Source organism: Mytilus edulis, chromosome 7, assembly GCF_963676685.1.
Source record: "Mytilus edulis chromosome 7, xbMytEdul2.2, whole genome shotgun sequence".
Taxonomy (NCBI): Eukaryota; Metazoa; Mollusca; class Bivalvia; order Mytilida; family Mytilidae; genus Mytilus; species Mytilus edulis.
This window is the reverse complement of record NC_092350.1, coordinates 56,649,212-56,721,300: the sequence shown is the minus strand read 5'-3', so window position 1 is coordinate 56,721,300 and position 72,089 is coordinate 56,649,212. Positions and strand designations below refer to the sequence as shown.

Sequence of the window (72,089 nt, the reverse complement as noted above, 5' to 3'; positions counted from 1 at the left end):
AACAGAATCAAAACTATATGTTGACCGTGTGAAACGCATATAGTTGCCGTTCTTTTTCCGCCTTTGTTTTTTTGTTAGAAGTAAATTAATAGGTTCCAAATGAATTTAACAATGGCATATTTTCCCCAACCTTCTTCTCTTATTTGAAATTAACAGATTATATGCATAATAAAACGTTAATTCTCGAGTTAATAGCTTATGTTGAGCCTCCTTTTTTAAAGAAAGCGCCCGGGGTTTTTTTTTTTTTTGGTTTTTCTTTTGCTTTTTTTTTTGCATATGTTTTAGGAGAAGTCGTTTGTTGTTGGCTAGTGCAGAATGTTGTACTGTCAAATGATTTTGGCGATTCGTGTTGCCCATGTCATGTAATTGTAATAGTAAATAACTACATATCTATTATTTAGAATGAAGGGGAAAACAGCTGTTTGAATTCTTTCATTCATTTGATATTTATTTTAAAGATGACAAATCTGAGGTAAACAAGACTAATATCTAAAAAAAAAAAAAAAAAAACGTCGACAGAGGCTGATTGTATAAAAGTTTACTAGTGTAGATTTTTCTTTTTGTATACAAAAGAAGATGTGGTATGATTGCCAATGAGACAACTGTCCACAAGAGACCAAAATGACACAGACATTAAGAACTATAGGTCACCGTACGGCCTTCAACAATGAGCAAAGCCCATACCACATAGTCAGCTATAAAAGGCCCCGATAAGACAATGTAAAACAATTCAAACGAGAAAACTAACGGCCTTATTTATATTGAAAAAATGAACGAAAAACAAATATGTGACATATAAACAAAAGACAACCGCTGAATTACGGGCTCCTGACTTTTGTGTCGACTTTTAAAAAGTCTATACTACCTATTATAAATAATTATGAGTAAATAAATTTATCAAATTGAATGCATCCTTAATATATAACTTAATTTGACGCCAATCATTGAAGACTGTGTAAACTATTTACACGAATGATGGTACATGTATGCAACCATTTTTTTATATAAATTATATATACATGTACATGAATGTACATGTATATCACATTTTTCTAATAGCTATTCATAATAATAGCAGAAGCCTGTATTCTGCCAATAGTAATACAAAGCTTAAATAGTGTTTAATATGTTATAATGGTTGCTAGGATGAGAACGACAATGTACGCTCAAGTAATGGAAGTTTGAATGAAATAGCATATTAAACTAATATAAAAAGACCATGTTCCCATATTCCAAAAGAAATTGTGCTATGACCTAATTGACTTTCACACGAGAAAATAATCGATGAACCTCAAAATTGTGTTATAATTGCATATGTTGGTTAAATGGTAATTCGTGATTAGCTTTGTTAAATAATACATGTATGAAAACCCTGTTATGGTACGTCAGACGCCACGTGTGGGCTAGAATGTGTGAGAAATTTGGAAAACTAAACAAAAGATATACATGTACATGTAACTGTCAATTTGAATAATTGCACGTATAGTAGTTTGAAAGATATATGTGTGAAGTTCTCGAAATCGTTTGTTGCTTGTTTCGTCCCTTTATTTTGATGTACCGAAAACGTAAAAAGCCAGGCTCTACGACTCTTTTCACGCAAAAAAGCTTGCGCTTAACACTCGTAACTCATGAACAATTCAGTAAAGCTTACAATCAATTTTAATCGTAATATGTTTTGGAAAATAATTGCAGTCTGGCATTTAGACACAGAGCGCCAGGGGAACATTATTTGTATCCCTTAGATGGTGCTTACGCATATTATTACAGCACGCGACATCGGGTCCAAAAGCGCCCTTAACGACCAGACTTGACTGCGTTTTTATGCTTCCATACTGCCAAATTTGCAGTGATATTATTCAATATATGCTGTATAAGTGCATCTGGACATATTTCTTTAACTTACTAGTAGCTTATTCTTGGTCACACATTTTTGCTAATTTGTGTTGAGGGCTAGTAAATACGTTTTAAGTCAAATTGAGAACGTAAAATCCAATGCATTCTTTGCCAAAACAATTCAAATCCCTTCCGAATGTTAATGGAACCACTATAAGAAATCAAGGATAAGCCATATCGTAAACGTCAAGAGTATGGGTGTCTAAAAAAATGAGGGCTTTTCTTAAACCTTGCACACTTGATCCCTGTTATATGTAAATAAAATATTTAAAGAAAAAAAAAAAAAAAAAGAGTCACAGACCATATAACGGAAAATGTGAACCTTAAAACAACATGCACTTATTAATAAGGTCATTTAGTATAAAATAATATATAGGGAATATAGTAACCTTTAAGTCGTAGTTTCATTTTAAAATAAACTCATGACCGAAATCACTATATTTTATATGTGAAGTACTTTATTTATTATAAGACTTAAAGTTTGCAATCATATTGTTTTCATAATTCTTAAAATATTTCTTTCGGCACTGTCGCTTTTCCTTAATTGGCTCATAGTTTGGACTGCATATATCTTAAAACGTTCCAAGTACAATGTACGTTAATTCTTAAAATGTTGATAAATTGTATATTAATTAGTTCTAATACTTACCTTTTCAGATCTGTCTCATTTGAAATATAACTTAAAATAACAAGCTCATTTCTAAGTCCCGTTATAACATTAACTGTATGTCCAAATAAAGAAGATAGTATATTTAAATACTAATAAACAGAATGTAAAATGTTGTCAAATAAATGAAAATAACACTATAGAAAGCCAACCCACGTCTTTTTGCCTCATCCGAAGGGCATTTTGTTTTAAATTGAATATACCTTCTTACATTGATGATCAGGCACACACTCGAAATATGTTTAAATGTTCTCTCTATCTTAATTTAAATCTAAAGAGTTACAATTGTACATTTAATATTGGACTTTCAAATGCACCACTAAGATTAAGCCTTGTGGCTGTACGACAGTATTGACACTATCTGATATGTAAAAAATTAACCTTTAAGCAATTATTGAGAAATAAAAATGCAAATTCTTTAGATTGCTGGATTGACAACTGTACTGTTACTATCAATGCATTTTAGAAAAAAAGGTTGTTATAAATTGGCCAGGGAATACGAATTTTATGGTATATTTTATTTTACACTTTTTAAGAATATTTGAAGATATTATTAAAATAGTTAAGACATTACTAAAATAATAGAGATATTATTAACATAATAAACAAAATATTGTAATATTATGTTATTTAATATCTTGAGATAAAGGTTTTTTTTTTTTATTTCTTAATGTATATGTTTTCAAAAGTAACTATAACCTGCACACCATTTTATAATGTTTTAAACATATATCAGAGCATTTTGGAACACATATTTTGATTTTTTTTCACCATAATGTTTATAAAACCTACGCATGATCCCGCATCCTTTATGTTTGCCAAGAAAGCATTAAAAAGAGTCCAGGAAACAGAACTATGAATATGAATTTGAAAAATAGAAAAATAATGTGAAAAAGCGACATAGGCCGAAAAAACAAACTACAGTCCACAAGACACCAACAAATACGGGAGGGGGGATTATCTCGTGTGCACTGTGAAGGTACAGCAAAATGTCCCCATTCAAATGCATTGGTCGTTCATAAGAGCTCCAACCCCTGGAACCCCCTTAATCCGCCACTGGAGAAACTAGATTTTTAGCACATTAAGTTTAAAAAAAATTATAAGAAAGGAATATTTCAATTCTTATCAACTTTCAATTCATAATTATTAAAACAAACACCTAATTGATATGCATTATGCATTTAAAAACTAACAAGAAAAAGATACGTTAAAACATATGTACATGGTAAGCCCCACAGCGAATACGAACTGTGTATTCATATAGGAACATAAACAATAAAAACGGCTATCTTTATTACTTATGAATTTCATAAGGCTGAATTTTATTCCTCCTATTTGTTAAATTTATTGCTTTTATAGTATGCCCCATTTTAGAAATAATAGATAGTAAAAAGTGTCAATTTGACATATGTTTTTTTATTTATTAATATCTATTTTTTTACAATTCAAAAATTTGCAATGATCATTGTATCTGTTTATTTGTAATTCTGTTCTGCAAAATGTCTTTTGCATGCATCTATAAAATGTTCGTTATAAACATGAAGTAACTTGCAGAAAGTGCATAGATTGATATTTTTAGTTTTAAGGCCACTTTAAAACGCCATTTTGGGGCTATTTTGAGGCCGCCAGTTTTTATTGGTTGAGGAAGCCGCAGTGCCCGCGCGCGGAGAAAACCACTGACTGTAAAATAAAGTGCATAAAAAATACGCTTTTACGTATACATTAAAAAGTATGGAAGAACTATTTGATTTGTTTTCAATTTAATCTTTATAGAATGACTACAAATCTACGGTTGACTGCCAGTCACTGCAAGCAGTTCTAGTGCCACACATTTTTGTACGAATTTTTCAAACCTCAAATGTATCAAAACTACAGATATAATGAATAATAGAGATAGGCCATTTAGTACATATTCCAAGGGGAAACTTGATGCAAAGCATTATTTTTTACTGTTTCATTGCATTTGATAGAAAAAGAGGACTTTGTGGCAAATAAATCAAGATTTTTATAGAAAAACCTTAAAACTAGTTTCAAAGACTTTGTGCGGTCGCAATCGAGGCTCTTAGTTTGTTTGATTTAAAACTTTAATGTTGGTTTTTTTCAAGATTTTTATTACCGTTTTAAAGATTAACATATTATTTTGAACATTTTTAAAGATCTGCTTTAGGGGCATCGGTCTAAGTGGTTACTGTAATCGCTAGCCAGTCAACACTGAGGTTGTGAGTTCGAACCCCACTCATGCGGGTGCACTCGACTCCAATCTTACTTAACAAGGATTGTTAGTTTTCCTATCGAAGGTATATGGTTTTATCCGGCCATTCCAGCTTCCTCCACCAATAAAAACGGACTGCCACGAAATAGCCCAAAGGCTGTGCTTAAAAGGGGCATTAAAACAAAAAATCAAATCAAATCAAGTAGAAATAAGATAACTACTGCGGTTGAAGCATATCCGGTGTTAATTTTGCTTAAGTGTTGCTTATATTGGGATGAATAGGAAATATCTAATTAAAAGTTCACCTCACAATACGTTCGTTCTGACCAGTAATCGATTTCGCTATTTAACTCGGACATTTTGAAAATATTTATGTAGTACCGTTAATTGTAATAGTTAGTTGTATTGTAAATTTTGTAACATGATAAAATAGATCATTATGTTGATTGATAACATACTGAAAGCCTACAAAATAATGGTCAGAATTAATGGTTTGTGACAAAAAATTTGGTCACTAGAACCAGGTGGTCATGGCGCATACGTACATGTAGCATTTACATATTCAAGAAATGGACTTTAGAATGGTTATCAATACTATTGCAAGCAACAGTTCTGCAAATCCCCGAACCCAAAATTTAGAGGAAAATACCAGAAACAAAACAACTTGTAGGAGACTTTTACATACAAACACATGACTGACACATTATAAGCCTGAAAGTCGTCAAAAACAAAGAGAGAAAATGGGCACCATACTACATAAATTATGTATTAATGAAAACTAGACCTCTGCAATCATTAAAGAAAGGAGTAGGTCCAGTAAGACCCCTTTTTGGCCCCAAAATATAGCAGTTTTACAAAATTGTAAAAATGTAAACTTTTAGTTATTTATTTGGACAGTAGAATTATTCTGCTATATAAATATGGGCTGTTTTTGACAATACAATGCATATCGGGTTCTAGCACCATTAAGTCGTGCTAAATTACTGAAATCTTCACAATTCTAGCATTTTAGTTAAATTTTAGACGGTTTTCGTGTAAAACGAAAGTGGCCGCATTCGTGTTCATCCTTAATATTGAAATGTAAGGTGTATTTTAAGATAATACATAACATATATAAAGGTTGGGGATGAACACGGATGCGGGCACTTTCATTTTTGACAAAAATCATCTGAAAAGTGACAGTTTTTGGCATTTTTGGTAGATTTTTCATATTTGAGCTTGAATCGGACTGTTTTTAATGACTAAATCAGTTAAAATCTTTCACAAAAACTAATTGATTCAAATGAAATAGACACTTGAATGTTTAAAAAGTGGTGAAAATCTTTCGTCAGATGAACCTTAAATTTGAGGCCAAAATTGGTTCTTACCGGACCTACTCCTTTTTACATTTTTATTCCACGAATCATACACAAGAAATCAAGACAGCTTATAAAATAGTTATTTTCACCTTTGTTATATGGTGTTTTTTTACAACTTGTGACGACATTGGTTTTGCTCAATTTTGAAGTCTGTATAGTGACATTTAATTGCTGAAATCAGCGTTATTTGGTATCTGCTTGAAGGTTGTCTCATTGCAGTCCTACCACATTCCGTTTTCTTTTTATATAACTGATTTATTTAACGAACAACAAACTAGACCACAAGTTTGGCTGAGGTATAGAAATTGGTCACCGCGACTTTTACGTAATGGAAATAGAAACCAATGCTTGTAGTAGATTTGTTAAAACGAACCAATTCAGTGTGTAGTGAAAGCGCTGCTGACTCTTTGCACGTTGGAGAAATCATGCAACATATAATTGAGGAGTCTATGCTTGGCATATTGCAGAGTAATTTTTTTGTTTTTGTTTTTGCCAATCTAACATACCCAAAACGTATGGGATGCATGAAATATTTTCCACTGGACGTTAAAATAACCATTTAACAATGTGACATGCCTTTGTAGAGAGATGAAAGTAATTAAGCAATTATTTTCTATTTGCACACTTCTCACAAACAGGCAAATGATCATTAAGTTTCTTCGTAATGAAAACATGTTTGGAAATGCATAAAATATAAACACAGGATATTGAAAACGAAGATAAATATTACTTTTGAATAAGAAAAAAAGAGTTAAAGCCGTCATAATTTATAATTCTAGAAGATGTGGTACGATTTTCAATGATTCAACTGCATGTTCCCAAGAGACCAAATGACACTAGATATAACAATTATAGATAACTGTACGGCCTTTAACAATGAGAATAACCCATACCACATAGTCAGTACCAAACATAACAAATGTAAAACAATTCAATCAAGTAAACTAAAGGCCTATTTTAGGTACGAATCAAAAAACCAATACGTTACACAGCAATAAATAACAACCACTGAATTACAGGCTTCTCACTTTGGACATATCGAATTTAGCAGGGTTAAATAGGTTTGTTGGTGCATAATTCTCGCCTCATGGCAGTGGTGCAACAGTGCAACATACATTTACATGTAAGATCAAACTGTAAAAAATATAGTTGAAAAAGACTTTACCTTACTCATCAGATCGAAACAAATAGAAAATATCTAACAAAAACACAGAGTGGACGTGGATGTGTACTTATACACCCACACAACAGAAAGTACAGATCTGAGAGTAATCGTAGTTATTGTCAGCTAGTTCAAAGCCAATAGCAACTAATGAAGTAAGACTAAAATAGTCGACTTATAGGTCACCGTACGGCCTTTAACACTGAGCAAAACACATACCGCATAGTCAGCAATAAAAGGTTCCGAACTGACAAATGTAAAACAATTCAAACGAGAGAACTAACGGCCGTATTCATGTACATTACATGAACGAAAAACAAAATTGTGTAACATATGTAACACGACAAACGACAACCACTGAATTACAGGCTCTTGACGTGGGACAGGCACATTCATATACTGAATGTGGCGGGTTTGAACATGTTAGCGGGATCCCAACTCTCCCCTAACCTAGGACAGTGGTTCAACAGCACAAAATAAGAACGAACTATAAAAATCAGTTAATAAAGGTTCAACTCATCAGAAGTATACAAATAGAAATACATCTAACAAAAACACTGAGTGCACCAACCAGTGTAAAGTCCATATATTATTTAGATATTGCTGTGTCTTAAATTCTTCATTCAAAAGGCCTGTGGAATCCAGAAATGAAGATTACATTTAAAATGACGATTATACATTATACCAGGATAAAACGTTTTGTTTGTTGCAGAATGCTGAAAAGAAAAATGGACTTCATCAGTTTATACTTTATTTTGTGAAATTTAAGAAACAAATCCTTTGGTGATCTATGTTACATCGTATGGATATATATAATATTGTATACTGTGGTATAAAGAAGTAATGTCCGAATATACATGACGTATTAAACATAGATCCTTCACGGACAGATTTAGAAAAATAACTGTTTACTGCTTATGCACCAGTAGATGTAAATATACTAGTAAGTAGACAAGCTTTTCACTTTTTTACATTTTTATTTTATCATTTTTTGTTGTTTCGAAAATGAGTTATTTTCTCCCTACTGCCCTCAAACACAGATGGAACACTTTGTTGGAAGGATCTGTCATACAGTCGTAGGTTGTATCATACCCATACAGCTGTCCACACATTTCACATGTCTTCTCAAATTCCTCGAGCGAATGACTATTTGGTTTATTTCTGCAATAATAAGTATTTGTAAACATATATGTTATAAATATTACATAAAAAGCAACCACAAAAAATACCAAACTTTTAATTTGAACAACAAGTAAAGTTTTTAAGTATTAGAAATATACCCACCAATCCACACTGTCTGTGATTTTCCCCCCGTTATTATTTATTCAAAAGTTTGTCAGATGATTCAACTAGTATATGTATTTGTCGCGACTTTGCCGATGTAATTATGGACTTATTACCTTAATTGAAACTATAATATTGATACATGTATTTTTGCCAAAACTCATACAGACAAATTTTGGACAGAACAATACATCGCACCCACTATTAACACCTGACTTCCTTACGACAACAATTTATATTAACCACGAAAGAACAGCCACAAACAGAAGGGCCACTAACAAGAAGACTTTGTTCGAGGAATGATGAACTTGTTCTTACAAAATGCATGTACTTTAAATGAAAATTTCGTCTGCTAATATACAAAGGTAACTTAAAACCCGCAAGAAAACATTTAATTTTTCGTTAATGTTGCAACAACCACCAAAATCCAATTTGTGGTATTGTAAGTATTATACTTCTGAATGACCTTACGCTCCACAGTCCAATTAGCGTGGACGTACGCATCTATATGTCATTGTACAATTTGCAACAATCAGTACAAAATAAACCGTACCGACAGCAGTAAATTTAAAACAATTCCAGCGATTCAAGCTTCAGCCTCGAAAAACGAAAACTAACAAGTATGTCAAATGTACCAACAACAACAACAGAATTACCGTTATCCGCCAAAAATATTTTGTTTTTGTGATAAACTGCGACAGTTTGAGACTGTCATCAAAGTGAGAGGGTTAGCGCTATAAAAACAGGTTTAATCTACCATTTTCTACATTTAAAAATGCCTGTACCAAGTCTTGTCCATTCGTTTTTGATGCGTTTTGTTATTTGATTTTGCCATGTGATTATGGACTTTCCGAATTGATTTTCCTCTAGGTTCAGTATTTTTGTGATCTTACTTTTTGGTACTTTTGTATATTCTGTTAATCTCGTTCCTTCATCTACTAGTATTAAAACCATATGCTTTACGCATTGTAAGAATAAATATCCACATTGCATCTGACAATCTTAACGGAACAGCCTCACTATAAAGGGGCCTTTCATTCAACTAACTTTTAATTAACTAGTGAGGAAATCTACTTCATGAATACATTATAAGGATTTCTAAAAGTCTACTAATATTATTTATATCCTCATAACAATCTTGCCATTTATATCTTGATTTTTTAAAACGTTAAAAAATTGTGAATTTAAGTTATACCTCCTAAATACATGTTTATCTGGTAAATATAAGTCATCGGAACACAAATTATGACGGCTTTGACGCATTTCCCATTTGTATGCTCAATTCTATTTATTGAATGTTGATTGCTAAATGCGTTCAGTGGGAAATATACATAAGATGAAGATCAACGGGAGTTATACATCATATTAAAGGATATTATTTCCCCATCATTTCCGGAAATTTGCACATCAAATATATTAGAATATTTGCAAATCATATGAGAATACTTGCACACCATATAAGGGTGTGTGCATATTATATAAAAAAAACAAGTGCACATCATATAAAAGTGAATAGGCATAACAAAAAGAAAAGGGGATATGGTATGATTGCCAATGAGACAATTGTCCACAAGAGACCAAAATGACACACAAATTAACAACTATGGGTCACCGTACGGCCTTCAACAATGAGAAAAGCCCATAGTCAGATATAATAGGCCTCGAAATGACAATGTCAAACAATTCAAACGAGAAAATTAACGGCTATTATTTGTACATACAAAAAATAACAAGACAGTTTTGGTGTTCCATAATTACAGACAAGATCATTTAGACCTCAGCAGGAAAAGGGTATGTTGTCTAGGAGCAAATATGTTTCCCTTTAACAGATCAATGAATAACAATCTGCAAAGTATAACCGCGTTTAGTTGTAAAACATTTTTGTTTCTGAACTAAGACTGTCAGGAGCCAAATTGAATCACCATGATTATAACTGAATTATAAAGACTATAAAAATATGACCAATATAAAACAGATACCAATGGACAATACATTACATATCAAAGAGAAACATTGATAAGCGATTGGGTCAAATTTATCACTCAAGACTTCGTATGCAATGCAGTTCTCTAAATCATCATCTGTTTGTTAAAAATATAGTGGATTCGCCACTTTGTTTATGTGGTGCTATAGAAACGACAGCGCACTACTTGTTGCACTGCCCCCGTTTTCACATTATGCGTGAACAGCATTTTTATAATATCAATATAATACATTTTTTGTCGGAAAAAATCTTGCTACACGGTTCAACGGACTTCAGCTACGAACAAAACATTGAAATATTCTTGGCAGTTCAAACATTTATACTCAGTAGTAAAAGATTTGTCATATGATAGCACACATCTTGTTCAACAAGTAATACTTATATCTTAAATAATTGTGTCCGTTCAGAAACATACACTTTATTATTGAATTTCCGATGTATATTTTTTTCTTTTTCCTTGTGTGTCACAACCTTATTATATGTTTTTTTTTTCTTTCCATCTAGTGTAACATTGTTATTTTTTATAACATTTTACTCCTTGAGTATTACAATATGAAATGTTCTTATTAGGAAACGGATTAATATAAGCTAAGAGCTTGTTTCTGGATCCTATTAATTATTTCACATGTATTATTATGTAAATGCCTATGTATGTACCTGAATATAATTAATAAAATATGTTTACACTAAAGAGAAACTAATAAACGCAATTAAAAAAATAATAAGGACTCTATACAAAAACACGAACCCCGCCAAAAAAAAATGGTGATGAAATTATCTACGTATAAAAATATAATATTTAATTTTATATCGTTGTCTTCTTAAATATTTGTACTTGATTCTTGATATAGTGACGGGGAATGGTTCAAACAGTCAGTAACCCGATCAAAGATCAGACAATATGTAGAATACGTTTGAAGTCTTACCTTCGTACTAAAGTCTCCAGTGGACTCCCTGATGAAATATTGGTCAATAACTGTGTGATCACGAAACATATAACGATTAAAATACCCTGAAATGGCAAAACACACACAATAATTTAAAATTACGCTGTTTTGTTTTGTGCTGCACCTCAAACGTGATGCTATAAGAAATATGTCCATATCATATCTTACAATGATAGTTCGAATATAATGCAAACAGATCATCTGTACTATTTTAACTAGTTATACATGTCTTATCGTTGCAAAATTGCACATTTGTTATTATAATTGTATTCAATTATTCCTAAATCTCTTCAAAAATTAGTGTCATCTTTTTTAATAATAAAGTACGTACCTCTTAGTATTTTTCATTCAAAATTGACGACAATCGCAAGGCATTACCAAAATGTATTTCATTTTCAATCAAAGTGCAGCATTTTCTGTTTAGATGATGGGGTGGCGTAGGGAGAGGCAATTCTATATCCCTTACTTTCCCTTTGTTGTAATTTGCTTAGTCATTCAAATACATTAAATTATCATTGAGTGTCTTGTTGCAGGTAATCTTAAAGCTCTTAAGTACTAAGAAGCTATATTATATAGACGCTTAATAACATTCCTCTATTTTAAATAGCCGACAGCAGTCACACAGCATTCCAAAATAGTATTTATTCCGGTCAAGATGCAACATTCATTACTGTATGTTAACATGTGTACATTTTGAGCATACAAATATAGTTATTAGAAATAAATGTTCATTTTTGTTTCATATAAGACTTTTATTTGAAAGCGATGAACGAGTGCAAATATGTGGTATGAAACAGTGCGCTTCGGTCACCGCTTTCACACCGGAATTGAATTGAGAAAAGAAAGGACTCGAATGATTAGTTTGTGTCTTGTTTTGTTAAAGAGTTTCCGAATAAAATTCAATATATTTTAGCTTTTTTTTCGTTCTTTATAATTAGTTATTTAATTCAAATTTAATTATCAGAAAATAACAGTCACATCTGTATTTAGCAAGGTCCCCCTTTTACATAATGTTACATAAATCTCTTACCTGTAATTTCATTGTCAAAGGATGCTCTAGTGACCAATGACTGTCGTTAAAGTGGGATCTACCTTGTGAAAAATAAGAAGAATAACGAACGTCTTATACGATTTGAGCAGTTCGATAAAACCATCCCGAATAGTCTTTCTTATGACATCATAACAGATTGAAGACAATATGGGTACTTTATAAAATCAAATATTCAATCAGTATTCAGCAAATTTATAGGCTACATAATTGCCACTATTGTTGATACGTTGACCAATTCATTAACACTTATCAAAAATAACGACATCCGATTCATCGTTATGTTTGGTTCATCGACTTTTTAATAATATGACTATTGAATTTATAAAATAATTTCTTTAAATACTGATGAGAACGTTTTAGGCCAGTGAGTTTCCATTATGCACGAACCTGGCTCCAGTTTCTTCATCCCTTAATAGTCAATAATTTAAGATACCAGATAAGCTATATTCATTCTAAGGTAATTGATTGCGTAAAATTACGTGCACATATTTGTGTTTGTTATGTCGATTAAATCTAAATCGTTTAAGTTCGTTTCTTTTAAAATATTTCAAATTTAGGATCTTTAGTTTGTTAGGCAATAGTAAAAATTAATTATTATCGTAGAATTTTAAATTGTTTTTCGGAAGTCCTAGTTTTCAGAATTTTTAAAACAATACGGCATAAATATGCGTGCACTTAAATTGTTACCAAGCTTGCCAATACGGATTAAGGGGGAACAAGGGGTTATAAGTTATGCGTTGTTTTCATTTTTGGCAGATTTATTCTATATTAGCACATCTATAAGTGCATGTGACCGTAATATATCTTCAATCCACCATTATGTTACAAAGTCGGCACAGATGGTGTCAGTCTAGTACAAAGCCGGGTTCATATCGTGATATCACATCAAACATGTTCTCTATCTGACATTATTTATGTAATATTTGCCACTGAATGTTAAACACCAATCAATTATCAGACTTACAATGGCTTTGATATTTAGTGAGATAATTAAAGTCATAATGACACTAGATATTTTCCTTTCGAAAATATTTAGTACGCTTTTAGATAATAAATACCGGACGCGGATCAGCTTTTGATGACGCGCACTTGACCTTTTAAGACCAATGAACCTTTATTGACCAATCGGTCATGTCACGTCAACAAAAATATTTACAAGCACAGTTCGTTTACTATCATTATCCCAATTGAACATTGTACTTTTATTTTTGTAATAACAAAGTAAACAAAACAAAAAAATATCAAAAGTGGCCAGTTTATATTATGTTTGAAACAGGATTCCTACGCTGAAGTGAAATAACCCTGCCCCTTTGAAAGCCTACAACACCATCGTCTTTTTGGTAGAATGTCACTTCGTCAAAAGTGGAACGACATTATCAAGAGCGGAGTTATTAGTGGGCACTGGGAAGCCGGGTCCTCCTATGAAGCTTTTACATTTGTAATAGAGTAAATGCTTAGCCGTTTCAAATATCGCCCAAAACGTTGCCCTGTTAGGTAGCACCCTCATTTTATAAATTCTTGATCCGCACATGAATATTAACGTACTTGATGGAACATTGTACATGTATCAGTATTTTACGCATACGTTTAACGATTATAATCGTAGTTGAAATACTATGCTGTTTTATTTTGACAATTTTTACAGCTCTAAAGCTATTGAATTCGACAAAAGATAAGCCTTTTGAAGAAAATGGACTCTTGCAAAGGTTATTTTTAACAGATGCGACAAATGCTTAATATGAGGCTGACGGGTTGCAGCAGTCCATTCCATTATTCAAAATATCCATTTCATGATTCAAAATTGGCTATCTTTTAATTTTCCCTCATATTTTGGCATTTAGGACCTCGGTAACCCCTTTAATGGTAATTGCTGCACAATCTACTTGTGATATCTATTCTCAGAGGATGAATAATAGCAAGGGTCCAGTGAAAATAAAAAAAGACAACGTAGAGTTTTTTAATTTTTATATATATGTTTTGGTATTCAGGTCGTCCATACATTGATTCAAGGAATTTCTGTTGAAACTACTTAGAAAAAAAACACTAGTTTATCCTCTGAAACTAAATAACTATATAAAATTTAAAAAAAATAAAGAGTGCTCCTATTTTTTGTTCTGATGTTTATTTAAATATTTGAATATTTATATATATATATTTATATATAACACCAAAACGGCGAATTTAGAAATACGGGATATAGCTATAGTGTCACAGTTAATTTTTTATTTGTATTTCACTATTCTCTGCTTCAATTTGAATAATGAATAGTGAACAATGGTGAACTATTTCATTATTCATTATTGAATTTGGAAAATTAATAATAGACGTCCTTCACCGCGGTTTTCTGAACTAGTTAATAACTGAGTTATCCAATACCTAAATATCAAGCTATATATATAGGCAACCTGAAAATATTTAGTCTAAATGTATTATGTACAATGAGTCTAAAATTATTTTGTTTCTGCAATGCAAAGCTATAAGTATCGACTGGGTGTAGAACCATAAGTGTTAATAACTGTATAGAAAACATAAATAATGTTTTTATTCATATATATTTTTGCATTGTCTTTTTTGTGGTGTTGTCCATCTTTGTTCTTTCGTTTTGACTATTTTATAGTTTTTCTGGCATGTACATACAGTACATAGTATTACATAAACAATATAACTATAGAAACAAGTAGTAGTAGTAGGACAAAGCGGTGATTAGTCAAAGAATTGAAAGTAGAAATTTGCTGCTTCTCAACAAAGCACGCTGCTTTTGGGAGTAATTGCAAAGATTGTTTTGCCCTAATCTTAGCGTACTCTGTCTGTGCAAATTGACGTGTCCCAAAATGACAGCGGCTATATTCCTATATATAAGGTCGTCAAACCCGTTCCCTTTCCTCGACTGTGACTTATCGAATTAAACTTATAACCGGGATTGTACTAACATAAACACCACGACGAATGTAACATGTGAAGCAGTATCTGCTTATCTTTAAAAATATGGGACATTTCAACGTATTATTAAACTATACAGATTTTTTATATCGTATGATACATTGTGAATGAAATATGTATTTTAATTGACGATTTATTTTTGTAGTTTTTACATTGCAAAGCAAACACGATTTTCACTGTTCACTTAATAAGAGCAATTTATATATAAAATCTTTTTGGATTTATTCATATTGTCACTTATAACATAACCTCATACAGAGAGAAGAAGGAAGAAGAAGTATGACGGTAATAGTCTATCCGACAAACAAAATAAGATGAAACTTAAGAACGCACTTATCAAAAGTTTAAAACGTCTTTCGAGAAAGAAGAATTTGTAAATTCAAACACTGCAGTACGTTCAGACTTTAATGAGTCAATGTTATTGACAGTTGCTTTAGAATCCAGTCACTTCAACATTCTATTACGCCAATTAACAAAATTGTCAATACATTCCTGTCAGAGATGCGCATTAATTGAGTCAGTAATTAGCTAAGTGCTAGAATCGAACTGCCATTACAATGCATTTTAAAACACAGACTTACGATCGTTAACTTTAACAAAGTATTCCAATAGTTTGCCGCCCTTTTAAAAGTAATTAAAACTTCTCAGATTTTCTTTTGTTGACATCAAAAGTCGATGCATCTCAGATTTCATAGTTACGCGTTTGCTTCAAAGATGAATGTGCTATGGTCCATCTGTTTATTGGTTCCATGGCAATAAAATATCTCCCCCGCCACTAAGAAACTTCATTGGAATCCTTGGAATAGCAAGACAAAACATTTAGTTGCAGAACAAACAAACAAAAAAGTTATTTTGATTTTTAAATGAGAATTAAAAAATCTATTTTGAAATCAAGTTCTCAGTTTGATATACTAGTTTTATCTATAAAGATAGGTTCGGAAGATACCGAAGGGATAGTTAAACGCATAAGTCGAAAACAACATGATAATTTCATGGAAAAAACGGGGAAATAAAGCATGATGTTTGTTGTTAGTTGTCATGAAAATCATTGACATGTATCATAAATAGAATAGATTGCATGTAACATACACCTTTTATAGCTGACTATGCGGTATGGGCTTTGCTCATTGTTGAAGGCCGTACGATGAGCTATAAATGTTAATACTTGTGTCATTTTGGTCTTTTGTGGATAGTTGTCTCATTGGCAATCATACCACATCTTCTTCTTTTTATATGTTGATAGAAAACACGTTTTATCATAGAATGTCCAAAAGAAGTACAAATGGTTCCGACAGAAGATGAAAATAGTTGGAGGTGCATGTAGTCTTCATGTTTTAAATGTTTCTCTTTCTTCTTTTTTTGTGTGTTATTGAAAAGGCAAAATATAACAAGTTGAAAATAAACAGATAACGCCTTGGCTGAAAGAGAAAAGACCAATGAACAAACAATAGTACACAAATTGCAACAACTAAAATGAAAGACTGAGCAACACAAACATCAACAAATACAATGGGTAATCCCATATGCTTCTAAAGGGTCAACAGATCCTGCTCTACATTTGACACTCATTAACCTTTAGTCAGGAGCCTGTAGTTTATCGGTTGTCGTGTGTTGATGTTTTACCTTTTTGTTTTTTGTTCATTTTTTGACCAGGCAGAAGCTAGCGAACAATAGCTAGCGAACAATTTACACCTTTTATGTTATTGTTTAATTTAGAGCTCAAAATTTTAAACAAATGTCAAAAAATTAGGTGGGTCGGCCTATTCCAGGGTTTCTAGAGAAAAATAATGAGGGGTGTCACGGGATATGACTATATAGGTCTTGTAGAGGAGAAACAGGCGCTTCTTTTGCGCTAGGTATCGAAGGGCGCTATGTTCAAAAATCTGAAACTAGAGCTCAAAACTTGAAAAAAATGTCAAAAAATTAGGGGGGTTGGCCTATTCCAGGAGTTCTAGAGAAAAATGATTGGGGGTGTCACGGGATATGACTATATAGGTCTTGTAGAGGAGAAACAGGCGCTTCTTTTGCGCTAAGGTATCGAAGGGCGCTATGTTCAAAAATCTGAAACTAGAGCTCAAAATTTGAAAAAAAATGTCAAAACATTAGGGGGGTCGGCCTATTCTAGGACTTCTAGAGAAAAATAATGAGGGGTTTCACGGGGTATGGCTATATAGGTCTTGAAGAGGAGAAACAGGCGCTTCTTTTGCGCTAGGTATCGAAGGCTGCTATGTTCAAAAATCTTAAACTAGAGCTCAAAATTCGAAAACTTTGTCCAAAAAATTGGGGTAGAATCGGCCTATTCCAGGAGTTCTAGAGAAAAGTTATGGGGGTGTCACGGGATATGACTATATAAGTCTTGTAGAAAAGAAACAGGCGCTTCTTTTGCGCTAGGTATCGAAGGGCGCTATGTTCAAAAATCTGATACTAGAGCTCAAAATTTGAAAAAAATGTCAAAAGATTAGGGGGGTCGGCCTATTCTAGGACTTCTAGAGAAAAATAATGAGGGGTGTCACGGGATATGACTATATATGTCTTATAGAAGAGAAACGGGTCCTTCTTTTGCGCTAAGTATCGAAGGCCGCTATGTTCAAAAATCTGAAACTAGAGCTCAAAATTCGAAAAATTTATCCAAAAAATTGGGGTAGGGTCGGCCTATTCCAGGAGTTCTAGAGAAAAATAATGGGGGTTATCACGGGATATGACTATATAGGTCTTGTAGAGGAGGAACAGGCGCTTCTTTTGCGCTAGTTATCGAAGGGCGCTATGTTCAAAAATCTGAAACTAGAGCTCAGAATTTGAAAAAAATGTCAAAAAATTAGGGGGGTCGGCCTATTCCAGGGCTTCTAGAGAAAAAATAATGAGGGGTGTCACGGGGAATGACTATAAAGGTCTTGTAGAGGAGAAACAGGCGCTTCTTTTGCGCTAGGTATCGAAGGGCGCTATGTTCAAAAATCTGAAATACGAGCTCAAAATTTGAAAAACATGTCAAAAAATTAGGAGGCTCGGCCTATTCCAGGGCTTCTAGAGAAAAATAATGAGGGGTGTCACGGAGAATGACTATATAGGTCTTGTAGAGGAGAAACAGGCGCTTCTTTTGCGCTAGGTATCGAAGGGCGCTATGTTCAAAAATCTGAAACTAGAGCTCAAAATTTGAAAAAAATGTCAAAAAATTAGGGGGATCGGCCTATTCTATGACTTCTAGAGAAAAATAATGAGGGGTTTCACGGGATATGACTATATAGGTCTTGTAGAGGAGAAACAGGCGCTTCTTTTGCGCTAGGTATCGAAGGGCGCTATGTTCAAAAATCTGAAACTAGAGCTCAAAACTTGAAAAAAATGTCAAAAAATTAGGGGGGTCGGCCTATTCCAGGAGTTCAAGAGAAAAATAATTGGGGGTGTCACGGGGTATGACTATATATGTCTTGTAGAGGAGAAACAGGCGCTTCTTTTGCGCTAGGTATTGAAGGCTGCTATGTTCAAAAATCTTAAACTAGAGCTCAAAACTTGAAAAAAATGTCAAAAAATTAGGGGGATCGGCCTATTCTATGACTTCTAGAGAAAAATAATGAGGGGTTTCACGGGATATGACTATATAGGTCTTGTAGAGGAGAAACAGGCGCTTCTTTTGCGCTAGGTATCGAAGGGCGCTATGTTCAAAAATCTGAAACTAGAGCTCAAAACTTGAAAAAAATGTCAAAAAATTAGGGGGGTCGGCCTATTCCAGGAGTTCAAGAGAAAAATAATTGGGGGTGTCACGGGGTATGACTATATATGTCTTGTAGAGGAGAAACAGGCGCTTCTTTTGCGCTAGGTATTGAAGGCTGCTATGTTCAAAAATCTTAAACTAGAGCTCAAAACTTGAAAAAAATGTCAAAAAATTAGGGGGGTCGGCCTATTCCAGGAGTTCAAGAGAAAAATAATTGGGGTGTCACGGGGTATGACTATATAGGTCTTGTAGAGGAGAAACAGGCGCTTCTTTTGCGCTAATGTATCGAAGGGCGCTTTGTTAAAAAATCTGAAACTAGAGCTCAAAATTTGAAAAAAAATGTCAAACATTAGGGGGGTCGGCCTATTCCAGGAGTTCAAGAGAAAAATAATTGGGGGTGTCACGGGGTATGACTATATAGGTCTTGTAGAGGAGAAACAGGCACTTCTTATGCGCTAAGGTATCGAAGGGCGCTATGTTCAAAAATCTGAAACTAGAGCTCAAAATTTGAAAAAAAATGTCAAAACATTAGGGGGGTCGGCCTATTCCAGGAGTTCTAGAGAAAAATAATTGGGGGTGTCACGGGGTATGACTATATAGGTCTTGTAGAGGAGAAACAGGCGCTTCTTTTGCGCTAAGGTATCGAAGGGCGCTATGTTCAAAAATCTGAAACTAGAGCTCAAAATTTGAAAAAAAAGGTCAAAACATTAGGGGGGTCGGCCTATTCTAGGACTTCTAGAGAAAAATAATGAGGGGTGTCACGGGGTATGGCTATATAGGTCTTGAAGAGGAGAAACAGGCGCTTGTTTTGCGCTAGGTATCGAAGGCTGCTATGTTCAAAAATCTTAAACTAGAGCTCAAAATTTGAAAAAAATGTCAAAAAATTAGGGGGGTCGGCCTATTCTAGAACTTCTAGAGAAAATTAATGAGGGGTGTCACGGGGTATGACTATATAGGTCTTGTATAGGAGAAACAGGCGCTTCTTTTGCGCTAGGTATCGAAGGGCGCTATGTTCAAAAATCTGAAACTAGAGCTCAAAATTCGAAAAATTTGTCCAAAAAATTGGGGTAGGGTCGGCCTATTCCAGGAGTTCTAGAGAAAAATAATGGGGGGTGTCACGGGATATGACTATATAGGTCTTGAATAAAAGAAACAGGCGCTTCTTTTGCGCTAGGTATCGAAGGGCGCTGAGTTCAAAAATCTGAAACTAGAGCTCAAAATTTGAAAAATTTGTCCAAAAAATTGGGGTAGGGTCGGACTATTCCAGGAGTTCTAGAGAAAAGTAATGGGGGGTGTCACGGGATATGACTATATAGGTCTTGTAGAGGAGAAACAGGCGCTTTTTTGCGCTAGGGATCGAAGGGCGCTATGTTCAAAAATCTGAAACTAGAGCTCAAAATTTGAAAAAAATGTCAAAAAATTAGGGTGGTCGGCCTATTCCAGGGCTTCTAGAGAAAAATAATGAGGGGTGTCACGGAGAATGACTATATAGGTCTTGTAGAAGAAAAACAGGCGCTTCTTTTGTGCTAGGTATCGAAGGGCGCTATGTTCAAGAATCTGAAACTAGAGCTCAAAATTTGAAAAAAATGTCAAAAAATTAGGGGGGTCGGCCTATTCCAGGGCTTCTAGAGAAAAAATAATGAGGGGTGTCACGGGGAATGACTATATAGGTCTTGTAGAGGAGAAACAGGCGCTTCTTTTGCGCTAGGTATCGAAGGGCGCTATGTTCAATAATCTGAAACTAGAGCTCAAAATTCGAAAAATTTGTCCAAAAAATTGGGGTAGGGTCGGCTTATTCCGGGAGTTCTAGAGAAAAATAATGGGGGGTGTCACGGGATATGACTATATATGTCTTGTAGAGGAGAAACAGGCACTTCTTTTACGCAAGGTATCGAAGGGCGCTATGTTCAAAAATCTGAAACTAGAGCTAAAAATTTGAAAAAAATGTCAAAAAATTAGGGGGTCGGCCTATTCCAGGGCTTCTAGAGAAAAAATAATGAGGGGTGTGACGGGGAATGACTATATAGATCTTGTAGAGGAAAAACAGGCGCTTCTTTTGCGCTAGGTATCGAAGGGCGCTATGTTCAAAAATCTGAAACTAGAGCTCAAAATTTGAAAAAAATGTCAAAAAATTAGGGGGGTCGGCCTATTCTAGGACTTGTAGAGAAAAATAATGAGGGGTGTCACGGGGTATGACTATATAGGTCTTGTAGAAGAGAAACAGGCGCTTCTTTTGCGCTAGGTATAGAAGGCCGCTATGTTCAAAAATCTGAAACTAGAGCTCAAAATTCGAAAAATTTGTCCAAAAAATTAGGGTAGGATCGGCCTATTCCAGGAGTTCTAGAAAAAAATAATAGGGGGGTTTCACGGGATATGACTATATAGGTCTTGTAGAGGAGAAACAGGCGCTTCTTTTGCGCTAGGTATAGAAGGGTGCTATGTTCAAAAATCTGAAACTAGAGCTAAAAATTTGAAAAAAATGTCAAAAAATTAGGGGGATCGGCCTATTCCAGGGCTTGTAGATAAAAAATAATGAGGGGTGTCACGGGGAATGACTATATAGGTCTTGTAGAGGAAAAACAGGCGCTTCTTTTGCGCTAGGTATCTAAGGGCGCTATGTTCAAGAATGTGAAACTGAAGCTCACAATTTGAAAAAAATGTCAAAAAATTAGGGGGATCGGCCTATTCTAGCTAGGACTTCTAGAGAAAAATAATGAGGGGTGTCACGGGGTATGACTATATAGGTCTTGTAGATGAGAAACAGGCGCTTCTTTTGCGCTAGGTATCGAAGGCCGCTATGTTCAAAAATCGAAAACTAGAGCTCAAAATTCGAAAAATTTGTCCAAAAAATTGGGGTAGGGTCGGCCTATTCCAGGAGTTCTAGAGAAAAATAATGGGGGGTGTCACGGGATATGACTATATAGGTCTTGTAAAAAAGAAACAGGCGCTTCTTTTGCGCTAGGTATCGAAGGGCGCTATGTTCAAAGATCTGAAACAAGAGCTCAAAATTTGAAAAAAATGTAAAAAATTTAGGGGGGTCGGCCTATTCCAGGGCTTCTAGAGAAAAAAATTGAGGGGTGTCACGGACGGGGAATGACAATATAGGGTTTGTAGAGGAGAAACAGGTGCTTCTTTTGCGCTAGGTATCGAAGGGCGCTATGTTCAAAAATCTGAAACTAAAGCTCAAAATTTGAAAAAAATGTCAAAAAATTAGGGGGGTCGGCCTATTATAGGACTTCTAGAGAAAAATAATGGTGGGTGTCACGGGGTATGACTATATAGGTCTTGTAGAGGAGAAACAGGCGCTTCTTTTACGCTAGTTGTCAAAGGCCGCTATGTTCAAAAATCTGAAACTAGAGCTCAAAATTCGAAAAATTTGTCCAAAAAATTGGGGTAGGGTCGGCCTATTCCAGGAGTTCTAGAGAAAAATAATGGGGAGTGTCACGGGATATGACTATATAGGTCTTGTAGAGGAGAAAAGGGCGCTTCTTTTGCGCTAGGTATCGAAGGGTGCTATGTTCAAAAATCTGATACTAGAGCTCAAAATTTGAAAAAATGTCAAAAAATTAGGGGATCGGCCTACTCCAGGGCTTCTAGAGAAAAATAATGAGGAGTGTCATGGAGAATGACTATATAGGTCTTGTAGAGGAGAAACAGGCGCTTCTTTTGCGCTAGGTATCAAAGGGCGCTATGTTCAAAAATCTGAAACTAGAGCTAAAAATTTGAAAAAAATGACAAAAATTTAGGGGGGTCGGCATATTATAGGACTTCTAGAGAAAAATAATGAGGGGTGTCACGTGGTATGATTATAAAGGTCTTGTAGAGGAGAAACAGGCGCTTCTTTTGCGCTAGGTATCGAAGGGCGCTATGTTCAAAAATCTGAAACTAGAGCTCAAACTTTGAAAAAAATGTCAAAAAATTAGGGGGGTCGGCTTATTCTAGGACTTCTAGAGAGAAATAATGAGGGGTGTCACGGGGTATGACTATACAGGTCTTGTAGAGGAGAAACAGGCGCTTCTTTTGCGCTAGGTATCGAAGGCCGCTATGTTTAAAAATCTGAAACTAGAGCTCAAAATTCGAAAAATTTGTCCAAAAAATTGGGGTAGGGTCGGCCTATTCCAGGAGTTTTAGAGAAAAATAATTGGGGGTGTCACGGGATTTGACTATATAGGTCTTGTAGAAAAGAAACAGGCGCTTCTTTTGCGCTAGGTATCGAAGGGCGCTAGGTTCAAAAATCTGAAACTAGAGCTCAAAATTTGAAAAAAATGTCAAAAAATTAGGGGGGTCGGCCTATTCTAGGACTTCTAGAGAAAAATAATGAGGGGTGTCACGGGGTATGACTATATAGGTCTTGTAGAGGAGGAGAAATATGCGCTTCTTTTGCGCTAGGTATCGAAGGGTGCTTTGTTCAAAAATCTGAAACTAGAGATCAAAATTCGAAAAATTTGTCAAAAAAATGGGGGTAGGTCGGCCTATTCCAGGAGTTCTAGAGAAAAATAATTGGGTGTGTCACGGGGTATGACTATATAGGTCTTGTAGAGGAGAAACAGGCGTTTCTTTTGCGCTAGGTATTGAAGGCCGCTATGTTCAAGAATCTGAAACTAAAGCTCAAAATTTGAAAAAAATGTCAAAAAATTAGGGGGATCGGCCTATTCTAGCTAGGACTTCTAGAGAAAAATAATGAGGGGTGTCACGGGGTATGACTATATAGGTCTTGTAGATGAGAAACAGGCGCTTCTTTTGCGCTAGGTATCGAAGACCGCTATGTTCAAAAATCTGAAACTAGAGCTCAAAATTCGAAAAATTTGTCCAAAAAATTGGGGTAGGGTCGGCCTATTCCAGGAGTTCTAGAGAAAAATAATGGGGGGTGTCACGGGATATGACTATATAGGTCTTGTAAAAAAGAAACAGGCGCTTCTTTTGCGCTAGGTATCGAAGGGCGCTATGTTCAAAGATCTGAAACAAGAGCTCAAAATTTGAAAAAAATGTCAAAAATTTAGGGGGGTCGGCCTATTCCAGGGCTTCTAGAGAAAAATAATGAGGGGTGTCACGGACGGGGAATGACAATATAGGGTTTGTAGAGGAGAAACAGGTGCTTCTTTTGCGCTAGGTATCGAAGGGCGCTATGTTCAAAAATCTGAAACTAGAGCTCAAAATTTGAAAAAAATGTCAAAAAATTAGGGGGGTCGGCCTATTATAGGACTTCTAGAGAAAAATAATGGTGGCTGTCACGGGGTATGACTATATAGGTCTTGTAGAGGAGAAACAGGCGCTTCTTTTACGCTAGTTATCAAAGGCCGCTATGTTCAAAAATCTGAAACTAGAGCTCAAAATTCGAAAAATTTGTCCAAAAAATTGGGGTAGGGTCGGCCTATTCCAGGAGTTCTAGAGAAAAGTAATGGGGAGTGTCACGGGATATGACTATATAGGTCTTGTAGAGGAGAAAAGGGCGCTTCTTTTGCGCTAGGTATCGAAGGGTGCTATGTTCAAAAATCTGATACTAGAGCTCAAAATTTGAAAAAATGTCAAAAAATTAGGGGGGTAGGCCTATTCCAGGGCTTCTAGAGAAAAATAATGAGGAGTGTCATGGAGAATGACTATATAGGTCTTGTAGAGGAGAAACAGGCGTTTCTTTTGCGCTAGGTATTGAAGGGCGCTATGTTAAAAAATCTGAAACTAGAGCTCAAAATTTGAAAAAAATGTCAAAAAATTAGGGGGGTCGGCCTATTCCAGGGCTTCTAGAGAAAAATAATGAGGGGTGTCACGGGGAATTACTATATATGTCTTGAAGAGGAGAATAAGGCGCTTCTTTTGCGCTAGGTATCGAAGGGCGCTATGTTCAAAAATCTGAAACTAGAGCTCAAAATTTGAAAAAAATGTCAAAAAATTAGGGGGGGTCGGCCTATTCTAGGACTTCTAGAGAAAAATAATGAGGGGTGTCACGGGGTATGACTATATAGGTCTTGTAGAAGAGAAACAGGCGTTTCTTTTGCGCTAGGTATTGAAGGCCGCTATGTTCAAGAATCTGAAACTAAAGCTCAAAATTTGAAAAAAATGTCAAAAAATTAGGGGGATCGGCCTATTCTAGGACTTCTAGAGAAAAATAATGAGGGGTGTCACGGGGTATGGCTATATAGGTCTTGAAGAGGAGAAACAGGCGCTTCTTTTGCGCTAGGTATCGAAGGCTGCTATGTTCAAAAATCTTAAACTAGAGCTCAAAATTTGAAAAAATGTCAAAAAATTAGGGGGGTCGGCCTATTCTAGAACTTCTAGAGAAAAATATTGAGGGGTGTCACGGGGTATGACTATATAGGTCTTGTATAGGAGATACAGGCGCTTCTTTTGCGCTAGGTATCGAAGGGCGCTATGTTCAAAAATCTGAAACTAGAGCTCAAAATTCGAAAAATTTGTCCAAAAAATTGGGGTAGGGTCGGCCTATTCCAGGAGTTCTAGAGAAAAATAATGGGGGGTGTCACGGGATATGACTATATAGGTCTTGAATAAAAGAAATAGGCGCTTCTTTTGCGCCAGGTATCGAAGGGCGCTGAGTTCAAAAATCTGAAACTAGAGCTCAAAATTCGAAAAATTTGTCCAAAAAATTGGGGTAGGGTCGGCCTATTCCAGGAGTTCTAGAGAAAAATAATGGGGGGTGTCACGGGATATGACTATATAGGTCTTGTAAAAAAGAAACAGGCGCTTCTTTTGCGCTAGGTATCGAAGGGCGCTATGTTCAAAGATCTGAAACAAGAGCTCAAAATTTGAAAAAAATGTCAAAAATTTAGGGGGGTCGGCCTATTCCAGGGCTTCTAGAGAAAAATAATGAGGGGTGTCACGGACGGGGAATGACAATATAGGGTTTGTAGAGGAGAAACAGGTGCTTCTTTTGCGCTAGGTATCGAAGGGCGCTATGTTCAAAAATCTGAAACTAGAGCTCAAAATTTGAAAAAAATGTCAAAAAATTAGGGGGGTCGGCCTATTCTAGGACTTCTAGAGAAAAATAATGGTGGGTGTCACGGGGTATGACTATATAGGTCTTGTAGAGGAGAAACAGGCGCTTCTTTTACGCTAGTTATCAAAGGCCGCTATGTTCAAAAATCTTAAACTAGAGCTCAAAATTCGAAAAATTTGTCCAAAAAATTGGGGTAGGGTCGGCCTATTTCAGGAGTTCTAGAGAAAAATAATGGGGAGTGTCACGGGATATGACTATATAGGTCTTGTAGAGGAGAAAAAGGCGCTTCTTTTGCGCTAGGTATCGAAGGGTGCTATGTTCAAAAATCTGATACTAGAGCTCAAAATTTGAAAAAATGTCAAAAATTAGGGGGGTCGGCCTATTCCAGGGCTTCTAGAGAAAAATAATGAGGAGTGTCATGGAGAATGACTATATAGGTCTTGTAGAGGAGAAACAGGCGTTTCTTTTGCGCTAGGTATTGAAGGGCGCTATGTTAAAAAATCTGAAACTAGAGCTCAAAATTTGAAAAAAATGTCAAAAAATTAGGGGGGTCGGCCTATTCCAGGGCTTCTAGAGAAAAATAATGATGGGAGTCACGGGGAATTACTATATATGTCTTGAAGAGGAGAATAAGGCGCTTCTTTTGCGCTAGGTATCGAAGGGCGCTATGTTCAAAAATCTGAAACTAGAGCTCAAAATTTGAAAAAAATGTCAAAAAATTAGGGGGGTCGGCCTATTCTAGGACTTCTAGAGAAAAATAATGAGGGGTGTCACGGGGTATGACTATATAGGTCTTGTAGAGGAGAAACAGGCGCTTCTTTTGCGCTAGGTATCGAAGGCCGCTATGTTCAAAAATCTGAAACTAGAGCTCAAAATTTGAAAAAAATGTCAAAAATTAGGGGGGTCAGCCAGCAGCGGCATAACAAAAAAAACTTATAATAAATACCAGACGCGCGTTTCATTTACAAAAGACTCATTGGTGACGCTCGAATCAAATTAATGGTTGAAAGGCCAAAATAAAGGACGAAGTTGAAGAACATTGAGAACATAACATTCCTAGCAGCTTTGCCAAATACAGGTAAGACAGTCTATTCCTGGTGTAGAAAAACCTTATTTTTTTCAAAAATTCAAAGCGGTGTTAATTTATTAGATTATATCAATGATAAGCCAAGTCAACACAAGTGCTGACTACTGGGATGGTGATACCTTAGGGGAAATAAATCTCTAACTGCAGTGGCATCGACTCAGTGGTTGCATTTTAAGTTTTAACTCATCATAGATACCAGTATTTAAATTTTATATTTACGCCAGACGCGCATTTCGTTTACAATATATCAGTTAATGTCCTGTGAAAGGAAAACAGGCGAACGTCAAAGGGTGCTATGTTCAGTTTTGTCGAAAGAAACTTAAAAAAATTAATGAAAAACTCAACTGTCAGACAAGAACGCGAAAACCCAAAAAAAAAAACATATCATAGTCAGCAAAGACTAATTTTCAATTTCTTGTCATAAAAAGTCATAATTTCCCCATCCGAATAACATGATAAAAGAGTTTGTAAAATGTGTTATGTAAATACTGATACACAGAATGCTGATTACTGGCTGATTTTCCTTTTCAAGGTTATGCTGAAAAGAAAACAACGAAGATGAAAGAACTTTAGTGCGAATGCCAGCTGGTATATAACCAAATTGGAATTGAAATTAAAAAAACACTCTTTATTTTTTCTGATATAATTTGTTAAAATTGAACTAGTTAAACACTATTTAAATATCACCTGAGTTTGATCAATAATTATCGACTCGATAAGTTCTTATCTGCACATGCAGCTACTGTACCCGTACACAGCAAAACATGTGTTTCATCCTCATTGTTTTCAACACTTTAAATAACCAAGTTTATAAAGTTATGTGATTGACACCTTGAAATAGGTCCTCCACAACTCGTAACCGCAGCAAGATGGGCAGATTATCAGCATGAGAGAGGCAGGAATGTCGCTGTGACAATTGCACGTATTGTCGGTCATCACTTTTCCACTATAAGTCGTTTAGATAATAAAAATTAGGCAATACACGATATAAAAGACTATTCGAGATCAAAAAGACCCCCTATTCCACCTGTTAGGGAAAATCAAGCATGATGAAGCTTAGTCAGAAAGAATCCCATTGCATAAAATAAAATCCTAAAAAGAGAGGACTGGGCATACAGGAGCCTTTTAACAATAATTGTTCGAGATTGAATCATCCCTTCTGGTTATTGTGCGATAAGACCATATCAGGGACGTTTGCTTACGAACAGACACACAGTTATCCGTATCCAATGTAGTGCAGAGCTCGCCAAAATTGGAAATTAACATCGTGGAGGAAGATCCATTGTTCAAATTGAATTCGGTTCATCTTCCTTGACCAGATCGTAGCCCGGATTTGAACCATATCGAGCATATTTGGGACACTATAGGGCTGAAAGTGCACAAAAAGACACAGCAGTTCAAACACATCACTAAATAAACAATGCCCTTCATCAGAAATGGTTGCTGCTACTTAACAACATATTAGCCGATTTATGGCAGGAATCAGAAGACGGTGAGATGCGGTAATCCGTTTGATTGGAGGCTGCGCACAAAGTACTAATTCTTTGGCGTATAACGACCAACCATGATGCGAACAGTCATCTGAAGATTAATTTTGAAATACCTGACATTGTAAAGTTCGACTACAGTAATAGTTGAAAAATGCATTTTTTGTACAAAAACACTACATTTTGTTATTAAAATTGTTGTTGCCAATGTTATCATAAACTATGTTTCAACAATATCATACACATATATATATGTTATTATATTTCATCCAAAAAAAGAGGCTGATTTTTCAAGTTTTAAAAAATCAAGGTGTTGCAATACTTTTTTCTATGTGTATATATAATACAGCCGTGCGTAAGATGGGTCCATTAGGGTTGTTAACTTAGGGTTGTCTTTTTGAAATAAGTCACTCGCCTATTGCAAATAAGCAGTCGATGCTCAACATAAGAATACAACGACTCGCAACTATTCTTAGGAATTTTGGTTCTGAATGCTCTTCAACTTCGTACTTTATTTGGCATTTTAAACTTTTTTTGGATTCGAGCCTCACTGATGAGTCTTTAGCAGACGAAACGCGCGTGTGGCGTATATACTTAATTTAGTTCTGGTATCTATGATGAGTTTATTTACAGTTCTGTTTCAACAGAATAAAGAATTCACGTTTATTCTTGGCATCATTTATGTTTTACTTGCCAATATGACCAAGTGCCGCCCAAGACCAAGAAGTTGTGATGATCCAGATTGCTTTTCATACCATATTCAAGTCAAGCATTTTCATAAAACTATGGACGGAAAAGATTACCGAATTTAACAACAAAGAGATCAAAGTACTATGTATAAAACACTGCGTTGCTGTCTACTCTATCGATCCCGCAAGATTTGAGGAAACTCGAGTTTTTCTCGACCACTGAGATCATACCATGATGGGGAAGATGAACAAATACTTTAAAGCCAAATATATTCGCACTTGCGTGATTGGTACTTTAGATGATCTCATTAACCAACTAAGACACCACCAAACAGCAATCGACTTAGGACATGTGGCCGCAACTTATAAGAAATATGAAAGATAATAAGTTGACGTGTAACTTGTATGCAGACATACTAACTATACAGCAGGGTCAGTTCCGCGTGATTACCAATTCCAGAATTTTAACAATGAGGAAAAACAGGGTTCCCGAACTTCTGAATACCTCGTATCGCATCTATAATCGTATAATTGGGGTGATGTAAATGATCTCTTGGAGGAATGGAAAGGTATTCTCAGTCATTTATTTATTGGTTCAAACAACAAGACATGGAATCACAACCTCTATTTTCAAACACAAAGGTTCGTGGTTTTATCTCCGTTTCTGGGAGACAATTTAAGGGACCAAATGTTTTTGGCTCTTCCTTCACACCATTTGCGAGTATTGTCCTCTGGAACAACAATAGTCTGTCAGATGGATACGCGACTGATCACGTGTTAAAAGAGAGCCATACCACTTGCACGTAAAAGACAACTTGTTAGCTTCCAAAAAAGAGCAGGCTAATGGCGCACAATAATAGTAGAAAGGGGTATGATTAATTTAACTCATAATAACTTGTTTCCAAATACACTTAAAATAACTATGCTTAAACTAACATCTCTAGAAGGTCTATATTCTTGATGATTCTCCAGGACTGTAAAGGTTATGAGAATGTAAAGGTTACTACTAGTAACCAATGATTCAGCGGTTTTCTCGACGTGCATCAATTTAATTGGCATGCAGGTGCTATTGAGAGGAGTGACTTGCGGGTAGACATTGTCTGTAGGTGAAGTTATGATATGTATTGGTGTATAAGAGGCAGTAACATGGCTACCTCAAAAAACGATAGTATTGACAGGTAAGTTATAACTAGATCATTGTGAGGATTGAATAAAAAAAATCTAATTTAACGGATTTCTTAATCTTAACGAACATTTACTGATTTGTTTGCTAAATCTCTTCCACCACCTTTTTATACGAGCAATCTTCTGCAATTTTATCATGATGACCTATAAATATCACTTTTTTGTGAGTATGAATCTAAAATTCCTCAATTTTTATATCGAAACTATCCAGTTTTATATATGTATCCAAAATTCTTCTAAAGTCTTGTAAGTGCTCGTTCATTTCCGGAACAAATGGCTTTAAGCTTTGTATTACTTTTCCTTTCTTAAAATAGAAATAAAGGACTTCTTAACTATGTGAGAGATGTATTAATCAAAGTGACGTGACATTACATTGAGTGCGGTACATAGTAAACGCCATGTGTGTGGTATTTACGAGAGGTATGAGTATGATGCAACATATTACCCTCAATTTTTAAGGTTTCGATATCTACTCTAGTTTGTCTCAACACATCTCACTCCGTGAATCTATTCAATTTCTCTTTCTTGTTCTTCTTGTTTTGCTTACCAAACATTCATCACCTTGATCTCAGCTGCCGTTTTATTTTCGTGAAGTTAACAAATCAATGGTTCTGCATGTTTGAAATTGTGGTCATACTTGTCCAGCTTGTTCATACGTGCTTTTGAATGAACCAACATTTCTTTACAGCATCCGAAATGGCCCTCAGAGCTTTCAGGATGGTAATATTGTGGTCATTCATGTTCCAGTATCTGAAGAAACTACACTTGATCGTCCCTTTTTATCAATGACCCGTTCTGTTGTTATTTTCCCTGAAAAGTGTTATTCAAGTTGGATGACCGTTTCCGATGGATTTGGGCTTTTTTTGGTGAGTCGTCCAAATTCGTCCCAAAGATGTCCCATTGGCGATAATCTGAAGACATTACTGGCCACGGCAACACTCAAATGCGATTATTCTCCAAAACTCATTAAAATGTGTTTACAACGGGCGTTTTCTGTTAAAAATGTAGTTTAACGATGCCTTCGGAGAAACGGGAGAACTAGTGGAGCCAGAATTTCGTTCCTATACCTTTTTGCATTTAGGTTTCCTTCACTTATTGAAAGATCGGGGCGTTCCTGGTAGGTTATCCATCTCATACCATTAATTCGCCTCCCTAAAGCCAATTTGTTTCCTGTACGCACGCATCAAAAAGCATGCCTTGCACCTGTGGCAGACCATGTCTCTGCCGTCGATAAATGTCAAGTTGAATTTCGATTCAGCGGTAAAAAGGATTTGTCTCCATGTTAGTCTATGTCATCGAATCCGTACCCTCTCCATTTAACTCGCGACATCCTTCGATTCTGCTTAAGGATAGGTTACTTCAACGAACGACGAGCTCTTAGACTGCCTAGATGAAGTCGGTTACAAACTGTTTGCGCATATAGCCTATTTTTGTTTCTTCCATGAGTTTCTCCAAATCGATTATGGAGATGAACAATGCGGATTTGCCAATCTTCACACAACCTCGTTTCACGTGAGTTGCAACCTCGGGGACGTTAACATGTTGTACCAGTATCTATAAGACGAGTCTTTGGCGCCTTTCAAAGTCATTCTAGAGACATTGAATAGTGCTCGATACATTTAATGATCAAAAGGAAAACTCAGTTCCATCTCTATAAAGGTAAATGGTTGAAAAAAATGCGTGTTTGTTTGAAATCGGAAAATGGCGTAAAGTTATCTTCGAATTTTAAAAAAAAACTAAATGATCATGAATAAATTATTCAGGTCATTAGTTTTAATCGTGAAAATATTACAAACTAATATCTTAAATATATTTTACTTAAAAAGCAAAATAATGTTTCTTTTTTTTTATATATACACATGGAAAAAAGTATTGCAAAATATTGATTTTTTTAAACTTGAATAATCAGCCTTTTATTGTGGATGGAATATGATAAAATATTTGTAAAATAATATTGAAACATGGTTTATGAAAACATTGGCATTTTAACGAACAAAAAATGATTGAAAACAAATTTATTTATCTAACCACAACTCTAAAAACAAAATGAGGTGTTTTTTGTACAAAAAACTGCATTTTACCACTTTTACTGTAGTCGAACTTTACAATGTCAGACATTTCAAAATTAATCTTAAGATGATTGTTCACATCATGGTTAATCGTTATACGCCAAAGAAATAGTACTTTGTGAGCAGTCTCCATTTAAACGGTCAACCGCCACTTAACGTCTTATGATTTCTGCCATAAATCGACTAATTTGTTGCTTAGGTAGCAGCAACCATTTCTGATCAAGGGCATTGTTTATTTCATCACGTGTTTGGACTGGGGTGTCCTTTTGTGCACTTTCCGCCCAATAGTGTCCCAAATATGCTCGATATGGTTCAAATCCGGGCTACGATCTGGTCAAGGAAGATAAACAGAATTCCATTTAAACAATGGATCTTCCTCCACGATGCTTATGTCCAATTTTGGCGAGCTCTGCACTACATTGGATACGGATAACTGTGTGTCTGTTCATACGCAAACGTCCCTGAAATGGTCTTATCGCACAATAACCAGAAGGGATGATTCAATCTGGAACAATTATTGTTAAAAGGCTCCTGTATGCCCAGTCCTCTCTTTTTAGGATTGTATTGTATGCAATGGGATTCTTTCTGACTAAGCTTCATCATGCTTGATTTTCCCTAGCAGGTGGCATAGGGGGTCTTTTTGATCTCGGATAGTCTTTTATATCGTGTATTGCCTGATTTTTATTCTCTAAACGACTAATAGTGGAAAAGTGATGACCGACAATACGTACAGTTGTCACAGCGACATTCCTGCCTCTCTCATGCTGATAATCTGCCATCTTGCTGCGGTTAAGAGTTGTGGAGGACCTATTTCAAGGTGTCAATCACATAACTTTATAAACTTGGTTATTTAAAGTGTTGAAAACAATGAGGATAAAAACACATGTTTTGCTGTGTACGGGTACAGTAGCTGCATGTGCAGATAAGAGCTTATCGAGTCGATAATCATGATCATACTCAGGTGATATTTAGATAGTGTTTAACTAGTTCTATTTTAACAAATTATATCCGAAAAAAATAAAGAGTGTTTTTTTAATTTCAATTCGGTTATTTACCGGCTGGCATTCGCACAAAAGTTCTTTCGACATACCCTTGAAAAAGAAAATCAGCCAGTAATCAGCATTTTTTTATCAGTATTTACATAACACATTTTACAAAATACTTTTGTCCATGTGTATACATCTATTTTTATCAGACAACGCCCGCACGTGGACGAGGGTACTTATACCGTCTTTAAGGTTGTGGCGCTTGTATTGTCATTGATAAAGTTAACTGGTCTGTATGTAGTTTTACAATTATTCTTTTTTAACAATGCTGATTTTGGTTATCTGATACAACACCTCTGATATGAAAAAACTGTTGAAAGAATAAAAATTAGACTGTCTATTAAGTCTGTAAGTGTATACAGAACTTTAGGTTATATACCAGCTGGCATTCGCACTAAAGTTCTTTCATCTTCGTCGTTTTCCTTTCGACATACCCTTGAAAAAGAAAATTAGCCAGTAATCAGCATTCTTATTTATCAGTATTTACATAACACATTTTACAAACTCTTTTATCATGTTATTCGGATGGGGAAATTATGACTTTATATGACAAGAGTTTTTACTGACTCTGATATGTTGTTTTTTTTTGGTTTTCGCGTTCTTGTCTGACAGTTGAGTTTTTCATTATTTTTTTTAGTTCCTTTTGACACAAGAGTGCACACACAGAAATGTCTCGCCTTCTTTACTTATCCTTGAAACTATCTTGAAAGACCTAAATATAAAGCTTTATTACAACTGTCACATAAACTCAACATTAACCAAGAAAATGGAACATTGGTCAATAAACCATGAAAATGAGGTCAAGGTCAGATGAACCATGGCAGGCAGACATGTATAGCCAACAATTCTTCAATACAACAAATATAGTTGACTTATTGCTTATAAATAAAGAAAAACAGACCAAAACACAAACACTTAAAACTTAGCAATAGACCGTGAAAATGAGGTCAAGGTCAAATTCAACCTGCGTAACCGACATATATCTCCTAAAATATTTCCATACACCAAATATAGTTGACCTAATGCATATAGTATAAGAAAAACAGACCAAAACACAAAAATTAACTATAACCACTGAACCATGAACATGAGGTCAAGGTCAGATGACACCTGCCAGTTGGACATGTACACCTTACAGTCCTTCCATACACCGAATATACTAGCCCTGTTGCTTATAGTATCTGAGATATGGACTTGACCACGAAAACTTAACCTTGTTCACTGATCCATGAAATGAGGTCGAGGTCAAGTGAAAACTGTCTGACAGGCATGAGGACCTTGCAAGGTACGCACATACCAAATATAGTTATCCAATTACTTATAATAAAAGAGAATTTAACATTACCAAAAATCTTAACTATTTTTTCAAGTAGTCACTGAACCATGAAAATGAGGTCAAGGACATTGGACATGTGACTGACGGAAAGTTCGTAACATGAGGCATCTATATACAAAGTATGAAGCATCCAGGTCTTCTACCTTCTAAAATATAAAGCTTTTAAGAAGTGAGCTAACACCGCCGCCGCCGCCGTAGCCGCCGCCGCCGGATCACTATCCGAGCTTTCTGCAACAAAAGTTGCAGGCTCGACAAAAATTAAACATAGCACCTTTTGAAGTCTTACGCAAACGATGCGCCTGTTTTCCCTTCACAGGACATTCACTGATATATTGTAGACAAAACGCGCGTCTGGCGTAAATATAAAATTAAAATACTGGTATCTATGATGAGTTAAAACTTAAAATGCAACCACTAAGTCGATGCCACTGCTGGTAGAGATTTATTTCCTCGAGGGTATCACCATCCCAATTAATATAATCTTATAAATTAACACCCCTTTGAATTTTTGAAAAAAAACTAAGGTTTTTTTATACCAGGAATAAACTGTCTTACCTGTATTTGACAAAACTGCTAGGAATGTTTGGTCCCAATGATCTTCAATTTCGTCCTTTTTTTGGGCCTTTCAACCATTATTTTGTTTCGAGCGTTTCTAATGAGTCTTTTGTAGACGAAACGCGCGTCTGGTATTTATGATGAGTTTTTTTTTTTTTGTTATGCCGCTGCTGGCTGACCCCCCTAATTTTTGACATTTTTTTCAAATATTGAGGTCTAGTTTCAGATTTTTGAACATAGCACCCTTAAATACCTAGCACAAAAGAAGCGCCAATTTATCCTCTACAAGACCTATATATATAGTCATACCCCGTGACACCCCTCATTATTTTTCTCTAGAAGTCCTAGAATAGGCCGACCCCCCTAATTTTTTGACATTTTTTTCAAATTTTGAGCTCTAGTTTCAGATTTTTGAACATAGCACCCTTCTATACCTAGCGCAAAAGAAGCGCCTGTTTCTCCTCTACAAGACCTATATAGTCATATCCCGTGATACCCCCATTATTTTTCTCTAGAACTCCTGGAATAGGCCGACCCTACCCCCATTTTTTGGACAAATTTTTCGAATTTTGAGCTCTTGTTTCAGATTTTTGAACATAGCGCCCTTCGACACCTAGCGCAAAAGAAGCGCCTGTTTCTCCTCTACAAGACCTATATAGTCATATCCCGTGACACCCCTCATTATTTTTCTCTAGAAGTCCTAGAATAGGCCGACCCCCCCTAATTTTTTGACATTTTTTTCAAATTTTGAGCTCTAGTTTCAGATTTTTGATCATAGCGCCCTTCGATACCTAGCACAAAAGAAGCGCCTGTTTCTCTTCTACAAGACCTATATAGTCATATTCCGTGACACCCCCCATTATTTTTCTCTAGAACTCCTGGAATAGGCCGACCCTACCCCAATTTTCTGGACAAATTTTTCGAATTTTGAGCTCTAGTTTCAGATTTTTTTAACATGGCGCCCTTCGATACCTAGCGCAAAAGAAGCGCCTGTTTCTCTTCTACAAGACCTATATAGTCATACCCCGTGACACCCCTCATTATTTTTCTTTAGAAGTCCTAGAATAGGCCGACCCCCTTATTTTTGGCAATTTTTTTCGAATTTTGAGCTCTAGTTTCATATTTTTGAACATAGCGCTCTTCGATACCTAGCGCAAAAGAAGCGCCTGTTTCTCGTCTACAAGACCTATATAGTCATATCCCGTGATATCCCCCATTATTTTTCTCTAGAACTCCTGGAATAGGCCGACTCTACCCCCATTTTTTGGACAAACTTTTCGAATTTTAAGCTCTACTTTCAGATTTTTGAACATAGCGCCCTTCGATACCTAGCGCCAAAGACGCGCCTGTTTCTCCTCTACAAGATCTATATAGTCAAACTCCGTGACACCCCCCATTATTTTTCTCTAGAACTCCTGGAATAGGCCGACCCTACCCCCATTTTTTTGACAAATTTTTCGAATTTTGAGCTCTAGTTTCAGATGTTTGAACATAGCGCCCTTCAATACCTAGCGCCAAAGTAGCGCCTGTTTCTCCTCTACAAGACCTATATAGTCATTTTCCGTGACACTCCTCATTATTATTCTCTAGAAGTCCTGGAATAGGCCGACCCCCCTATTTTTTTGACATTTTTTTCAAATTTTGAGCTCTAGTTTCAGATTTTTGAACATAGCGCCCTTCGATACCTAGCGCAAAAGAAGCGCCTGTATCTCCTCTACAAGACCTTTATAGTCATATTCCGTGACACCACCCATTATTTGTCTCTAGAACTCCTGGAAAAAGCCGACCCTACCCCCATTTTTTGGAAAAAAAATTCGAATTTTGAGCTCTAGTTTCAGATTTTTGAACATAGCGCCCTTTGATACCTAGCGCAAAAGAAGCGCCTGTTTCTCTTCTACAAGACCTATATAGTCATATCCCGTGACACTCCTCATTATTTTTCTCTAGAAGTCCTAGAATAGGCCAACCCCCCACTTAATTTTTTGACATTTTTTTCAAATTTTGAGCTCTAGTTTCAGATGTTTGATCATAGCGCCCTTCGATACTAGCGCAAAAGAAGCGCCTGTTTCTCCTATACAAGACTTATATAGTCATATCCCGTGACACCTCCCATTATTTTTCTCTAGAACTCCTGGAATTGGCCGATCCTACCCCCATTTTCTGGACAAATATTTCGAATTTTGAGCTCTAGTTTCAGATTTTTGAACATAGCGCCCTTTGATACCTAGCGCAAAAGAAGCGCCTGTGTCTCTTCTATAAGACCTATATAGTCATACCCCGTGACACCCCTCATTATTTTTCTTTAGAAGTCCTAGAATAGGCCGACCCCCTCTAATTTTTTGACATTTTTTTCAAATTTTGAGCTCTAGTTTCAGGTTTTTGAACATAGCACCCTTCGATACCTAGCGCAAAAGAAGCGCCTGTTTGTCCTCTACAAGACCTATATAGTCATATCCCGTGACACTCCTCATTATTTTTCTCTAGAAGTCCTAGAATAGGCCAACCCCCCCTTAATTTTTTGACATTTTTTTCAAATTTTGAGCTCTAGTTTCAGATTTTTGATCATAGCGCCCTTCGATACCTAGCGCAAAAGAAGCGCCTATTTCTCCTCTACAAGACCTATATAGTCATATCCCGTGACACCCCCCATTATTTTTCTCTAGAACTCCTGGAATTGGCCGACCCTACCCCCATTTTCTGGACAAATATTTCGAATTTTGAGCTCTAGTTTCAGATTTTTGAACATAGCGCCCTTTGATACCTAGCGCAAAAGAAGCGCCTTTGTCTCTTCTATAAGACCTATATAGTCATACCCTGTAACACCCCTCATTATTTTTCTTTAGAAGTCCTAGAATAGGCCGACCCCCTCTAATTTTTTGACATTTTTTTCAAATTTTGAGCTCTAGTTTCAGGTTTTTGAACATAGCGCCCTTCGATACCTAGCGCAAAAGAAGCGCCTGTTTCTCCTCTACAAGACCTATATAGTAATACCCCGTGACACCCCCAATTATTTTTCTCTTGAACTCCTGGAATAGGCCGACCCCCCTAATTTTTTGTCATTTTTTTCAAATTTTGAGCTCTAGTTTCAGATTTTTGAACATAGCGCCCTTTGATACCTAGCGCAAAAGAAGCGCCTGTTTCTCCTCTACAAGACCTATATAGTCATTACCCGTGACACCCCCAATTATTTTTCTCTTGAAACCCTGGAATAGGCCGACCCCCCTAATTTTTTGACATTTGTTTAAAATTTTGAGCTCTAAATTAAACAATAACATAAAAGGTGCTATAATTTACAGGGTAGGACTACTTTTACGTTCTGAATTGAAGTGGGTGCATTGGTTGCCCTACATCTACAAATAATCCGTTGATAGATGCAGAGTTATTGTGGTACTGAATATTAGCCTAAAAGGTTATGCGACTTGTTAAATCAATGGATTGGATAAAACCCATTTCAAAATTGAGTTAAAATTTTCTGCCTTTTTGAATACTTTTTTAATTAACGGCCGTTGTTGTCTTATTCTGTTTTTTGGTTTCTCGATATATCGCCTTATTGTTCGCTGGCTTATTGTTCGCTAGCTATTGTTCGCTAGCTTCTGCCTGGTCATTTTTTTTACACAAATTGAACCGTAAATTTTCTCGTTTCAATTGTTTTACATTTGTCATTTCGGAGCCTTTTATAGCTGACTATGCGGTATGGGCTTTGATCATCGTTGAAGGCCGTATGGTGACCTCATTTGGTAATTTCTGTGTCATTTGGTCTATTGTGGAGAGTTGTCCATTGGCAATAATACCATCATGACCCGGAAGGTTATACGGATGGGGTATTGAAAAAACCAGTTTTACATTTATTCTTTATTTACAATTCATGAAAAAGGCTGGTTAGCAAAACTCCGAAAGCTCGTAAACACTCTTTCACATCCTTCTTATATGTCTGTTTTAGTTAGGATTCTGTCATTCAGCGGTTGTCTTCTTCTTTTTTTATTGTTTAAGTTATTTCAAATAATGACATTTCAGTGTTCTTTTAGCAGACTTAAAACTATCGGTTTTGCTCATTGTTGAAGGCCGTACAGTGACATGCAGTTGCTAACATTCACCACCTGTAACAATCTTTGGTACTTCTATGCATTCACTATTGCCGATATTGTCACTTTTATGAATGTGATGTTGCATAGCCAGTCAATCATGTTTCAAGGAGCCATTAGAACAGAAAACAAGCACTCACATGTGCAAGACTCAACTGGCAAGGCTTACATACTAGTAGTATTTATTTTATTTTTTGGCAGAACTGCATGTGTTTGATTGCTAGCTCTATTGTACAATTTGACCCAATCTCCTTAATAAACGTAAAAGTTTGCCATCTGTGAATTTCTTGTGGCAAGTCATCAGAGTATGGGATATCATTATGTTATTAAGTACTCATTGGCAATAGAACCAATAATGTCTTCCGTCAAGTAAATTACAAAAATACCGTGCAAGTTTAATGAAAAGCATTGGCTTAATATCCTCCGGGAATCAGTCACTGCAATGTGTGTTAAGGAGTTGAGTACTGTTTATCAATATTTTTGTCGAATACACCCTGCCATTATGATTAACCACCTGTTGGTTTAACTAACAACCAGTGTTATATAAATAATGCATGATTTTAACAATACTTTGTTTCTTTTATGTTTTTTCTCCTTTTCTTCATTTTTTGTCAGCCCGTCATCGCTAGGAAGGAAATGTTTCCATGTTGTTTACGGCCCTGTATAGATACAATAACTAACATTCTCCTTTTCTTCATTTTTTGTCAGCCCGTCATCGCTAGGAAGGAAATGTTTCCATGTTGTTTACGGCCCTGTATAGATACAATAACTAACATTGTAAATGCCAGACTCGCGTTGGCTACAAAACACTCATCAGGAACGCTCGTGTCAAAACCAAAATTTAGATACATGTATATGAATATTTAATAGCATGTAAAATAAATACTGTACAAAAAAATACAATATACATAAAAAATATCAGGGTTAGAATTGATACCCTTTTAAAACAAGTCATATTCCTTACATAAAATACAAAATTTTAGTTTTAAAACTTTACAACAATCTCATTTCACATATAGCTTATTTTTAAAAAAATCGGAATCCTGTTGTGTACATTTTACCTAACCAATATTTACTTACGGATCAAAATGAAGAAAAAACAAGCACCTTTAGTAAGTAGCAATGTGGTTTTTTTTTTTCTTTTTTTTTTCTTTTTTTCGTAAGACGCCAACTCTGTGAGACAAAAAGTTACAATAATTCAATTGGTGTTAAATGTTCATCTCTTGGACTTTTTATGACCGCCAGTAGAACACTTGATAAAATGGAAATTTTGTTTGGCTGTGCAGGAAGCTTAAATTTAAAGCCAATTTCGGTCAGACAGAGGACTATAAAGAGCAACGTATGTAGAATATGTTACATAACGTTTTTGCATTTAACAAACCCTTTCAAAATATCATTTGGAGTGTCGTAAGGTCACCTGTTGCAATGATAAATATCTGTCCCTATTCAATATACCATAATTTCCCACTCTTCACCGTATTCTTCTTCTTTCGTTACAGAAGACCATCAACGTATTGTACTTTCCAGCGCATGTCTGGTAAATGTTTCCGAAATAAATTGATAAGGATAATCTTTAAATCTTTATCATTTGAATGACAATATGCCACTGTAGTCAATTGACTGATGATGGTTGCTGTTTATTGTATTTTTGTTTGTTTGTTTAATTTTATAAGTATACACTAGGTCGTTGAATGATATTTAGCATTATTTTAGATTTTGCTATTCTAATATCTTTACTGAATACTGAATGTAATGGGGATTCTTCATTAATCTCTATTTGTTGTGCTCTTGTCTAAATTACATGCAGCTTAAAAGGGTTGGAAGACTAGTCAATAACGTTCTCATGATATACTAGTATTTGGATCAAGGCAAGTAGAACCTCGAATCTATATTTACACCGATTATCAATCAGCAATTTAATGACAAGATTACAACATATTTTGTTTCAATTTATTGATATGAACTATAGCTATTTGTAGGAAATTGTAATTAATGTCAGTTACATTCTTTTTACTTCAAATATGTACTGTTTTAGGTAAGAATATTTAAATGTTTCTATACAATCATCTACTTATAAGAACATTTGACAGAAAAAAAGTGAATATCAAACAAGTTGCGAGTAACTGGTTACTTTTCTAATAAAATAAAGGCAACAGTAGTATACCGCTGTTCAAAACTCGTAAATCTATGGACACAAAACAAAATCGGGGTAACAAATCAAAACGGAGGGAAACTATATTCTCTTGCTTAACTCACAGTCGAATCGTACGAGACTTCATAAGACACTTCATGCACGACACGGTGGCAAACATATTATTGAGCGGTGTGCGTAGGATAGAAATCGATGCCAGTGAACGCACACTTGTACGTCTATGCAACTTCGATTGAGTTTGGAGGATTAAAAAACAGATGGCATTTGGTCTATTTTGTAGAGTTTTTATGTGTACACAATTTTCAAACAGTTACAGCTGCGACATTGCAACGACTTTTTTCGACCAGAAATAGGTTAACATATGAACTATTATTCGTTTGCATATGTCATTGGTTTATTTCTATCGGAAGCAGCTCATTTATCTTATATATGATATTCAACATGTTTTACAATATCGTCTATAGTCACTCAATCATATAATTGAAAAATGTGTTTGTTAACTGAGTAAAGGAATGCTTGTATTCTTCTATTCGTTACAATCAGCATGTTTCGTTCTGTATTAAAATGAATCGATTGTGGTTCTAAGAGGCCTTCACTCTTAGATAATAATTGTCGGTATTGTTTTCCATCGGGAGATATCACTATAAGATTAGTTGATCTATATCCTACTACGTATACATTGCCACTATCATCTACGGCGATGCCTCTTGGTGTCTGCAAAACGTTTTTATTTGCAAATGACCATTGGTGTTTACCTTGTTGATCATAACATGTAACGTAGTTATTTTGTTTGTTTGAATGATAAATTTTGTCGGCAAATGTTGCAACATAGCAATTAGTCGAAGTTTCGTATTTTTCTATAACGCTTATGGTTTCGCTAGTTGGATTGATCATTTGAATTCCTTTATCATGTCCACAATAAACTAATGTTGAGCCATTATATGATATCCCATATACATAATCCTTTACAGAAATAGTTTTCTTAACTTGTTGGTTTTGCATGTCAATAATATAAATGCACCTGGAACCCGAACAACCAGATGATACAGCCAAAGTATCATCTTCTTTTATGTAGGCTACATCAAAAGAATTTGGGGGTAATTGTACTTCAAAATTCAGTGATCCGTCTGCGTTCAGCACAGTAACATAACAAAATGAATCTTCATTCGAGCAGGAAAAAACCATCCTTCCATCCGGTAGCAGACACGTTCCCTTACACATGTGGTTTGTTTTTGTGTAAACCGTTTTTTGTAACTTAAGATTGATATGTTCGAACGATATTGAAAGTACTTTTGTCATCATCATTTGAGCATGTTTTTGCTTGTTCGTGGTAATTTCAATACCAGACGGTTTACTTTCAACCATAATTTTTCCGAAATTTGGGAGATCGGAAATAAGATTTTGAACTGAAGGGTTGATACTAAATGACAAGACCATCTGCTTCAAACTCTCATTACTGGATATTGAATTAAGGTATTCATTTTTGCTAGAAACCTCCGTTTCGATTCGCTTTATTGACAAAAATGTCTGAAGGTCTGACGCATGCTGTTTAATATTTGAAATGTTCCCCTGTAACATTTCAATCTCTAGTTGTTTATCTTCTAGAGAATCTATCAATTTGCGGATTTTCTGACTCTCCTTTTCTTCCGATGCATAAAGTTCCGTTATCATATCTTCTTGTATTTTGTCAATATGACTATTAATTGCTATTCGGGTCTCTTGAATTTCTTTCTCGATCTGCTTCCGGGACTCAGGTAAAGTTTTCAAATTCATTTGCCAGTCTAGTCGAATTTTCTCAATATTTTTAGCGACTTCTTCTAATGTCTGTTCGATCTCATAGAATGCATTTGACGATTTGACGTTAAGAGTGACGTCTTCTAATTTTGCAATTTCCTGACATTTGTTATGACTTTCTATAATACAATTTCTACAGCAAGGTATTTCATGATGTTTGCAGTAAATGCTGTATTTTTCATTGTGCGTGTCACAAAAAGGACTAATCTTTACTACATCACTAGGTATTCTATGATATTCAGAAATTGCAATGACAGTATGATTTCGAGATCCTTTAGATAAACTATGGTGTTCCTCACAACCTTCACATAGTCCTTCATCACAGTCAGTACACCAGACAGCAGATAGCTTGGAGATATGGCGATGATCACAAACACCGCAATGTGAAGATGAAGTCGCCATTATAAAATCGAGAATGTACACCCTAAAATTAAAAAAATGTTATAAGAGTTAAACGTCGTCATTTCACTTTGTCATAAAAACTTTATTATTATTTTAATGGTAACAATAGTTTAAAGGATTACTGCTATTAGTTGAATTTCTAGGAAGTACATGAAATACTTAAATACGATAAATCATCATCGTCTGGCGTATATAATAAATTTAGTCCTGGTATATATGATGAGTTTATTTATACCGACGCGTGAAAGTGTGAAAAGTGTTACATTTCATGAAAGTTAGCCTTAAAAGTAATACTTCGTTTTATGCTTAATTATTTTTTTACTGATCATTGTACCACATGCATGCTAATAGTCTTTACTCGACACATTGAATGACCAAATTATGAATGCATCGGACACAGAGGATATAGAGATTGAAGTCGTAGACACAGATGAGTATTCTACAAATGTTTTTACTAAACTGATATATTACACACAGAAAGTGATATTTCGTATTCAACCTTTTCGGTCTTTGCCAAAATACAAAGAAGAAACAATACAAGTTCTAGGAATACAAATCATCATTTAACGCAGCCATGTTTATCGTCATTATACATCACCTACTCTGCATGATGTCTTTATTAATGAATTGCTGCCATTTATACAAAAGCCGTTAGGTATTCATCACTTTCACACGAAACTTTATTCATTATCCCTTTCAAAACGTCATTCTCTATCATTTTTTGGAAACCAATTTTACAAACCCTCATTCCAACCAATACAAACTTACAGCTATTATTTACGGTCTATCATTTCGGATATTGCAAGTCACAGACTTGTCCAGCCAGTCCGCATTGGAAAAGCTGAAAAAGAGAAAAGATCTTTCCTTAATCTTTCCTTTGCCAACAAAGGTTTCGATGGCGTCAACTTATGCAATATTCTTCATCATAAATTAGTTCAATTGAAAATACCTCTTTTTTTCAAAGACCAGTCTGTACCAATCATTTCTTATACCTATAGCAAACCTATTGCAACTAAAATTTTCAATTACAAACACGTTTTGCAGGATCTCAGTATTGACGACTTTAAGTCTTAACCTTGATTGCGCCAAATCCCAAATCACATATAATCTGGCTGGCCACGTTATTACTGGTGACCTCAACATTTTTAATAACACTTCCCTACGAAATGTGTAATCGCAAGGTCCAAAATCCATCAATTGGAAATACAACTTTAATGGATTCAGTCGGGGATTATGCCAGGCAATGGGCTAAGCGTGAGAAGAAAGACGTAGACACTCTTTCCGAATGGATTAAGGCAGTGAGATCGTAGATACAAATCAGAATTAAGAAACTGATTTGGTCTATCAATGTCCATGCTACGTCAATCTTTAAAGATCCTAATGTTGCAAAACACTTATCCTACCTTCATGACAAATATGTTGTTGTCCCCGCAGATAAAGCCCAAAACAACATCGTTTTTGTGTGTAAAACTCAGTACATGCTTGATAAACGATTTAAGTATTGACAATTCACTTGGAAACCCAACATATACCCTCACGACATTTACCAAAGAGGAAATCTTGGATAATCATAGGTCTGTTCTATGTTCGTTTGGAATTTCAACCAAAGATGATGACCTAGATCTTCCATTTCTGTATTGGATACCTAAACTGCACAAGTGCCCTCACAAACAACGGTTTATTGCTGGGTCTTCCGAGTGCTCCACGAAACCTCATTCTAAATTATAAACATCTATTTTATCAGGAATCAAAGATATTGTGAAACTGCCTATTCTAGAGGTGGCGTGAATCAGATGTGGATACTTAAAATATCCAAAGATCGTTTAGAGTGCATACACTCTAACTCTCTTTCATCTTGTAGTAGTATTAAAATATTTTCTATTTTTTACTTTTCTAAACTTTATACAAGTACTCCACATTCCAACCTAAAAGACAAATTGAAAGAGTTGGTATTGCTTTGTTTCATAAAAAAAAAAAGGCCTACGTAGATACAAGTATCTTGTCTTAGGAAGTGATAAATCCTACTTTGTAAAGGATCACTCAGATTCAAACAAAAAATTCTCTGATACTGACATTATCAAGATGCTTGATTTCTTGATTGACAACATATTTGTTACGTTCGGAGGACGTGTTTTTCAACAGACTATCGATGATTTCAGCTTTTCAATTGTGAACTTTCCATTTCTAAGAAGCAACATTCTAGCAGCACCTGGATACGGTTTATATCTCTCCCAATTGATACGATATTCCCGTGTTTGCATTTCCTATAATCATGTTCTTGATAGAAAGTTGTTCCTCACAAGGAACCTATAAAATCAAGAGTTCCAAATGGTGAAGTTAAAATCATCTCTTCGAACGCTATCACGAGTTGGTTGACCGTAATGGAATAACCGTTTCACAAATGATATCGGATATGTTCCTTACATCGTAACTACAATCCCCTTCCCTTCCATAAATTTGACCTACTGAATAAGACTATTTATCGGATTTGTTATATCATAAGCAACACGACGGGTGCCTCATGTGGAGCAGGATCTGCTTAACCTTCAGGGGCAACTGAGATCACCCCTAGTTGTTGGTGGGGTTCGTGTGGTTTATTCTTTAGTTTTCTATGTTGTGTCATGTGTACTATTGTGTGTCTGTTTGTCCTTTTCATTTTGAGCCATGGCGTTGTCAATTTATTTTCGATTGTGAGTTTGACTGTCCCTCTGGTATCTTTCGTCCCTCTTTTAATGCGTGCGTTTTCTGCAAAAAGATTCATTCGCTTGCCAATTGGCCGATAAGACGCGATTTAGATACTAGTAATCGCATCGCTATCGTTAAACGTACCACTTTATGTTTCAACTGTCTCGGTACACATCACATCAAGGAATGCAAACCGAAAAGGTCGTAACTGAAGTGAAGACACCACAGTTTATTTAGTGAAGTTAAACACACCACAAACTCTGACAAAAAAGTAACAACCATTTTACTGACTAAATAATTCTTAAAACAGTTGTTAGAACGAAAGTATATGAATGCCATCTACATCAACAGTAAATCTTGTTAGGGATACTGCAATGCAAGAAGACTTAACAAATTTAAACTCGTCAGTATAGTTTCGCTCAAATGTACTGTTCAAACCGCTGTGGCCCCCTTTTGGGTAGATCGTCATTGCACAGAAGCGAACAGTATGTTTGATGCAGACGCTCAAAGGTCTTTTGTAATGGAGAATATTACGCGTGAATTAAACATGCGGAGAGAAGAAGCCGACAGTATTCAACTATCATCATTCGGAGAAACCACGTTTATCTTAGATGACTGGAAAAAGCCACAATTTATGGTGAATCTGAAATTGAACATAAAATCCCAATACAGGATTTAATCGTTCCTATGATAGCTACGCCATTACAAAACCACATTCGTTTAATTGACAGAAACAGGAACTTTTTGAAAGGATTATAGCTAGCACACAGGACACCTTTGAAATTTCGTAATTAATTGTTATTTGGAAATAGATGAAGATGACCTTTTACGTGGAAACGGACCCACAGCAATCAAATCGAAACTCAGGTTCTTATTTTCTGGACCTTTACATTCAGAAAAATCACAGTTATCAACAGCATAATGTTTTGTCAAAGTATCAATTGCACGTAAATCTGAAAAACACGGTTTATAAGCTTGAGACTATAGGAATTGAATCTCTGGAAGTGCATGAAAAAGAGAATGATTATATTCGAAGTTACCAAGAATCAACAATTGAGTTTCAAGACAGCATCTATTACGCAAAGTAGCCATGGAAAAACGACTATGATGAGTTGCCGTTAAACTATGCTGTGACAAAGAAAACGAAAAGCGTAACAAAAAGACTGCACCAAGAACCACAAATATCTTCAAGAAGTATAGCGATATAATAACGGATAAAACAAAACGTGGATCAATTGAAAGTGTAACTAATATATAAAACTTTACCAATTCCTAATAAATTTCACTACATTCCACATCATCCTGTGAAAAGGTTCTCAAACACGACGCCAATTAAAATAGTTTAAAATTTAAGGTTAGGATTTCACTAAACCATTCTAGCTTGGGTGACTGTCTCGTGAACACCCCTCCGATACTCAATGAGTAACGAAGACTTTTATTCGATTAAGACTTAACCGTTATGCCATAACAACGGATTGACGTCGAAAATTCTTTTGTACATGTTGACCAGCAACGTCTCGAATTACCTATGTAATCAAGGTCGACGTCTCATCCGCGACGTCATATTAGCTTTATTGATAGTAACAAGTAAACGTCAAACCGTAAAGATCGATATTGCGTGTTATTATACCTTACATACATTTTAAACAATGCTATAAGGTGAAACGTTATCACGTGACATGGAATAACTCAATTGTTTTTCATTCAATTGCAAGGAAGGACGAATAATCCTTAAAACTTCCACCAGCGGTGAATATTATTCACCGGCGAAAAAACTTTTTAAGTTATTTGATTTGTTCTTGAGTTACCTCCCTTAAAAAATTACGTCATAGACGTAAATAAACAAACACTAGTAACCCGAATTTAGCTTGAACGGACAAAAACGTGTTAACGCTATTTAAATGAGATTAATTGTTATTTGATAAAGATTGACAAAAATTAAAAAATATTTTTAATTCATTTCAATTCATTTCAATTCATTTTAACGCCAGTCAAATAGATTTCTTTGCGGTGAATCAATTAAAATCAAGTTGCTGGTAATGTACGTCAAACTATTAGGCCACGCCCCCGTTAAACTATTTCAAACTGGCATCAATTCGTTTTAAACATCGTTGAGACCCGAGCTTTGTACAGGTAAATCACTCAAGCAAGACAAACTTCATTTATTTATCTTTTTTTTTCATCAAATTTAATCGAATTTAGTTATATGCGTGTATTTTCAGTTAAGTCGCATGCTTCACAATTTTTAACAAATGAATAAAAGAAATTTAGATAAACACATTAAAATATTGATGCACGGTTTAAGAAATGTGAATCTGTTGAAAATAAAAGTAGTATAACATAATTTGAATTTGCCAAAATGCAGTAGATCTTTATCTCACATATTCGTTTTAAAAATTGCTAATTGCTATGAAAACTCGTGGAATCTAAGTAACGTGTGATACCTTGCAATTGCTTACGAAACTTTAGGTATTCCTGAATATTTATCGTTTCTATTTTTCTGTTTTACTATTTTGTACTCGTAAATTAGATATGTAACGGAAATAAAAGTAACATCACAGAAATTATTGATTGCGTATATAATTTAAATCTTATATTTTCGGTGACAACAAATATTTACTAGCTGTATATTAATATATGAAATTGCTTGTAATGAAAAACAATGTTTTGTTAAATAATAAAATTGATGAAGATAATGTTGACATTTGTTGAATTTTAATAATAAACAGTTAAGTCTTGCTCAAAATTGTAAATAAAGTAACAGATCAATGAGCTTTTAAACTATGTTAAACTGTAATACCGGTCGCTGGAGCAAAACAGGCGTAAATTGTGGAAGAGCATATAGTAGACGAGCATATTGAAGCGTTGTTACGATTCGTATATTATCGTGCTATCATACACCTTGACGTACAAAAATTCTTGTAATAAATGAACATGTATCCTGTATATATGAGATAAATTTTAGTTTGCGATAACAACGGGTAGGTTAGTTAAACGATCTTGACTGGCTATTAGTCGGCATTCTCTTACGCCTTTTGATATGCTCTAGCGTTAAATCCAGTCTGTTAAGACTGTTTTGGACAAACCTAGACAAATCATAAAAAGTAACGTTTAAAATTTTCAGATCGGGTCAAGATCCGTTTAGTGTGTCAGAATGATATTAGGAGTTACGCCCTTTTATGTGGAAGATACATTGTATTATAAATGCTAAAATAAAAAAAGTATATTATTTTTAATTATGAAACATAAAATCATTCGTTGATATTATTAAAAAAAAAAAGGCATTCATTCATTTGATTGTATAGCTCAAATTTTGGGCACCTTGATTGGTTAATAAAATTATCTTATCTTATCTTATAAATTTCATACGTCCAATTCACGTTTCTGGATTTTACTTCATCAGGAACGATCAATAACGCAAAATACAAATATTTTATATGTAAGATCATTTATATAGTTAATTTCGTTATCCTCTTTAGGCCGCATCAAGGAACCGTATCTCCGTTTGAACTAAGCTTCTGAAACTGCTCTTAGGCCGTGAAGTGAGAGTGATAAAACTATAATAAAAACAGAAATGAAGGACCCCGTCAAGATCCTCATAGATTTAAACAATACATATGTATGACCTAAATTTAAGTGTAGCATTGAGTATATGTACATTTGTTTGTAAATGCGCTTATCCTATCTTTCATTTGAATAAAAAAACTTGTTTAATATAAATATAAATATGTATTTATTTATTTGCTTGTTCAGATTGCACTATTATAAATAATTCTTCTTCGTCTTCTACCTCTAAACTGTAAAATTAGCGTATGTATGCGTTGAATATACGGTCTATAAAGATTAAGTTCGATGGCACTAAAGGTAATAAAATGAACGATCCATAAAATAACGTGGCAATTACAATGGCTATTTCACATTTATATCATACGTTCACTCGTAATGGTATCATACATGTACCTCCGTATGTGGTGTATAAGGTTTTAAATCATGTTTTATAGCTTCTTTCAAACACTATTGACGACGTTGTTCAAACTACATGCACATATCACAAAACCGCAAATTTAATATAGTTAAAAAGATTATACGATATTGAAAATGCATTTTTTTCTATCAAAAATGTAGGGTCGTGTATGTGTAACTCTAAGTGTTTACCTAAAATGTATTGAATTGAAAAAGAATAGATTTGTTCTGAAATATTTGACAAATGAAACATTTTCCGAAAAAAAAATCCACATAATAACGTTTTGTCCTTTAATTCTTTTTTGGGGTGTCCGTTAAAATACCGCAAAAGTCCCCCTTAGTGCACTTAGAACAAAAAATTGCACTAAAGGACCTGATGGAATGATACAATTGACACAAAAGGCATTGCATATATAAGTCAACGTTTTAAAAATAAACAATTTTATAATCACATTTAGAAAGTTATTTTATATTTTATCGACACGCGCCACACTCAGTTGACAGTAATATATAGAAATTCATGTTCATTCAACCTTGACCCGTTTTGAATACACTAGTATACTTATAAAGAATGTATATATTATGTTATTTCATGTTGTTCTTAGTTTTTTTATGGTATAGTTATTACTGTCATATCTATTTTGCTTTTCTGACTGTTATAGTTTTTACTTCTATGCAAGAGTGTATTTTCTTCTTATTTTTGTTTCTTTTAAGTTCGTTTGCTTGTTCCGTAAGTTCACTTTTTTAAGTTCTGTTGAAATGTTTTATAAAGATATTTTGAAATAGTAAAAAATGTATAGAGATTTTATTTTAACCAACACATACTGATATAATAGAAGATACACATATTTCGCAAAGTATAATAGTTTATTACATTTTTGTTGAGCCTTCCGACTTTTGTTGCAATAGCTATCTACAAACCACAAAAAATTACTCTGTGGGTAAAGTGTTTGAAACTTAAATTACTTTCTTAACTATCCTGGATTTCTAATAAACTAGGACAGAAGCTTGTTTATGATTAAGATAGCTTAAAAAAAATGTTTATCCGTATTTTTATTTATAACTGATTTTTTTGGTTTTCAAGTTCTGTAAGCTGATAAACATGCACTCTGGTTAGAGTTTAAAAAAAATCACATTTTCCAGTCGGGGCCTTTTAGTGATCGGTCGACTATATGGAAGGGGTTTTCTCGTTTTTGAAGGCCGGATTGTTGCCTATAATTGCTTACATTCACTTCAGTTTAGGAGGTTGAGCGTACACACACACATGCATGCTTATCACGTCATCTTCTTTCTGTGAAAATCCCCCTGTCCTTTAGGGTGAATGGGGTATAGAAATATGGTCACTTGGCCAGTCTTCTCCCGACCGGCAGTAAAACGCTTGCCGAAATGGGGCGTCCATTTGGCTGTGCGGGATGTATCAAGTTCGCAGTCACGTCCGGTCAGAAGGGGGACGTGAAATCTGATGCCTCGTGTAAAGAGACTGCAACGCTCTTTGCTCTTTGCACGTTAAGAATCCTTGCAACAACTCTTTTGAGGGGTCCGTAGGTGGCCTGTTGCAAGACAAAATTTCTGTCCCTATACAAGGTATCCTCATTTTCCAGTGGCAGTCCAAATTTCCCTGACCATCATCCCAGATGGCCTCTATCGTATCAACATACCTAGTGTATATATTGTGAACTTGTTCTCGTCCTGAATATGCATGAAATATTTACCACTGGACGTTAAGCAACAAACAATCAATCAATCATTCAATCAATCCCTGTCCTTAATAATTCAATTTGTCGATCTACATTATTTTGGCGTAAGAAAGACGCACACATTCAGGCTAACGCCCTTAAGGTGTATAGAAAATAGATATAGGAAGATGTGTTGTGAGTGCCAATGAGACAATTCTCCATCCAAATTACAATTAATGAAAGTAAACCATGGTAGGCTTATGTACAGCCTTCAACACGGAGCCTTGGCTAGCAACGAACAACAAGCTATAAAGGGCCCCATGATTACTAGTGTAAAACCATTCAAACGGGGAAAACAACGGTTTAATAGTTTTGTATTTTATATAACTTTCCTGCCCTTACACCCACACTAATATAAGCTGTGATTTCTGTGTGAATAAATTTTTTTAAAGTTTCAAATGAAGTGCATGGATGTAAGTAATGATAGGCAACCGCAATGCCTTCAATAATGAGAAGAAAACATAACGTATAATCGGCTTTAAATTGTCCCGCTTGATCATTATACGTTGTTGTTTCCTATAGAGAAATAAATTATCGATTTAAATTATTTTTTACATCATAAAAAAGGGTACAATATCATAAAATCAATTTTGTGAAAAGCGATGAAATTTAGTGACCCCAATATAAATTTGAACCCCTCTTAATCTTTCCTGTGTTTACGAGCACAAAATTCAAGGATCCCTTATTTTTTTAACTGTCTTTATGAAAGTTAGCACCGACTGTTAGCTTTACACTAGTAAGTTTGTCTTAAAGATAATTGGCTTTGTGTTAAAACTGTCGTTACGTTGCTGACTTGCGGACGAATACCCGAAATCTCTGTGTCATCAGCAATCATACAGAAATGACTTTATATCGGGTTATTTGGTTATTTAATACTCTGTTCTTTGCATAGAAATAATTCTTCGTTAATCTGAGCATTGAAAGAATACTTCATATCACAAGATATAAATATGGATACAAAAAAAAAATCTAAGCGAAATTGATAATACCGCAAAGCATGAATAAATGTGTTGTATTTCAGTAAATAACACTTGTTTTCGTTTGATTGTAAACATGTTGTAGCCCATCATGCATTGTTTCTTGTTTAGTGGATTGGTAAAAAAAGCGCCCAAAAAAAAGAGTTCAAAATAAATTACGTCACACGTTAATACATTATAACAAATGCTCGGACATACGTATGGTAATTCATGCATATCCTAAAAGGTCGTGTTCCCGATCTATTAAAACGGAAATGACACGGCCGGGTATTGTAAAGGTTTGAGGGACTTTTAATGTCAAATTCATATCCCTGGGCAACGAAATTATCGATTTGTTAAAAAAAACCACCGTGTTTACGCTGGTGTCTTCCTCGAATGCCAACATTTTATATGTTACCTATTCCTTGAATGCCAACAAAAATATTTCTGTTTTTATAAGTATTTAACTTTAAAAATTAATTAGTGAACTTGATGAAATTGTAACATTTTATCCCATTTTGATAAGAAAAGTAGCAAAATTTAAGGGTTAAATAATTATGAATATAAAGATAGAAAGAAAATGATTTTTGTTACTATTTATTAAAAAATAAATAAATTTGGGAATGAACAAGTTTTATTAACATAAGACATATATATAAATATAACATTTATATTTAGTTAAATATAATTATTTCAAACTAAAAGAGGATATTAGAGATTTATTTTGTTCCATATTATTATAAATATTTATTTGTTACGTATATATACATGAATTATATGAATATTTTAATTAAACAATTAACCATAAAATAGGGTAACAAGAATTTAGTCTATAGCGGATTGATTTTTTTAGTTGTTTGTGGCTTTGAACTAGCTGCCAGTAACTGCAAGTTTTCTCAGAGGATGTACTTTACAAGTGTTTTTTGTTGGTTTGGATATACAAGAACCTGACCACGTCTATTCTGTGTAGTATTTCTATTTATTTACATCTGATAAGTTAAACCGGTTTCATCTGATGTGTATAGTTAGTTCCACTATGTGGTATGGGCTTTGCTCATAGTTGAAGACTGTACGGTGGCCTATACTTGTGAATTTCTGTGTCATATGGTCTCTTGTGGAAATTTGTCTCAATTCCAATCAAACTACATTACTTTGTTTTATAAGAACACCGATGATTTGCGAACACGATAAACCCCTTACCAGTATCATTTTATGAATCACTTGCAAAAAAGTGTGTAGTATTATTACCAAGAAAAATATCCTGAACAAACTGAACATAATACATCAATAGTATTCTAACACGTGATACAAAGTTTCAAGAAATTTAATCAAGTAATATGGTAGGATGTTACAGCACACACAACTATAGAAATATTGAAAAAAACCTTCAAAGTCCAAAGAGGCTTCACATTTGTGTAAACTGGAATTTCTCACACTATGCACATGTGATGCAACACTTTTCAAAGTTTCATTTTAAGAGAATCCATATTCGTTCAAGTAGTATCATCAGAAAAAAAAATTCAACAACGTAACAAACATGAAATAGATTTTAACTATCTGTTTAATTATGCCTCGTTCACACGGACATTTAATTCGAATAAAAAAGAAGCGTGTATGTACGCGATTAGCGAATTCGATTCGCATTCGATTCGAATTCAATTCGAATTAAATAAAATTGAGAATGGAAATGGGGAATGTGTCAAAGAGACAACAACCCGACCAAATAAAAAAACAGCAAAAGGTCACCAACAGGTCTTCAATGTAGCGAGAAATTCCCGCACCGGAGGCGTCCTTCAGCTGGCTCCTAAACAAAATTAATATATACTAGTTCAGTGATAATGAACGCCATACTAATTTCCAAATTGTACACAAGAAACTAAAATAAAATAATACAAGACTATGAAAGGCCAGAGGCTCCTGACTTGGGACAGGCGCAAAAATGCGGCGGGGTTAAACATGTTTGTGAGATCTCAACCCTCCCCCTATACCTCTAAATGTCCATTTTTGATAAGCATGCTCTCGTGTTGTGATAACTTTTTGCACCTATTCCTCGAAAGCCAACATTATTTAAAGGTAAATTGTCGGTAGATCAAAGGATGTTGGCATTCAAGGAATAAACCTATACGCTGACTTATAAAAGTGTTTTAAAATTAGTCTTTCATGCTGTCTAGTCTGAGCAATGTTTGTAGGACGTTATAAATAAAAAAGGAAAACCGTCAAAACATTATGTGAACGGAAAATACATGGGCGTTGCATACGTGTCTCAAACGATTTAGAAAATCTAGAATATGTGTGAATAATGAATATTTATATTATTTAGACTTTAATATTGTTGTTTTGTGAATATTGTATCTACAAGTTCATGACGATTTAGAGCTTGGCATTTCGTGTAGACACATGTTTCTTGTTGAAGACTAAACATGCGGTCTTGATTTATCTATAGTGTTTTTGTCGTTTGGTTGCCGTCAAATTGAATTATATCCCATATCTCTTATATTATGAGCTTTAACATCAGCTTATAAGAATTCATTATTGAAAGGTTTATTTGTAATTTTATATGAATATGCCGTAATATATTTATCGGTGTGAGCTGTACCACATCATGACTTATATATGAACTTTATTAATTTCGATCTAAAAAAAGTTCCTAGAAATAGATATTTTAAAAAGTCTTAATAAATTCCAATGATCACAAATCTAATCTAAATCCATTTTTTTCCTGATTCTAACATACGTTGTTCCTTTTTTTTGGGTTTAATTTTGTAGTAATTTGCTAGTCAGTCAGATTCGGATTCCGGGTGACATTGCGTACGCTTTGTCCTTTGATTTAAAAAAACATAATTTTAGCATTATTATTTTTTTTATCTTTGCTACGCTCGATGTTTTTGCTTCCGCTGTATCAAAGCTAGTGAATTAGTCAAAATGTCTGTACAATCACGTATAGTAATATTTCTTTTCATGACTTGTTTATTCTTCAATATAAGCGTTGGCTATTTTTATCTGACAATATCAAATTTGTCTAGAAAGTTCGCTGTAGTGTTCCATAAATGTCTTAGGGCTTAGTGCACCAAAGCGGCCTGGGTGGGTTTTAGACGTACCGGCAAGTCCCTGGACCACAATTGCACAACCGTCCTTTTGATGATCAATTTGTTAAATTGCTGGGACTATCATACTAATAACATAGTAGTCCCCGTTAATTTCAGAGCTCTACCGTTAAATAGTAATTATTATTAATATTATTATTTTATTTTTACGCTGTCTTAATTTGTAAATAATTATTAAGTATAATATGTATAGTATAGCGTCGTGTAAGTCATTTTTGGGCTAGACATTGTTTGCTTTATAGTGTATTGAATAATTTTTATTGCAATCAATTTATAATTCATTACAAGGAAAAAGTGGACCGTATGTCATCGCACACAAGACAGCTGATTGGATAAATATGATAGGCTGTTACGCCTACATTGATACTGATGTCCAATCGAATACCAGCAGACACCTGTCAGTAAAAACAAATTTCAAGCGTGGATAAATTAGAGATTTATTTGTGTATTCGATATTTGAAAAGTAAGTTAAACTATTCGTTTAATCTTTTTTAGGTGAATTTCAAAAACTGTTTTTTTCACTTTCTTATAGGAAGGTATTCAAATATGAGCGTACCACATGTAACGGAATTTTACAAGCATTTTATATAGCGAATTGTGTTTTCCGGAACCAGAGACACTGCCGGAACGTACTATTTTCAATATTTCACAAACCTCTGAAAAAATTAGATCATACAGGTTTCATCTACCATGTGCATAAAAAGCACTATCAAATTTTATTTGTAAATTGTAAAAGATTAAGAATATTTTTGTATATGTACTAAATAATCTGAAATAAAACAAAACATATTTCTCTCGGCCTGAATTCAATCGTAATCTGAAATAAAACAAAACATATTTCTCTCGGCCTGAATTCAGTCGTAAGCAAATTTTCATACTTTTTTTTTTTTTTTATCTATTTGCAAATGACGAAGAATTCTCCTTAAACTGTGATTCATTAATATTTAATATTACTTCCATGATTAAACCGACAGACTAACTTTAAAGGACAAAATACAAGCGTGTACTACCAGCCAAGGAAATGAGTTTAATTAAAGTAACTAATCTAAGTGGTCATCGATGTGTAATATTTGACACTGGGCATTATTTGTGGACCAATGCAATAAAAATAATGTATACTATCAATCAAAATTAAATACTTTTGAATGTAACAATATGCTACAAATTCATTTGATTCACTGAATTTTTATATTTTTTTTTATCTAAATGAAAATGTAATAAACTGCTCCCGTTTAATATATATAAGAAGATGTGGTATGTGTGCCAATGAAACAACTCTCCGTCAAGTCACATGGTATAATTTAATTAGAGGTCAAAAGTACGGCCTCAACACGGAGCTTTGGTCCTCATTGAACAGCAAGCTATAACGGTCCCTTAAATGACAATACAATTAAGATGGAAAACAAAAGTATAATCTATAAGTACGGTAATTTCGCTACGTTTATTCGTCAATTCCGAATTACAAGTAAGCGTCTCACTGTTTATCAAAATGAGTAGTAACACTTGTGCCTAAAAAAATCTGATTCGAAACTGAAATATAAACCATTAGATTTTATCCATCGTGTCTTAACTAACGTTGTTTGATATTTTTTCTATGATATGATTAACTCCTGTATTTATTTCGTGCTAAAAATATAACGATAAAAAAGATCAATGGAGTTATCGACATCGGTCTTTATATGTATATAATGGTCAATATAAACTGTCAATTAAATTTTTAAAATATACTTATATTGTTGTTGAATTTATTTTAAAAATAAAATGATGTTTTTTTGTAAATGTAATAATTCAACCCGGTTGAACCTTTTAAATTTTATATAAAAGATAAAACATGGAACTTCATTCATCATACGTCCATTACGTTCACGAATGGGTAACTGATATTAGAGTATAAGGCAGCATATCATTCGTTAATAAACTTCAGAAAAAAAACGCAATTTGTAATCTGTGGTTTGAATTTTCGTCAGATGTGCCACTGACATAATGGCTGTATTATGGGTGAAATATTTGCCACTAGACGTTTAGTAAAACCCATTCAAATCCAAATCAAACCGCTCTATTTGATGCAAAAGAAACGTGACAGGCAGTGCTATCGAGGTATATGATCAGATTTTTTTCAGCCATCAGTGCACATGATAAATAAGTGATGCACGTAAAAAAGGAGATGTAAGATATACGCCAATGAGACAGCAACCGAACTACGGAAATAACCGAAAGCCATCTAAAGGGAGACGTGTCGACTTCAACAAAAGACAAATATTCCAACATTATGTCTTATAAGTGCTATCAATTATTTATTTCGGACAGAACTCGGACATCGTAGAGTCTATACATTTGTAACATATTGGACTTTCATGTTACGAATCGCATTGAAACATGAACGCGGACCTCGATGAGAACAAATGGATTCAAAGTTTGCAAGTTTACTATTTTATTTTCAACAGAATCACATTTTTTAAACCGTGCATCAATATTTTAATGTTTTTATTTAAATTTCTTTTAAAAATGTCACATCTATTGTTCATTCATTTGTTAAAAATTGTGAAGCATGCGACTTTACTAAGAATACACACATTTAACTGAATTCGATAAAATTGGATGAAAAAAAACCCGATAAATAAATAAAGTTTGTCTTGCTTGAGTGATTTACCTGTACAAAGCTCGGGTCTCAACGATGTTTAAAACGAATTGATGCCTGTTTGAAATAGTTTAACGGGGGCGTGGCCTAATAGTTGGACGTACATTACCAGCAACTTGATTTCAATTGATTCACCGCAAAGAAATCTATTTGACTGGCGTTAAAATGAATTGAAATGAATTGAAATGAAGTAAAAATATTTTTTAATTTTTGTCAATCTTTATCAAATAACAATTAATCTCATTTAAATAGCGTTAACACGTTTTTGTCCGTTCAAGCTAAATTCGGGTTACTAGTGAAAATAGCATTGTTCACGTTACACTGGAGGGCCACTTTGAATCGAGGAAAGAGGGCATTGGACATGATTCTAGTCTCAGCAGTCGATGATGTTTCTTATAAACGGTCCCTTTCAGGGCCATCAATATTTAAAAAATAGATTCTACCTTTGTTGTACATTCAAGAAATTCTAGAACACAAATGTTTTTTCAAACGTCAGCTTGCGTTTGTTATTTCGAATTCCCCTATAGTAAAGTCTAAATAATATAGTTAGTGATCGAAAGGCCTTTCCACTGTTAGTTCGGTATAATAAAACAATGCTGGCCCCTTAGAATCGATGAAAATCCAAAATTGTCGACCCTTAAAAGTTATTTCACTTTGGGCTGCGCCCTCAATGAAATAACCTTCTCGTGTTGACAATTTTGAATATTCCCCTTTTCAACGGGCCATAATTGTATATTATTTAGAGTCAGATAATACGAAATCGTTCACACAACACCCATTCCGAAGGACTGAAAATGGCGAAATAAACTTGGTAAATCCCAATACTGTACCATTTGAATGCTCACATGTATTCCTTCTCTTATCTTAAATAATACTAAAAAGGGGGGGACGTTTTGATGTCAACATTTATTAGATGAGATAGTATTCCTGCGCTTCGAAATTTCTGGTAAAGTATATTTAATGGACTGAATATTGATTAAATATAAGGTGCAGGATCTGCTTACCATTACGGAACACCTGAGATGATCTCCGATTTTTAGTGGGGTTCTTGTTAGCAAGTCTTTTCTTTTTCTATATATTGTTTTTTGTACATTGTTATTTTTCTTTAATTTTTTTTGTTCTTTGCGATAACGTTGCCAATTTATTTTTCTTTATGAGTTTTAGTGTCCCTTCGATATCTTCCGCCTCTCTATTAGACAGAATGTCACATCACACTACAAACCAGTACAAGTCTGAAATGATCTACCTCTCTACCCGACTGAACTGATTTTAACTCGACTAGTGTGAATTGGCCTGAATTTTTTCACGACATTACTCGACCCTAGTTTTAAATATATACTACTGTACTGATATGTTATTGACCATTAACTTTGCCATTGAAAAGAGTCTGAACTATAACTCGATCTTAAAAGAAATAACTGTTAAAAATAACTGACATGCTAACAGCCACAAATAAAATAGAGATATGTATTAAAACAGATTTTAACAACCTTTCATGATTTCTAGATTTATCAAACAGCGATAGTTGAATCTAATTATCTTATATAATAATTTTCTCATATTTATATTAAAAATGTTAAAGTTTTCGAGTTTTGTTAAAAAAAAAAAAGATTTTATTTTTCTTAAAAACCAAACTTATACTGACGGTAATTAAACCATATCAAGGTTTCTAATTTGGCATGTGTGTGGGTTCTTTTTAATCTTTTTTTCTAAATTTCTAATTAAAAACTACATAGGTTTCATGGTAACGTACAATATTTCAATCAGTGATGTTGTTTAACTTTGAATTAAAAATATATCTATCAAATGGCACCTTAAAGTTATACACGGCTAAATTTTAAGGTGAAAAGTGTCCAGTAACCATACAATATATCTGAAAAAAATAATAACATTGAAATATTAGTCACAATTCAGTTTAGAGATTATATCATAAGATTGTTTTATTTTAATTTTGAGGAGGCTCGCGGGTATAAGATTCTCAGAAAAAAATTAAAAAATTTTTTTCATTACAGTTTTTATTAATTACCTTTAGTAGTTGTTACTTTATCATATGGTACAATAATCATTCCAAAAACATCTATTCGTGTTGGCCCCAGGTGACTTTAAAAATGTACATATCATTGAAAAAGCTCCAAATTATCTCCCTTTGTTGCAAAAATGCCATTTTTTGGCATTGAAATTAAAATATCTTTTTTAACTCATCGGTGACCTATATTTTTTATTGTTGTTTTCGAATAAACTGTTCATAAACTAAATAATTGTAAAATATATAAGCGATTTCTGTAATTTAGTTCTTTTTTTATTTCGATAAACGCTATTTCTTCTATTAGATCAACAGAAAAAAAGGACATTGACAAAAAATGTATGCTTCTTTCGAAGGCAGATTGTGAGCGTAAATGAACGGTGACCCCATTTTTTTATTTCATTTTGTCTATTGAGGATAAGATAAATTTCATTTATAGAAAAATATAGTGAAATCCTAAAAAAGTGTTAAAGTTATATTATGTTTATTGTAAAGTTTTGGTTTCAATGCTACATTGAATACATTTCTAATTTCAAGTTGTTGTTCAAATTTCTAACAAGTCGTTTTTAAAAACATTTCCTAAGTTGATATAATTCGATATATAAATAAGCATATTTACCTGACGATATCGGGATATAGGTATTTAGTCGGATCTTAACATGTACTTGTGATTTGTTTAAACCGGTTTTGATTAAAATAAACAAACAGATGTCGAAATGTTCAGGACTTGATTAAATCTGTATTTGGGTAAGATTATGCAAGCATACGATTTCTGTTGCGTCTAACACTTTGAAAAGCAAATAATCTTGAACTACTTTATTAAAATATTGTGTAAAACTTAATTATGAGCTATGAAAGTCAGGTGGCTCGAGCATTTTTCTGAGGAAGTTTAAACAAATTTCAAAGAGATACTTTTTACAGTGGGTAAGCTTTCATTAGTCTTCACTATCCTATAGATTAACAACTTTTGGTTATATTTATAATTTAGAATCTTCATTGAAGGTGGCGCACGAATGCACAGTTAATTCATTATATTGATATGCCATTTGTATGCAAGAGTGACAATCCTTTGTATTATGTGGCGATTCGAAAAAAAGTTATTCGAGTATTGTATCACTTTAACAGGTTCATTATTTCATAATTAAGTATAGGTTTCTGATATAATTTTGAATAATTACAAAATGTATCAATTCAATATATTTCAGTTTTTGTTATTGGTGTATCAAAAACATTGATGTACGAATATAATTTCAGAAATTTGAAACGTTCAAAATGATTACATACCAATTTAAAGAACCGTTCATCATTTTAAAAAAAAACCGACTATAAACGGAAGTCGAATTATTTATCTCCCCTTCATGATAGATTGATTGGAAAATTAACCAGAGTTATATAATAATAATCATAGAGGGTCTTACAAGCAATTTTTTATTGTAGCTTATTTAACATTAAACAATTTTCCACTATAAACGAATGTTACTTTATACAAATATAAGGACTTTGTTCCAAATTTTATTAGATATTATGAATTTTTATTACAATAGATTAATATGCTATATAAATACAAAAAGTAGGTCTCGGATGGTTAAGACTTGATCGAGTATGGTTCAGACTAGGTCGAGTAAAGGTCGAGTATAAGTTCAGACTGTTAAGTATAGTTAAGACTAGGTCGAGTAAAGATCAAATAAAAGTTCAGACTGTTAAGTTTGTTTCAGACTAGTTCGAAAAAAGGTTGAGTACAAGTTCAGACTGCAATCTAGTATTATCAAGTAAATTTCAGATCAATTCAGACTTGTTGATTAAAAATCAGTGTTGAGTACAGATATAGACCATTGCAGACATTTACTGGTTTGTAGTATTTTTTTCCCTTTCAAATTCTGAACCTCAAGGGAGTTTGTGTTGTTTTAATCAATAACTATGAAAACATTCCACAATGCTATTGGATTAGATACCTTGACGTACCACTTAAAGCTTTGTGTTGTACTGTTAAAATAACGGTTTAGAATATCGATAAGAATTTGAAATACTACAGCTATATATTTGCATGTAAAGCCCATGGGTTCGAGTTGCTAATTTCTTTAGTTTTCTATGTTGTGATTTGTGTACTTTGTTGGTCTTCCCATTTTTTGCAATGATGTAGTCAGGTTAACAAACAATCGATGTTCCTATGAGAATAGAGGAATTGTCAAGAAAGCAAGAAAAGACGTAGGCAGTATATTTCAACATGACTTTCCGCCACAGAGATAATGTTCACTCACTAAAAAATTCAACATTTGCCAACTAATTTACTATGTTGAATGCATCTATCACATCGAACTTGAGATATAGATATGATACAATAGATAAAGTTCAGTCTGCCTCATATCTTGACTTACATCTCGAAAATGACAATAAAGATCGGTTGAATCAAAACTTTAGGTAAAAAGAGATGATTTTAGCTTCTTGGTTGTAAAGTGATATTCTTAAGTAGCAACATTACAGCAGCGCATGCATGCGGAGAATATATCTCCCATTTGATACGATACATAAGGGCTTGAATTTCCTATCATGCTTTCCTTGTTAGATGGTTGTTTCTCAGAAGTAAGCAATAACACCAAAATTTATTAGTACTTGAGATCACCCAAAGGTTTAAGTTGGGTTTGCGTTGCTCGGTCTTTAGTTTTCTATATTGTGTTTTGTGTACTTTTGTTTGTCTGTTGGTGCTTTTATTCGTTTTTTGATATTACGTTGTCAGTTTATTGTTGACTCATAAGTTTATATGTCCCGTTGGAACATTGTCTCTCTCTTTTTAAAGCCACCCGTGGACCCATGATAGAGATGCTGCATAATTGATATGTTACAATGACATTCGGATATAAGATGCTCATTGTATCCTATTCGGCCTTTATTGCGTGTTTATCAAATTCCACATAGTTAGAACCCCCTCGGTTTACAGAATAAACATAGACACATATGAACATGATGGAAAGCGTTCAAATGAATGTTTACTTTCTAAGTCTCAAGTCTGTAAGAGAAAGAAAAACAAGAGATAAAGTACTTCTATCTGCAGAATAGGGACAACGTAATGTGCTCGTGACAGGTAACCATATAGAGTTGTTGAACCTTGAACGAAGTAAAATAAACAGTAATTGCTTTCACTTTGTCCCTTTTTTCTGAATAGTAAATACTTAACCAACATACCTTATTAATTGAATCAAACATATTGATTGAGTACAAAACAGTAATACAAATAATGTTAGAATCCTGAATTTACCTGATAATTACGAGTGTTTCATTGCTTTTTGGTGAAAAGGCGACCAGGAAAGTAAATACACAATTGATCACGTGACATTATATGATAAACTATAAATATGAAATACAAAACCAGTTTAAAGGCGCGGTTTATTTGAAATATGTTTTTATCGACATTCTGTCAATCGTGAATGTGAAGATTTATCAAATGGTTTCAAGGGTTATTAGATACGATTTAGACATAACCTCGACGTATGATTGGTTTGGATCTAAAACTTAAGAATAAAATAAAAGAGCAATATTGAACAATTCGATATTAGCAAACACTTTGTTTACATTGTGATGAAATCAGATAAAACAAAAACCATTAAAACATCGCTGATATATCATAGTATCTTACAAGCCATGTACATGTGTCAATATTTACAATATTTCAAATGCATTCAAAGTCATCAAAAATTCTCATTGAACAGAAAAACAAACCTGTCATTCTTCTTTAAGTAGGGACAACGAGAGGTAGCTATAAGAATTCTCAATGCATTGTGTGTTCTTCTTTCTTCTTATAACTCGACTATCGAGTTCAAGATGAAATGTCTGACATCAAATACATCATATGTTGTTTTTTTGTAATTTTGGTAAAATGAATTACCCCGAAAAACGAAGAAATATGGCCACTATCGAAATAAACGTACCTCAAGTTTAAAATATAACCCGATTCTTTAAAATAAAAAGATTGACGACGCCAAAATTGAACATGCCAGGCGGAGAACGCTTTTTGTTTTGGGTTTGTAATGCAGACTCTTTGAATGAGTCTTCTGTAGTATTAAATTATAATCCTGATACCTCTGATAACAATTTGACTCCATGTGCTGCACTTTATCTAAGTCTTCTAATTTCAATAAAAGTTAAAAAGGAACCAAAATCATGTAATTTTGTTTTTCAAAGGTCAGAGGCTCCTGACTTGGATTATAATTCTGAAACCCTGGATAACTATTGGGACAGGCGCAAACATGCGACGGGGTTAAACAAGTTTATGAAATCTCAACCCTCCCCCTATACCTCTAGACAATGTAGAAAAGTAAACGCATAACAATACGCACATTAAAATTCAGTTCGAAAGAAGTCTGAGTCTGATATCAGACTACTAGCAGTTAACAGACATGCCAGCTCCAGCTTCAATTAAACTGATTGAAAGATTATGTCTTCATCATATGAACTTTTTAGTCCTGATAAAATTTGCACTTTTCAAAAATTGTGCACTATTAATGTTCGTTAGAATTTTAAAAAATACCTGGCATGAGTAAGGTTTTATCTTGGCCAGTACTATAGACAAAATTGCACATAACATTTCATTGCATATTAGAAAATAACCATCACTGGAAGTTAATCAATTTCCCCTTTATTTAACCTATTTACAAGCTTTAGTAATCATGCATGCTTCCAAAATAGTGTACAAGAACATCAAATAAGAATATAATGGTGCTTTGAAACACCCAAGATATATGTTTATGACTTTTTTTTTTTTATTGCAATGAGATGTAGAATTAATTTCTAACAACTGTCAAACGCGCGAGGGAATATTTTTTTCTCGACCCTTTTTCGTATGCAACTGAATATGTGACGTACTATAATTTGGTGGTGCTACACCTAAATGTAGTCTCAGCTGCAGGCAACACAAATTTAATTTGATATTTCAAATGACTGTATTTCATTTATATATCTGTGTTATTATAGATTCTGTCGGAGGTTGGCACACATCATTAAATGGTTGTTATTTCAAGTAAAGTACCTTGAAGTTTTGAAATACTAAGGCTTATCCACCTCAGAAATAGATTACCCTATCTGTATTTTGCAAAACTTTTCGGTATTTTGGGTCTCAATGCTCTTCAACTTCATGCTTTTTTTGGCCTTTTAAACATTTTTTGATTCGAGTGTCACTGATGAGTCTTTAGTAGACGAAACGCACGTCTGACGTTAATATAAAATGTTAATGCTAGTATCTTTGATGAGTGTATTTGTCTACAAAAGATTACTACGGAGACGTTCGAGTCACAAATAGAACAAAGGTATATTTATATTTAATACCATATGCAATGAATTCTGTACGTACAAAAAAGATAAAATGCACATAAGACATTTACAATATTAGAGTTAAAAACTGTTACTCTCGGTGTTTCTCTTGGTTTCAGTGCAGCAAAGTTCGGTCAAAATGTGAGCTGTTAGTCTATTGCTATGTGCAGAGAGCGTGTCACGTTACGAATCATTGCCTAAACTCTTTAAGATGTCCGAGGGTAGCAAGGATAAATTTCAGTCTATATTCAATTTACCCTAATTGCTAAGAGTCTCTATATTCCCACTCTTCATCGTGGTCGATTCCCTTCTGCAGGAACTACCAATTGCACTAATTGTGTATTTAACGTGTATTTAACACGCATTCCGTATTAGGATTTATTGCATTTAATTGATATTTATGTAAGGTTTGTGACGAAACAATGTGATAATTTAGTAAAGACAATAAAAATAGAAAAAAAATTACACAAGAGCCAAGAAATATTATCAGTGTGTGGCAGTGAACAGTTTTCTCTTTGTTTAAGTTATATGCAATCTATTTGCCATTTATAGTTTATCTAATGGTGACAAAAGGCAAATATTCCAGCAGTAGACAATTTTATCGGAAGTCAAACAGGCGAAATAAGAGGGTACGAATACACGGGTTTTATCTTATTATCAGCAGATTAAGTAATTGCCTCCTACTATTTCTGAAACGGTATAATTAAGTACTGCTTTATTCGTGCCTAGGTAATCTTACGTCTGGTATGCTTGGATTAAATAATGCAGCACAAAAAAGTATCATAGAATCAACGTTAAAATAATAATTACAGTTTGAACGACAATATTCCTCTACCGTCAATTAGTAGTTGGTAGCTAGCCGTCATAACACGTTTGCTTTAAATAAATAAGTTCATATAAGGTCGTAAAATGCAATTTTGCATCTTTTGGATATTGTTATTCAGGGCAATTTAAAGCTTACTAAGTGGTTTGGGTTTCCTTCGTTTTTAAGGGCAGTACGGTGACTTGTTGTTAATTTCATTCTTGCCTTTTGTCAAATTAGCAAGCATGTATTAATTTTCAAATTGTCATTACAGTGTGGATCTTTATGAAGACAAAAAGACCAGAAAAAACATGTCAATATCTTTCTGATGTCTTTTGGGTCCCAAGGACATTCGAACCCTCGACTCTACATCAAGACCAGTACAGAAACGACAACTCAATAACACTATAATCCTTGTTTTCATTTTTAAAAAAAGGCTGGTAGTAGGAAAATAATACATATTTTCTGTTTTAAATATATAAATAACTTATGATCCTCAAAATCCATTATATTCTACGTATATTTGACTGAGAAAGGTGAATATCAAACCTGCTGAAAGCAAATAGTTGCATATTGAATAACTAAATTATCATGCGTATTGTGCACGGTAGCCTTAGTCAAGACATTGTCTTACAAAGTTGCATACTTGCACTAAAGCTGAGTTTAACAAAAAATACTTTATTAAAAGAAAAGCAAAATATACCAAAGGGACATTCAAACTCATATATGATATTTCAAGCTTAACATAAGGGAGACATATTTTCTATAACGTTCGAAAGTTAACATCTTCTTCAGTCATTTAATCATAACTGAAAAATGTGTCATTTTAAAGAATAAAGAAATGACTTTCCTGTTTTATTTGCAACAATAAACATATTTCTTTCCTTACTGTAATGAATCGACCATGGTTCGGAGAGGCCATCATTTTTTAGATAACAGTTCATGGTGTTGGTGTCCGTCGGTAGACATTTTTATTGAATTGTTTGACTAACGTCCTGCTACGTAAACATTACTATAGTTATCTACAGAGATGCCTTCGGGTGTCTTCAAAACGCTTGTATTTTCGAAAGTCCATATTATTTTACCTTGTAGATCATAACATTTGACCACAGGTACTTGCGGACAGGATACCCTTTGGGTGCCCCTGAGTGGGAATATCCAGAATGACCCCCCCCCCCCCCCCATGTAGTTTAATTTTGATTATTTTTTTATTAAACGTTTATTTAAATTGTTTTCGCTGGGAATATATGTCGAAGTTACTGACAAACAGCATTTGAGATTTTTGCCAATCGACTCATATGTATATAGAGAGAAGCTAAGTCACTCTAGTTTTGTTTACTTGAGGAACCAATATGTTATCACCTTAAAAACAATATTAATAAACGATCCTATCTTTCATGTCACTTGTAATAAGAACATATAGTCTTCATTGCATTGTATCATATCCTTAAATAATTTCGCAGATTGCTGACCGAACAACAATCTCAAAAATATTAGGCAAAGACGTTGAATAACAATTATCATGCTGTTCATGTCCACTCGCATTAATTTTTTATTATAGATTTATGCATACGACTTCCTTCATACTATAGGGTGCAATCAACAGTTTATTCTATGACGTCATATTTTGAGGGACCATTTATAATTGACCCTTAGTGGTGTTGATGTTAATAGAGATACTTGTATAAAACTAGATATCATTAGAATCAGAATTTTCTCTAGTTTATAATGAAATAAAAATAAATTGTACTTTTAATAGTACCAAAAAGTTTTATTCAGAGAAAATGGGAAAAAAATTGCCTAATCTATGCATAAAAAACATGAAATCAGGCCATGTGCACACCCATGCAGACATGATACATGCACATTTTTCATAATCAAAACTGTATGAATTTCATAGGTTTTTACCTGGTCTTTCTAAATATTTATGCTTCAGGGTACGTTCGCCTGCTCCGAAAAGAGCTACAGTGGGTGCAAATAAGTTTTGCACTTTTCACTGCCAAAAAAAACAGGATGTTTACAGTTTGTCTCCCCTCAAAACATGTGTATTTAATCTAATTTTTTAAAATTATTTTATTCATTCAACCTGTTTTAATTGAAGGTAATTAACTTATTTTTACAATCAAATACAAAAAACATGATATTTTTTTACCAATTATGTTGATAAAAAGGGACTTCCCTCCATGTCTATTTTAAGTCGGGGAATAACCCCTAGTTTTTTATACGAAACTGTTTATAGCACCCATAGAACAACTATCGCAACATTTAACGTTTGTAAACAAACAAGATGTATTAATTAAGTACAAATCATTTATACATATTATGTGAAACTCATTAATGTTACCTGGTAATTTCAGTGATTATCTCAAAGGGCGTTCAGGAAAGTAAATACACAACTGATCACATGACGTGAGATGATAATCAATGAATGACTTCCATAATGATAGACTAGTATGACATGTATTAATCAAAATCATTTAACGTGGAAGCTTTTGTTTGCAGTCTATGGACGAAGCGTATCGATAAAAACTTTTCTTATATCACATGGCGATATTGTCTAATATCAATTGTAAATATGCAGACATTCAATGCGGAAAATGTTGTTTTCGGCAACGAAAAAGTAAGAAAATACAAGCTTTAAAACTTATTGTTCAAATATAAACAAACAATTGAGTCTAAATATACATTCAGAAGTTAGTAGGAAGCTAAAGTTTAGTTCCGTGTAAAATTTGAAGTGCTGTGTTTTTCTTATATAGTTTTACATAAATAAACATATGCTATTATTCCTTATATCAATGCGATACTTTTAAAATATCATAGCGGTTTTTTTGTTGTACTTATTAAATTTTAAAATATTAGACTGCTGCACCCATATTTTGACAATTGCACCTATTATGTCTGTTTTGTTCAAGCATCGTTGTAAATATGACAGAATTTGAGGAGACTGATATACACGTCAGATGTTAAGCGCTATAAAACCAGGTTCAATCCACCATTTTCAAAATTTGAAAAATGCCAGAACCGAGTCAGAAATATGACAGTTGTTATCCATTCGTTTGGTGTGTTTTATCATTTGATTTTACCATTTGATAACGGACTTTCTGTTTTGAATTTTCCATGGAGTTCAGTATTTTTGTGATTTTACTTCTTTGTAGTATTGTATGTAAATAAACAGTTTTAGTGTTGTGCCGTTTGTTTTCTCTTATTTTTGAGATATTAAGATAAGACTTGGCACGGTACTTGTTTATCCCAATTTCATGTATTTGGTTTAGATGTTATATGTGTTATTCTCGTGGGATTTTGTCTGATGCTTGGTCCGTGTCTGTGTGTGTTTCGTTTCGGTGTTGAGTTGTTGTTCTCCTCTTATATTTAATGCGTTTCCCTCGGTATTGGTTTGTTACCCGGATTTTGTTTTTTGTCCATGGATTTATGAACAGCGGTATACTACTGTTGCCTTTATTTAAGACCATTGCTTCAATTCAAATTGTTTTTGGTAATATCTTACAAATTTCTCAATTGGTTTTAAAAGCACAGCTAATCAAAAAAAGGTTTAATAAATAATGTCGTAATCAAATAGCCAAGTACAAAAATGATTGTTCACATATATAACATTTAACAAATTTTATAATGAATGCACCGAAATAATATATATCCGATATGTGTCACCGGGGAAAACTGGATGACTTTTAGGGTCGTGTAACAAGAGCCTGACTAAATGGCCTCTTGTTACTGAAACTTTATGGTGCACCTGATCATACAAACGAACGATTGCTGTGAATAGCAATGAGAACTCTGACACTGGACCTCTGGTGAAAACTAACTCTTGAGACTCTGGAGCGATGAATAAACCAATAATACAGCGAGGAATACTAATACTTTTTATTACAGATGGACTGTGTTCAGTGCATAGTCCTTAGACCAAATCTTGGTTATAAAAATTATAAACAAGTATTTATACACAATTAAATTGACAAGTATAGACATAACAAATAACAATTAATTTGAGTAATATTGTTAAAAAAAGAGGGAACGAAAGTTAACTGACATAGATTTAACTATTTTTAGAACTTGAAGAATAGATATTAAATGATAATCTGATTATAACAATTAAGAACATACATCATGAATAAGGTGAAATATCACTAATTAGCTAACAGAGGATAACATGTCACTCATGTCCAAACTGAGAATTATATACTGTACATATCAAAGCATGTTGATTTTAAGTCCTTGATACGGAATGTAAATAGACACGAAATTATAAAATATAATGAATTATAAAATACAGAGAATTAAAGTCTAAAATATCAAAATTGAGATTTTTATATTTAAGTCCAAAATAAAAACTGAAGCTGCTTTTTCCTTGGTCACATGTGCTGGAAACGCACGCATGAAAGACTTTCTTTATTGATAACAATGAAACTTACTTGTGACAAGGATGAATCATACTGTCTTCGTTCAGATTGATTCGACAAAATATGACCTGTACTTTTGAGTCTCCCTTTTTTATACAAATTAGACCGTTGGTCTTCCTGTTTGAATGGTTTAACACTAGTGATGTTTTTGTTCCTATATAGCGTGGTGTTCGTTGTGAGCCACGGCTCCGTTTTTCAGGCCCTACTTTGATCTATAATGGTTTACCTATTACTTTAATGGAAAGTTGTCTCATTCGAACTCATGCACCATCTTCTTATATCTGTAAATGTTTCAAATTTCCCCTTCTTAATAACTGATTTCCAGTCCTCCAACTGAACGATCTAAATTTATAAATATAAAAAAGGTATATACACATTTCTAACGTCAAAAGACATTTACATATTATTTATTTGTGTTCTTAACAAAAA

The 72,089-nt window shown here is 34.2% G+C and overlaps 1 protein-coding gene across 1 annotated transcript; it reads right to left on the bottom strand.

Moving 5' to 3' along the window:
* Nucleotides 1-42,217: 42,217 nt before the first annotated feature.
* On the bottom strand, nt 42,218-64,439 carry LOC139483526 (E3 ubiquitin-protein ligase TRIM71-like). The gene is made up of 3 exons (XM_071267545.1): nt 64,396-64,439; nt 44,806-44,878; nt 42,218-44,059 (listed from the first exon to the last, which is right to left on the bottom strand). Exon 3 carries the CDS (start codon nt 44,035-44,037, stop codon nt 42,310-42,312), a length of 1,728 nt encoding a protein of 575 aa, XP_071123646.1. The 5' UTR covers nt 44,038-44,059; nt 44,806-44,878; nt 64,396-64,439; the 3' UTR covers nt 42,218-42,309.
* Nucleotides 64,440-72,089: the final 7,650 nt, after the last annotated feature.

Coding starts and splice junctions, on each gene's coding strand:
- LOC139483526 (XM_071267545.1), bottom strand. CDS start 44,037: ATGGCGACTTCATCTTCACATTGCGGTGTTTGTGATCATCGCCATATC.